This window comes from Octopus sinensis, linkage group LG5 (genome assembly GCF_006345805.1).
Source record: "Octopus sinensis linkage group LG5, ASM634580v1, whole genome shotgun sequence".
Classification (NCBI taxonomy): Eukaryota; Metazoa; Mollusca; class Cephalopoda; order Octopoda; family Octopodidae; genus Octopus; species Octopus sinensis.
Window position 1 is genome coordinate 62,567,298 of NC_043001.1, and position 72,089 is coordinate 62,639,386.

Consider the following 72,089-nt stretch of genomic DNA (forward strand, 5'->3'; position numbering starts at 1 on the left):
TTACCCATAGTTGAAATTTCATCAACATCAAAAATTTATGCATTATACCCTCTCTTATGCATTGAATCTAAGTTTCAAATATTAAAAGGATCCATTCAGTAATTTTGGTCCATGAAATTGTATGAAACACACAGCATTACCCTTCTCTGTAGGCTTGGATTTTGTGTTCCAAATTTCATTATGATAGGTGCAGCAGTTTTCAAATGTATAAGTAACACACAAACACATAAAGACATTGACTTTGATATAATAGATATAAATGTGCACATATACATACATGTATATATATGTGTGTGTGTGTGTGTGTGTGTGTGTATTATATATATATATATACACACACAAAGATAAATTGATAGATACAACTGAGTGGGCAAAGAAAAATATGAGACACAGCCTAGTGTTTTTTTTTACAACTACAGCCGGCTATTACCAGTAAAGGTTTTAGTTGCCAATTTTGTACAAGACATTGTTGATCTTTAGCTGAGCTAAAAAGTCACATTCGATCACAGCAGCAGTAACAGTTAAGCTTCGTGCAATGGCCATACTCTATTACGAGAGGGCAGCCATAATAATAATAATGTATGTATACACACACACACACACGCACACAAACAAATATAAATTGATAGATAGAACTCAGTGGGCAAACAAAAATATGAGACACTGCCTAGTGCTTTTTTTATTTTGATAAGCCTGGTACTTATTCTATCAGTTTCTTCTTGTGAAACCAGTAAGTTATAGGGCTGTATATAAATGAACAGCAGTTGTGAAGCAGTGATGAGGGAGAAACACAAATACACACACTTAGACTTACATATATACATCCATATGTATACAATTGATTTCTTTCAGTTTCTGTCTACAAAATCCACTGACAAGGCTTTGGTTGGTCTGGGGCTATAGCAGAAGACACATGCCAAGTCACCACACAGTGGGACTGAACCCAGGACCATGTGTTTTGGAATGAGGTTTGTTACCACACAACCACACCTGCACCTATGTATGTGTGTGTATGTGTGTATGGGTGTATATATGTATGCATGTATATATGTGTACATATTACATGTACATCTATATATATATATACATCTACACATATACATGTATACATATACATCTATATCTATAGAAATACATGTGTACAAATACATGTATACATATACAGCTATACATATACATGTATAGATATATATCTATATATATATATACATCTATATATATACATGTATATATATACATCCATATATATATATATATATATATACATGTATATATATATATACATCCATATATATAGATGTATATATATATACATCCATATATATACATGTATATTACACATCCATATATATATACATGTATATATACACATCCATATATATACATGTATCAATAATACAGTGATTGTTCTTGTCAGGAACAAAAAGATTAGTAGGACTGCTATAGAAGTGCTCTATTGAAAGAGACAAATATATCAAACTAAGGTTAAAGAACAAACAAACAACGACCTTGCATTTGTTTGTTCTTTAACCTTAGTTTGTATATATACATGTATATATATATATATATATATAATATATATATATATATATATATATATATGTGGTGTGTGTGTGTGTGTGGTGTGTGTGTGTGTGTGTATATATATATATATATATATATGTATGTATGTATGTATGCATGTGGAAGAGAGTGTAATTCAGCAGGAGGATTTAAACAACATGCAAAGGTACATGAAGCCCAGTTACAACTACAGCCGGCTATTACCAGTAAAGATTTTAGTTGCCAAGTTTGTACAAGACATTGTAGATCTTTAGCTGGGCTAAAAAGTCACATTCGATCACAGCAGCAGTAACAGTTAAGCTTCGTGCAATGGCCATACTCAATAACGAGGGGGCAGACATAATAATAATAATGTATGTATACACACACACACACAAACATATATAAATTGATAGATAGAACTCAGTGGGCAAACAAAAATATGAGACACTGCCTAGTGCTTTTTTTTTATTTTGATAAGCCTGGTACTTATTCTATCAGTTTCTTCTTGTGAAACCAGTAAGTTATAGGGCTGTATATAAATGAACAGCAGCTGTGAAGCAGTGATGAGGGAGAAACACAAATACACACACTTAGACTTACATATATATATCCATATGTATACAATTGATTTCTTTCAGTTTCTCTCTGCAAAATCCACTGACAAGGCTTTGGTTGGTCTGAGGCTATAGCAGAAGAGACATGCCAAGTCACCACACAGTGGGACTGAACCCAGGACCATGTGTTTTGGAATGAGGTTTGTTACCACACAATCACACCTGCACCTATGTATGTGTGTGTATGGGTGTATATATGTATGCATGTATATATATACATCCATATATATATACATGTATATATATATACATCCATATATATAGATATATATATATATATACATCCATATATATACATGTATATATACACATCCATATATATATACATGTATATATATATATTATATACATCCATATATATAGATGTATATATATACATCCATATATATACATGTATATATACACATCCATATATATACATGTATATATACACATCCATATATATATACATGTATATATATATATATATATATATATATATATATATATATATATATATATATATATATACATGTAAATATAAATTTAAAATAATAAGGGTGAAAAATTGAATATTAATTTGATTAATATCAATTTAAAACCAGTGGTGTATCACATTTAAAAGTCTGAAGTTTCAGAGAAAAAATTATATTATATACATATAAGAGGGATGACCTGTAAGTGGACATCCATTACGCTAGAAGAAGATCCACTATGGTCTTACCATTCCTTTGTTAGTGGTAAGACCATAGCGGATCTTCTTCTAGCAAAATGGATGTCCACTAACAGTTAATCCCTCATATATAATAGTTTCACTTTATTAGTTTCGGTATTAAAGTGAAAGTATTCAAGTGAAAGCATCTGACATTACAATAGAGAGATGTTTTTGTTTCACTTTTAACATGTAATGCTGAAATAGCGGAGAAGATATGATATTGCTGTGGGCTCACCCTAGGCAAGAAGTTAAAAAATTTTTTTGCCCATGACACTACATGGACCCTAAGTAAGGCATGTGTAAAATTTGAATGAAATTGGTTGTGTAGTTCTCAAGTTTTAGGGATTCACACAGACAGAAAGACACACATTCTCAGTTTTATATATATAGATATATAGATGCTCAATTTTAGTACATTCTTCAACTCCTCTTTTAGTTTCTCAACATTCTTTAATGTTTCCATTATCACAAGTTTATCATCTACACATCTGGTGTATATTAAATATTTGAGATTTTGTATTATTCTGTTCTCTACTATGGATAAACAGAATGCTACATATGTAAGTCCTAAGGGAGAAGCTATGGATACTGCATCTGTTATATAAATTACCTTGTGGGCAGTGAAAAGATACTTTAACTGTACATATCATGAGTAGTCTTTTGAATAAGTTTGCAGGTACTGCTATATATTGTTTAAATAAATTTTCAGGTACAGCTATATTTTGGAGTGTTAATATGTTTTCTGTTATGATTTTTATTGTTTATGATGGGATGTTAGTGAACAAACTTACAACATCTAAGATGTAGATAGTACCTATTATATTGGTTTATTTTAAAATTTGTAAAAAATTTCAAATGACCTCGTAATGTATTTCACTGGTGTGATTTCATCATTATGCTATCCATTTGTTTGGTGACTGAATGTGAAGGCATGAAGTTTCAGCATTTGACAAAAGTATCAGCTGCATTAGTTGCTACAATTGAGAGGCTCACAAAGGCCTGGGCAATAATTCACAGCAGTGATTGGAATGATCATCTCTAATGTAAAGTTTCAATGAAAATATTCCAAGCAAATAGTCTTTCTCTAATTTTGTTATTTCAGTATTAAATTTTGATTTCTGTTGCAAAAATCCAATGGCTAGAGGCTAGGGTCTGCAACTACCTGAGATAACAATATAACCTATAATTTCTTTATGGATGAACGAAAATATCTGTTATGAATGTTTATAATGACAAAAAACAGCTGAAATTAATTACATTTTCAGCTGACATGGAAATGGAAATTGGCCAAAAGAAATGTTCATATTTGATTGCTGAACATGGAAAATGAGTCCTCCAAAGCCAAAACTGATACATAGAAGGTCTCTCTATCTCTTCTGTTCCACACAAAGAATGCTACTAATACCCAAGCATTGATGAAAACTTATCATATGACATTGTGAATAATGAATTGTCAACTGAGAATATGACACCAGACTTAGAAAATATGGTAGTCAGAACTCTCCTCTTACAAAACAATGTCCCACAATACATTTGCATAACCTGTGTTGATGCCAATACTTGGGATACTTGAATGGTCTATAGCAGAAATCCACTCCATAGACATTAAAATCTGCAAGAACCTGACATCAAATGGAGATTTCCACAGAAACAATGATAACAAGAAGAAATGAAGGTAGAGTTTTGAGATAAGAGCAGATAGCCTTCAAATGGTCATATAGTATCCCTTAGTATCAGCTAAACAACAACAACAATATATATATATATATATATATATATATAAATAAATGAAAGAATGGAGTCACCCGGAGTTTCTACCCTTGACAGGTCGCTTCAACCGTGTTTTCTGACGTTTTGGTTAAACAAATTTTCCATGCTGACGATAAACATAGGATAGTTCCTTCACCTACTTAAATATATATATATATATATATATATATATATATATTATATATATATATATATATATATATGGTTAGTGAGAGCTATGCGAGCCATGTACAGGGACACTGCTAGTAAGGTGAGGGTTGGCAATGAGTACAGTGAAGAATTCCGGGTAGAGGTAGGGGTCCACCAAGGTTCAGTCCTCAGCCCCCTCCTATTTATCATAGTCCTCCAGGCAATAACGGAGGAATTCAAGACAGGATGCCCCTGGGAGCTCCTCTATGCTGATGACCTTGCTCTAATTGCTGAGTCACTATCAGAACTGGAGGAGAAATTTCAGGTGTGGAAGCAAGGATTAGAATCGAAGGGTCTTAGAGTCAACCTAGCTAAACCCAAAGTCCTAATAAGTAGGAAGGTAGACAAATCACAAACGCCTTCAGGTAGATGGCCCTGCTCGATCTGTAGAAAAGGCGTAGGTAGAAACTCTATAAGATGCACCAAGTGTAAGCTATGGACACATAAGAGGTGCAGCAAAGTCAAAGGAAGGCTAACTAGGAAAATAGTTTTTGTATGTGGCAGATGCTCAGGAGCAATAAACTCTGAAAATGTGCAGAGACCAACTTCCACCACATTCCAGGGAGAAAAACTAGAAATAGTTGATAGCTTCCATTACCTAGGTGACCAAGTCAGTAGCGGGGGTGGGTGTGCTGAAAGTGTAACTGCTAGAGTAAGAATAGCCTGGGCAAAGTTCAGAGAGCTCTTACCCTTGCTGGTGACAAAAGGCCTCTCGCTCAGAGTAAAAGGCAGACTGTATGATGTATGTGTACGAACAGCCATGCTACATGGTAGTGAATCATGGGCCGTGACTGCTGAGGATATGCGTAAACTTGCAAGAAATGAAGCTATATGCTCCAATGGATGTGTAATGCCAGTGTTCGTACTCGACAGAGTGTAAGTACCTTGAGAGAAAAGTTGGACCTAAGAAGCATCAGTTGTGGCGTGCAAGAGAGACGTTTGCGCTGGTATGGTCATGTGACAAGAATGGATGAAGATAGTTGTGTGAAAAAGTGCCACACCCTAGCAGTTGAGGGAACCTGTGGAAGAGGTAGACCCAGGAAAACCTGGGACGAGGTGGTGAAGCACAACCTTCGAACTTTAGGTCTCACCAAGGAAATGACTAGAGACCAAGGCCTATGGAAGTATGCTGTGAGACCTTAACCCATGGCCTCTACCTGGGATGTAGCCTGTCCACTTATGCATCCCTTTCCTTCTTGGGACACAAAACTCTACTTGAGAAGACCTGTTGAGGCAAGTGCGAATCAGAATCAAATTCAAAATTGATCAACATCAATGGAAATTGTAGCTGTGATACCAGTGCTAGTAGCACGTAAGCAAACCATCCGAACGTGGCCGTTGCCAGCGCCGCCCCGACGGGCCTCTGTGCCGGTGACACGCAAAAAGCACCATCTGATCGTGGCCGTTGCCAGACTTGCCTGGCCCTTGTGCCGGTGGCACGTAAAGAGCACCATCCGACCGTGGCCGTTTGCCAGCCCCGTCTGGCACCTGTGCCGGTGGCATGTAAAAAGCACCCACTACACTCACGGAGTGGTTGGCGTTAGGAAGGGCATCCAGCCGTAGAAACATTGCCAGATCAGACTGGGCCTGGTGCAGCCTTCTGGCCTCCCAGACCCCAGTTGAACCGTCCAACTCATGCTAGCATGGAAAGCAGACACTAAATGATGATGATGATACATATATCATCATCATCATTTAGTGTCAACAACATTCCTATGTATCTATGTATCAACAGTGAACTCCTCAGGAAGTATACTCTTTCTGACAACTTCCAAGAGTGCCAAAACAGCCAGACTAAAATACTTCAAAGAAGAGCTGGATGTGAAATGCTCAGCATACCAAAAGAGAATACATGGGTATGTTTCCAAAGACTTTAAAATGACATTAATATTGATATGAAGTGCAGCCTTTCTTGAAGTCATGACCATTATGTCACATCACACTTCAAAGACGACATGTTTGCAATTCAAAACCAAGAGATTGCTACCAAATACCTAATAAAAAGAAAAGAAGCCCTTAGTGCCCCAAGATGGAACCAAAAATATTGATGATACCACATTTCTGTAAATGACATCATGCATGATAGCTGCCCCAAAATGCCATCAAGGTACTACTTCCCAATGTGACATCATGTTGTCACTGAAACAATATACAATATCCCCTGACAAAAGCTCCTGAAATAAATATAGAGAATCCCATTGTTATTGGATACATTCATAAACATCAACAAAGAGAATATGGCTAAACATTCTCTATCAAAACTTCTACTAAATGCAAACATAACAGACCAGATGTTGTTTTGAACAGACAAGGAGAAGTATGAACCATAACAGAGGTCAGCTGCTCTGCTAATGGGAATATCTCTTTGAAAATCCAAGAGAAAGAGGATAACTATGGACAACTGCTTTGAAACGTCTAACTTCGATACTCAGATTATAAATTCATGAGTAAATGCCTAGGTGATAATGTAGATAAGTTAGAGTTTTCAGAAAAAGAAATCAGTCAATTAACTCACACATTTGAAATACTATTTGTAAGTAGAACAGTAAAAATATACAAGACTTTTTGCAAGTTCAAAATGTAAATTTATTTTTGTTACCTACATTCCAACTATGGAACTTTGTACCATTGTTAGAAACAGTTCTTTCCCTTACAGGAAGGCTTCAAATAATTAAAAATAGAACAGAAAGAGAAAACAAATGAAACAGATAGGTGGGTAGGAAAGCAGGCATTGATGGATGCAGGCATGCATGCATGCATATGAACATACATACAAAGCAACAAGTTGCATATTTGGTGTGGGAGACGATTCATCAAAAAGAACTTTGAATATTGTGTCCAATTTTGAATCCACAACTATCAACCCTGTTAAATAACTGCTGAATCTTCAAATGAATTGACTGAAGGTGCTGTTATTTCAAGTTGAATTTTTGTCTCAAACTTAAAATGGCTGAACGTGCTGCATCAACAACAACAGTTACAAAACAGAAATTAACATTGTAAAAAGTAAACAGATTTTCTTTTAGTTGTAGCAATAGATTGTAGCAATAGAAGAAACTGTAAATATAAAATGCATTTTCTTCAAAATTATGAGCTCAATAATGATTTATATAACTGCTAATCATTATAAAAGAGCATAGCATACTAGGACAATCTGCTTCCAATGGTAAAAGATTTTATGGCAAAAATATAATGCCAACAACAAACATTTCTTGAATATGGGAAGAATGTTAATGAATGTAACTTAATCCAAAGAAGAGATGAAATTGTATGCCAAACAGTATAAACAAAAGTGTGAACAATGTTAGAATACCATGAAGACTTCAGTCAAAGACATTCCTACAGACATTATATTGCCTGTTAGCTGGACTACATTACAAGCTAAGGCAACTATTACCACTGTAATAAACACCAGGTACAACCTTAATGATCATTGCAGCAATTATTAGGGATAAATACAGGTGAAAAATGTCCTCAATTATATATTTCATGAAAAAATAACTTAAGCTTTATGTACTAAGTAATAGCTGATAAATAAAACTGTAATGTCAGATGTGTGGCAGCATAGGAGGAACCTGACTTCAATGTAGTTGGACTATAAGAAAGCTTTTGACTATGTTTCCCATTCAAGGATGCTAGGAGTCCTTTGACTCACTAAAGTTCCAGAGAACATAGTCAAAGCCATAACTGACCTCGTTTCATCTAAAGTTAAATACAATGAGAGATAAAATATAGTATCACAAAAGTCTATTCCAAAGAGACAGTCTCCTGCAATGATGTCCATATTTTCAATAAACCACTTGTCATTCATGTTGAGGAAGTTTGAAGGGTATCTTACTGGTTCATAGAGAAAAAAAATACAAAGATTACACACTGCTTCTTTGAAGATAACTTGAAGCTATACGCCACAGAAATGATTGATAAGAAAAAGAGCCTTGACTTCATTACAACATTCTCAAAGGATATAGGGTTAGAACTTGGTCAGGATAGATATTCCTATATGGTTGTGAAACAAGGGAAAACTGTGAACCAAACTACCAGCATCTCCATCAATGAATTGAATGTTTCTCCTGTATCTGATGAGGAATGTTACAGGTACCTAGGGATAGATAAAAACATATCTTACGATGGTACCTGTAACAAGGAATGCATCACGAAGGAATACAACAACTGGATAAGAAAAATATGGACCTTAGAACTCTCAGCATACAATAAAATGTGTTTGTAATACCAGTATTTATACCAACATTTGGGCTACTTGATAAGCTCCAAACCACTGATGTGAAAACCTAAAAGATACAAACCAGCACAAATAATTTTCACGTCAATAGTGACATAGACCGCCTATACCTAAAACAAGAACGAAGAAGCAGAGGTTAAACATCGATTCAGACAGCTTCTGAATGCCACATCATATCCCTTTGCCAATAGCTTTTACCACCAAGTGACAAAGTACATCTATTGATAAAGTTGCCATACATGAGGTAGATAACTTCATGAGATTTGGAAAGCAGCTCCTCAAGAAATATTCCCAGTCTGTTAATCTCAAATACATGCCCAAAAAAGTTGCATGACTCAAACAGCAACAAATCATTAGATGAAAGGATGAGTACAAATCAGCAGATCATGCACAGAATTGTTAGCAGAAAGCTCCAGGATGACAGCAATATGGACCAACAATCATGGACCAACAACCAGATCCCTAACTCTCACTTTGAAGGGCATACATTTGCAATCCAGGAATAAAAAATACCTACCAAATTCTTCATGCACAAAAGGGAAGCTCAGGTGAATAGGGAATTGAATGCATTTCATCTGGTAAACACAGTCCAACGGAATCAATGGCATGCAGGAAACAAAAACAACATTCCCTGCTCCTTGACCCGTGATAACTTTTGCCTTGAGAATGTCATCCATGATGTATTTACATGTACAAATGCACGTTCCCACGGCTTTATCGATTGCATTCTTACCTGGAATCAATTTTTGTAATTTTTTCAAAACTTACACACGCCCTGATACCGTCGGTATCTACATATCAAATTTGAGCACAATCAGATGGGGGATGCCTGAGATCCTAGAAGACACACACACAGACAGACAGAACGCATTTTATATAATAGATATGAAAGAGTAATAGCAGAATACCCTTGTGAAAACCTCAATAAAATGCAAACATAATAAATTAGACATAATGATTTGAAAAGGGAGGAAAATCTATGTACAGTACTGGAAATCAGTTGCCCAGTGAATGTCAACATAAAACAGAAAATACCTCCATTGAACTACTGAGAAACTTACAGTTAGTCTACTTGGATTACAAGTTCAGATTTATATTCGTAATTATTGGGACACTAGGATATGTAACCAACTACCAGAGAGATTAGGGTCCTCAAAACTAGAAAGGAGAAAACTAATTAGAAGACTACAAATACAAGCCATTAATTGAAACTGTCAAAAAAACATTAAAACTTTCCAAGAGTTAAGCATAGAAGTACATATGCACATGTCTAGACATGCAATTGTGTGTATGGTATACACACACATATATATATAATAAAATGACCTATACAACATGCCACTGGATACCTACAAGCAATTGATACTTAAACATCTGCACAAGAGCTACCAAATTGTACCAACCTGAACCTGAGAGATATCTACCTCAAAACTCAAGGTCTTGTCTTTAAACTCAGCTTTCAAACCTTTCAAACCTTGACCACTCCATATAAACTTAAAAGACAATATGGGAAATTTTGCTGCAAACCCTTCCGTTTGCCTCATTTGCTCCTCAAGCTCTGATGTAAGTAGGATTAGTAATGTTAGATTAGAATTCTACCCCACCTTCAATCTAAGATTACACTAAACCTCTGGACTAACATCACTGAAACCATCCAATGGTTTAAATTCTAAGTCCCAAAAGTAAACACGAATTCATTCAAGTAAGTATACACCAATACTATTCCAGTGTATCTCCTATCCTACTTAACAAAGCCCTCATATTTGCACTAAAATAATCTGACCTGACTAGAGGTGATATCAGTATTATCCTGGCAATCCATTTAACTACTATAAAATGCAATGGAAAATTTTGGACCCGCAAGGATACCCCTAACTACTACAACACCCCAATGGAGGAAAGTGACTCAGCTTAAGTTACCCACTTAGTGAGTTGTTACCTGCTCCATTGCCTCCAGGACCAATTCCCTAATATTTTCAGTGGTCTATATAAGGACGACACTCTGTTTGCAATCCCAGACTCTAGTAGCTGTGAGGTAGAACAATTTAGGAACAGAATCAGATTCTTTAAAAACATGAACCTTAGTGTCTCTTTCACTTCTAATATTAAAACTGCTAATTTCCTAAATGTCACTCTAGATTTACAAAACAACACCTATCCATACTATAAACCCCAGGAGAACTTTAATTATGTTAACTTTTCCTCAAATCAACCCGCTCGTCCTAAAATCCATTGGTGACAGTGTGTCTTGTAGGATCTCATCCCTATCCACTATTAAAGAGATATTCAAGCATTATGCTGAATATTACAACAAAATCTGATTAGATCCCTTCTTATATGGAGTGATCCTTCTTCCACTGAACCTGGGACTGCAGATACATCTGCCCCTTTAGATAGAACCTGTACTATCCCCTGTATTCCTCCCTTCCCATATCTGTCCAAATTTTACTGTAATTGCAAACCCAATAGGCACTCCTCTCACCCTGGGATTCTGGATCCCAAATCTGCCACTGCCCATTGAAATCCACACCTCCCTACCCCAAGCCATACTCAGGTAACCCCCTAGAACAGAATAAGTGGACTAGGACATGCAATGTTATCTGGTTTCACCCCCACTTTGCCCTTAATGTTCAGACCAGAGTACCTAAGCTTTCCTTTGTTCGACTTGAAAAATATTTCTCTAGGTCCAGTAATCTGAAGAAAATCTTCAACCCCCAATCTATTAAATTCTCTTACTCTACCACAACCAACACTGCCAGTATAATCCCTCTCTACCCCATAAAAATATCAATCCTAAAACCACTGCAGATACTGCAAATAACACCAGGTTAACCCCAGGTAATCATAACTCCGCAAACTCCACTTTAACACCTTCTAGAATCCTATGCAGCTATAGATGCCCCACCACCTGTCCCTTGGAAAATAGATGCCTCACAAAACATATCGTATATAAATATATGGTATCCACAGGAGATTTCAAATATGTATATATTGGCTTGTGCAGCACAACCTTCTAAGTCAGAGTTGGTAACCACTATATTAGCTTTAAATATCAAGTGAAAACTAACAGCACTTCTTTATCTAGGCTCATTCATAACCTAAAACAAAACTCAGTTTTATACAATTTAAAATGGTCCATCATTACCAATACCAAACCATATAACAGTTATAACAACTAATGCAATCTCTACATCATTGATGTCTTATCTGCTATGCAATGCAATAATGAACGAAGCAACCTAATTCTTAATTGCAAACACAAGTTATGTAATACATTCTTAAGATACAAATAATAGTGCCCTCCCCAATTATTCCATAACTAATCCTCCTGCATTCCCACCCTCCACTTGAAGCTCTTCTTTGTATTTATAACATGAAATTTTGTTATTAGCTACCTTTATATTTTCTTAACTCTGTAATCTTTCTCTCTGCGTGAAGATATGCAGTCATGTACATGCACAAGCACACCTATGGGGATATTATAGGTGCACAGTAAATGAATGCATATGTGCATGGGTATGCAAATGTGTAGTTTTACTGCTAAGTAGCAAGCCACCAATTTAACTCGAACTGTTATGTTCCTCTAATAACAGGGGAATACAACCTTAATCTCCCATCTCACTCTCTTCTCCCTCCTTTCCTTTCTCCTAGCAAATCCACCTTATTCTCACTCCTAAATATTCTTTTCTTTTCTTTTTTTCTGTCTAAATGGATGCAACAATATATTTATTTACCATTAACATAATAGAGTGAACCCAGCTTAATATTCACAATGACCTTCCGCTAAAGTCAGCATCAATCTAACCTAAATTTCCCCTTCTCCCCAATCTCCTTTTCTTTATTCTTAAGAATTTTAGACAATTGCTCATTCCCAAATTCTTTGCCTCTTCCTTCTTTTCTCTTACTGACCATTTTATTTCTTAACACATTTTTCTATTTTGTTATTTTAGTTCTTTCTTCTGGCTTCACCACTCATTTCAAATTATATCTCTGGTGAGTTAACTTGGGATTCTTTAACAACAATGTAACTTTCATATAACTAAACTATCTTTGGCCTGATGAGTAGCCAGTGGAGTTCGCTTCGTTGATCAATTATTATTTCTGCTAGCTAGAAAACATATGTAGCCTGGATTTTACCACCTCCACTCCTATTTGGATATATAACAAAACATATAGTTCTTCATGGATCTAGTTGGATAAAGTTTATTGAAAATTTTAAAATTTGGCACAATAATATACTTTTCCAAGCTGAATCGCTGGAGTTAGTTCACTTTTTCCAGATAAATGCTTTTAAAAAGTTATAAAAGTTTAAAGTTTGATCATTTTCACCTAGTTAGGAAACAGGATTTGGAAGCTGTCATTTTGTGCCTGACTGCACATTTTGTCATCAACATCCTGAAAATAGCATATGTTGTCAATATTTGTAAACAACATGTGTTTTGCAGTTTGAAGCATTCAATATGAATTTAATGTAACAGCATGAACTTAAAAGATTTATCTAAAAACAAAATAGTACTTTACAAGTCAAATATTTTTAAAAAAACAAACATTTTGTTGACCAGTTCATTGAAAGCAAAAGTTAAAAATGCATTCAATCAATTTCTCACACAAATCACAATTTTCATATCTCCTGCGCCACCTAAATTCATATGCTCAATTGTCATCAGATAGGTAAAACAAGTGATTTCAATGTATTTGTCAATACATGCTTTCTCGCAGACAAAAGAGTTCTCATGTTCTACTTGTTTCTATGGAAACAGGCATGAATGTGTCTGTGGCTTACAATTGGCTAAAATTACCAAAACTTTCAAACTTTAATTGTTAATAACTTTTTATTTATTGATCTATAGCGAAATTGATTTTCATATCATTCATCGGCCAATAAAAGTGTACCATTACACTGAATATGAATCAATTTGAACAGAAGTGATGCTGGCAGCCAAACCAACTAGATCCTTCTACACATGCATTGACTCCAAATACTTAAACATTATACACAAAACTACTCTGTCGATGTTGTTAAAATTCCAATAAAAGAGGCTTCAATCTAGATTAGAAACCGGTTCTGCCTGTATTGGCAAGAAACTAGAAATAAACTAATTAATAAAAAGAACATACATACAAACTGGATAGTAGTAGCAGTGGTCAACCAGCTTCTCCCACACTGAGACATTTAAAGAATATACAACAATACCATCACTATCAACAACAAAAAGCAATCACAGTGAAATACTCAGCCTGCTAGAAAACAAAAGCAGCCAAATGATAGCTTCTTCAAACAAAACAGGAGAATATTGAAATATTATAAATTTTGTAAAACTGGTGTGGGAAGATATGATGTTAAGTAGGTTGAAAACATTAACTTTAAAAACAAGCCATTTAAAACAAACACAAAAAAAAGCCTTTTAAATTGGAACTGGAAGTAATTAATACAATAACAGAAAACTAATTTAATGTGTATTGAATTAAAACTCACATACAAAGCTATAAATCTTTTGCTATATGAGTCAGCAATAACATTGTTAGCCTACCATAAGTAACTGAAGTTGTTCAATAAAGACAGGGGTTAAACATTCAGAGCTGAGCTCACAGCTTGAAAAATAAAATTCTGATTCTTTGAAAAACTATCTCACAGATCATCTTAGTTATGAAGTGTTCCACTCTCAATAAATTTACAAAACATCAGAAACAGTTAAAAGATAAACTAGGAAAGCAGTTTGGGGACTCAAAAACCTAAACCTAAAATTCCAAACTTCGTCAGCAGAAACAAGAACAGCAACAGCTGAGAAATTGAAATACAAATCTGCAGAATATAAATGGAAAACACTGAATATATTATTTCAGAGTGTTCCCAAATCAGTCTATTATAACTTCAACCAAAATAACACAAAATCAGTAAAAAACAACCCCTTGACTGAACAAGTGGAAAGTTACTGCAAATCAATTTGGAAAAGGAATGATGGATTCAATAAAAAGGTTGAATGGATGAGGAATTCAAACAGGAATACTGAAAGCATGTGAAACAAAACTTTTATGAAATCAATAGTGCAGTACCAGAAACACACCTGAAAAAGTACCAAACGTTGAATCTCTTGACCCAGATCTTATTACAGGATATTGGTTAAAAAGAATCTCAACCTTTATCAAGAAATTTAACAACACAGTTTGGAAAGAGTATCAAGGGCACACTAAATATATCTATATGTCTGTCAACCATCCGTCAACTTTCTCATCCCCAAAATAGCCAAACCACTGAAACTAAAAGTAGCTAGTCAAAAATTCATGTATAAGATGTACACAGGTTGCCTCAACTTGTTTTCACAGCATCACTGTAACACAAGCAATATTGTAACCACAGAACAAGCTGGAGGGAAGAAGGAAGTGTGGGGATGTATTGAGCACATACTGATTGACAAAATGACACATGAAAGAACAATAAAGATTTGAAGAAACTTACCTACAGTGTGGTTGGACAACCAAAAGCCTTTGATAGTATACCACATGGGTGGATAATCAAGGCACTTGCAATTAACCAAAGTACTATCCACTACCTAACCAAAAAATGGTACATCTTACTTCTTTGAAGTGATAATGAAAACATCAAATCTGACACTATACTTCTAAAAAGGCATCCTTTGGGGCAATAATCTGTCAGTACAACTCTTTGTACACTCACTGAACCCCATGCCTTACCTAATCACAAAACACAGCAACTATAGGAATAGATCCAACAACAGTTTTAACTTTCCTTTGTTGATGACTTGAAGCTGTATGAGCCAAATAATAACCACTTCAAAAACTGGATCTCATAACACAAAGACATTGGAATAAAATTTGATTAGTCTAAATGTGCATTATTGGTGGTAAAATGCAGCAAACTTGTGCTTTCATCTAAGACATGAAACATAAATAACCTAGAAATACAGCGTCTACTCTCTGAAAAAAGCTACAGATACTTGGACAGGATGAGAATCTCAGCTATGATGAACCTATCAATAAGGAGAGAATAAGGAATGAGTACCTCAAGAGGATAAAAAAATACAGTCATCTGAATTCTCTGCTTACAATAAGCATATTGCTCACAACACATTTGCAGAGCCTGTTCGCATGCCTACATTTGACTTTCTGAATTGGTCACTACAATAACTTGATAAGATAAGTGTACAAACTTACAAGCTCTCAGTATAACTGGAAATTTCAACATCAGTGAAGATGTAAACAGGCTATACTTCCCACAAAAGGATGGTGGCCATAGTCTTAAATCTGTTTTGATGTCATATAAAGCACATATTGTGGCACTAAAACAATATCCACGGTAGGGGAAAGAGGCCAGTAACTATCTTGTCCAAGTTTGAGGCTATGAAATCAACAACATAATTAGGATGGCTTGAGGTGAAGTAAGAACTGATACACATCTCTCTCCAAGGGGCATTGATCGATTCTATTCATCAGAAGAACAAAGTTTAAAAATGAACCAGTTCACTGAAAAGGTAGTACAAGGGTGTTTGGCACAACATAAAAAGCAGAAAAGATTGACAGACAACAAACGTACGCTGTGTAAAACCAAGACTGAATTCATCAACCACATTATTGCCAACTGCAAGAGAACGTCTTCCAAATACCTTCCCATGAGGAATGATATAGTGGCAGAACAGTCTAGAACAGGTTAGGAAAAGACAATGCCAGCAGACAAAGTTGACTATATTAAGACACATGGGTCAAAAGAATATTGGCAGAGCTTAAAAATTACAATAGTCACCAAGTTAAAAATGCAACCAGTCAGATATTGTTGGATTGGAAACCAAAACAAAAATATGCTCTGTGGAAATCAGCAGCTTCCTAAATGCCAATTTGGTAAGAAAAATACAGGAGTGGACCATTGATAAGGCGTACTCAAGATACACTTTCAGCTTTATATCTCTTGTTATTAGGGCAGCAGGATAACAAAAGACAAGGAGGTACTCATTATGGGAGGGGACTTCAATGGACATGTTGGAAGACACCCCAATGAATTTCAGAGTGTTGGCTCCAAAAATGAGAAGGGGACAAGGCTGCTGGGGTCTTGTGATGCTCATGACATATTAGTCTGCAACACCTACTTCAGGAAACCTGCCAACCATCTGATCACTTACCAATCTGGTGGGCACACCAGCTAAATCAACTACATTCCCAAGAGACACAGGAACAAGTGTATGCTAGTAAATGCAAAATCTTTCCTGGAGGAAGAATGTACAGTGCAGCATAGGGTAGTGATTAGTGACTTCAGACTTAGAGCCAGAAGGATGCAGTGACACAAACCAATATAGAAAAGGAGGTTGTGGAAGCTCAAGGATCCTCCAAATGGGCAGAGATTTAGAGATGTTCTTAATGAAGCTTTTGATGAGAAGGAGGAAGAGATAGAGATATAAGATGTAGAAGACAACTGGAAGTTCCTATGAGACAATCGACTGAGGGTGACAGACCAAATCTGTGGTGGGAGCAAAGCTTCTTCCAGACCAGGGTGACATGGTAGTAGAACAGTGATGTTGATAGGGCCACAAAAGAGAAGAGATGGGTCTGGAAAGAATGGAAAAGAGTGGGTAGCAGAAATCATTTCAAGAAGCTAAAAGGGAAGTGAGACGTCAGCTTACCTAGTTAACATAAAAGCGGAAAGGAAGAGGTTTGCCAATGCCCTACAACTTGAAGATCAGAGACATGGGGTGTTCCAGATTGTGAGTCAGTGTGTCAGAGATAATCAGGATATTGTGGGAGAGAAGTGTATATGCATGAATAATGGTATGTTTGCACTTAGAATTCAGACAAGAAAAAAGTGTGGAAGAGTTACTATGCAAGGCTATTGAATGTTGAGAATGAATGGGATAAAAGGAGTCTCCCTCATGTGAACTAAACTGAGGGACCAGCTATCTTAGTGGACAGCAGTATGGTAGGTAAGGCAATTAAAGATATAATAACAAAGAAGAACCCTGGTCCATCTGGAGTCACTGCTGAGATACTCCAAATATCTGGTAAGGTAGGATACGGAATAGTTACCTGCATATTGTTAGCTGCTACAAGGGTAAGGAAAATGCCTTAGCTAGAAGCATTTATAGAGGTATCAAACTTCTGGACCAGGTAATGAAAATTACAAAGAGAGTTACAGCACAATTAATTAGAAACAGAGTTAAGCTAAATGAAATGCAGTTTGGTTTTGCCCTGGGGAAAAGCACTACTGATGCTATTTTCATTGCCAAGCAATTGCAAGAGAAATACTTAGCCAAGAATAAACCATTACACTTGGCATTTGTTGATCTAGAGAAAGTCTTTGACAGAGTTCCCCACTGTGTGATATGGTGGGCTCTGAGGAGGCCAGGAATGGATGAGTAGCTTGTGAAAGCTGTACAGCCTATTTTTAGGGGCACTGTCAGTAAGGTGAGAATTAACCACAAGTAATGTGAAGAATTTGATGTACAGGTAGGGATTCATCAAGGCTCAGTCCTCAGTCCCCTATTTTTCATCATTGTCCTCTAGGTCATAACAAAGGAATTCAAGATTGATGGCTCCTGGTCACAACTATATGCTGACAGTCTTGCCCTCCTAGCAGATTCTGTATCATTGCTAGAAAAGAAATTCCACATGTGGAAGCAAAACCTGGAATCTAAAGGACTTAAGATTAACTTAGCAAAGACTAAGGTCTTATTAAAGATGAAAACTAACAGGATCCTACCCACTTCAGATAAAGTGGCCCAGCTTGATTAGTAGGAAAGGTGTAGGTAGGAATTTCATATGGTCTACCCAGTGTAAGCTATGGACACACAACAGGTGCAGTGGAATAATAGGAAGGCTATCAGCAAAAGTAGTGTTCCTATGTGGAAGATTCACAAGAGACAAAAAAATTTTTGCTACCTAGGGGACGACATTAGTAGTCAGGGTGGCTATACAAAGTGTGTAATAGTTAGAATAAGAATAGGGTGGAGAAAATTCAGAGAGCTTTTACTTCTGTTGGCAACCAAAAGTTTCTCTCTCTGAATGAATGGAAAATTGTATGATACATACATATGAATAGAAATTCTATATGGTAGTAAGACATGGGCCCTGAATGCAAAGGTCATGTGAAGGCTAGAGAGAAATGAGGCTAGTGTGCTCTGCAGGATGTGTAATGCAAGTGTACACATGTGACAGAGTGTTAGTGTATTGAGAGAGAAGTTAGGAATAAGAGGAATTAGATGCAGTGGGCAAGAGAGAAGACAGTGTTAGTTTGGTCATATGATGTGAATGGATGCTGATGGCTCCAAAAAGAAGTGCCAATCTCTGAAAGTGGATAGAATTTGTGGAAGAGGGAGACCCAGGAAGACATGGGACAAAATACTGAAGGATTGACTTCAGAACGCTGAACCTTTTGGATGAGCAGACAAAGAACCAAAACACTTGGTGTTTTGTTGTACTCAAGAAGATCTGTCTTCCATAGAAGAAGTGTTAAGGCTACATCTCCTGGTGAAAAGTTTTGTGTCAGAGTCACATATAAAGCACGCTGGTGGCACATTTAAAGCACCCAGCACACACTATGAAATGGTTGGTGTTAGGAAGGGCATCCAACCATAGAAACCAAGCCAAATCAGACTGGAACCTGGTACAGCTTCTTAGCTCCAGTCAAATCGTCCAGCTCATGCCAGCATGGATGGAAAAACAGACATTAAAGGATGATGATGATGACATATATAACATAGATATTATATATATATATACTATGTTGTAGTGTATATTTTTTTATTTCGATTTCAACTTTTAATGCTGCTATTATTGTGTCCTCTAATGGTTCATTGTATTTAGGTATCAATCCGCATGTCACAGTTTTTACGATGGTAGAAATTCCATCTTAAAGTCATAATTTAGCAGGATTGTACCCCAGCGCAGCAATTGGTTGGCTGTATATGTGGGGATACTCTTTCACGATCCATAAATTGACAACAATGGGCAGTGATCTGTTTGCAGACTAAATTTCCTTCCATGTATAAATTTGTGAAATTTTTTCACTGCAAAAATAATGGCTAATGCCTTCTTAATTTGGCTGTAGTTTTTCAGCTGCCATCAATGAACATGAAGCATGAGCGATGGGTTTTACACTACTTTCATACTTGTGTAAAATTATCGCTTCTTTTCCACTTTCTCTGGCATCTGATGCTACTACTATTGTTAAATTTGGATCAAAGTGCGTTAATGACATTTCCGATGTTAACACATTTTTGTTTCTTCAAGCGCTTTTTGGCACCTGTCCAACCAATACCATTTAACGTCTTTTTTCAATAGGTTATTTAGGGGTGCTCTTAGCTCATGCATTTTCAGTATATATGTTTGGTAATAGTTTGCAAGCCCCAATAATGCTTGTAATGTAATATTTTTCAGGGTAGGCATATTTTTTATTGCAGTTGATCTTGAAGGATCTGGCCTGTGACCATTTTTATCGATAACTTACACTAGATACTTTATTTCTGGCATGAAAAATTTGCATTTTCCCTCGCTAACTTTAAATCCATACTCCTTTATTCTTTCAAAGACATTTTTAACATGTTCCTCATGCTGGCCTCGAAACTCACTTTTTATGGGTATGTCATCCAAGTAAGCTATAGCGAAATCCGTATCTACAAGCATAGTGTCCAGCACGTGTTGGAAAATACTAGGTGCAACCTTTATCCCAAAAAGAAGTTGATTGAATTTATATAAACCTTTATGGGTGTTTATTGTTAAGAATTTTGAACATTCCTCCTCGACTTGTAAATGTAAATATGCCTCCAACAAGTCCAACTTTGAAAAAAAATTTTCCTCCACTGAGTTTTGCAAAAATTTCCTCTGGACCTGGTAATGGGTAATTGTATGTCAACTCAACAAACATTCGTTCAAGCCTGTTGAAAAGTCAGTACATACTCGTATTTTCTTTTCTTTGCATCAACAGTTGGTGATGCGCATTCTAAATAATCAAATTTTTCTATAACTCCAAGCTTTTCAAGTCTATCCAATTCCTCGTTGACTTGATTCAGTGCCATGAAAGGTACAGCTTGCTTTGGCTTAAATACCGGCACAGTGTTTTCTTTCATTTGAAATTTTATTTTTGTCTTGGTGCACCTACCTAATTATTCAGAAAAAACATCAGGAAAAATCTTTTCCAATTTCTTTTTTAAATCCTCCAATGCCTTATTTGAACTAGCATTAAGAACCGTTTACATTATAGCAAAAAATATTTATGGGGAGGTCCCCTAAATTAAATAGTTCCATCTAGTCTGTGCCAAATAGGTTTGTCATATTTTTTAATACAAAAACTTTGGCTTTCAAAGTTTTTCCATAATATGTCACCTCACTTATCATTTCGTCCAAAAATTGCAATTGTTTCCCTGAAATACCACACGTGATTTAAAAAAATTTTTTCAATGTAGGCTTTCCAATTTTTCTCCATGTATCATCATTAATTATCATGATATCACTACCTGTGTCCAACTGTAGTCTCATATTCACATTATTTATTTTTATGGAGATGAATATTCTTTTTTTTTCTGCCTCATTTTGCATTTGTGTTGACAATACTTTTTCCGTCAAATTTTTTCGTTCGACCTTTTTTATTTCACCCAATAATGTGAATTCTTATGTCTGATTTTTCCACATCCAAAACATTTAAAATTTTTAAAAGGACAGTTTCTTTTAAAATGTATTTCTCCACACCCAAAGCATGGTTTGGGTTTTGACTATTGTTTTTTTCTTTTTTCTTATCTGTTACAGGTTGACACATATATATATTTGAATAATCTTTTCCAATTTTTTCTGCATCCTGTTATAAATTTATAATGCTTTGGCATTCTTCAGCTACTGTAGAGTTAGTTTCAAATTTTGTTCAAGTTTTGTCAAAAAGGTACAGAAGATCTGTGGCCATTTTTATATGCAAAATGACATGGGAAATCCATTTCTGGCCTTCTTTTTGTTGAATTAGGCATGATTTCTACAGAATTGTCACTGTATACTCTTTTTGTCATTATTATTAAATAAAATTCTCTACTGCATTGTATAATGGGTTTCAACCCAGGGCTAGAGACCAATCTTAGTAACACCTACAATGTGATTCAAAGCTTGTGTTTAATGTTATTTTTTATCTTTCAGATTTTATTTGTTTTCAAGAATGAGGGCAAGACAGTTCAAAAATGATCCAAACAGATTCTGTTATATCTGTGAGGAATTGACTTATGCTAAAGAAAAGCGCAGTATTACAGGCCATATCAAGAAAATATACAAGGCGTACTTCGATTGTTATTTAGGAGACCAGGATAAGTCATGGGCTCCTCATGTGTGTTGCCTTACATGTGTGAAGACATTGAGTGCCTGGTAAGCAGGAAAAAATGTTCACATGAAGTTTGGTGTGCCAATGATTTGGTGTGAGCAGAAAGATCACTCTAATGATTGGTATTTCTGTCACCATGGCTTTACAGGCTGTACTACAGCAAAGAAAAAGAAACACATTGTTTACCCAAATTTGCAATCAGCAATGCGCCCTGTAGAGCACTCAGAAAATTTACCTGTGCCCAAACCTACAGGTCAAGAAATGTAGAGTTCCAGCAGTGCTGATGAACACTCCAGTGGTGAATGTATAGAGCCCAATGATCCAGAAAGTGAGAAACCAATACCATTTTCTCAAGAGGCTAAATGACTTCTGCAAGGATCTCTATTTAACCAGGGAAAAGTGAGTTTCTGGCATCAAGGCTTCAATAAAGTAATCTTCTTGAGAAAGGAGTGAAGATAACACTGTACAGAAAATGTACAGAAGATTTGCTTGCATTATTCACCATGAAGGATGACTTATGCTTTTGTAATGACATCACTGAACTTTTTGAGCAACTGGAAATACCATATGATAAAACCAACTGGCGACTTTTCATAGATGCATCCAAGGACAGCATCAAATCTGTTCTGCTACACAATGGTAACATTCTGCCTTCTGTTCCCATAGGTTATAGTGCAACCATGAAAGAATTATATGAAAATCTGAAAGCAATTCTAACAAGCATACAGTATGATGACCATACCTGGCATATTTGTGCAGATTTTAAGGTTGTGGCCAAGCTTACTGGCCTTTAGCTTGGCTATACTAAATTCTGCTTTTTCCTGTGCTCATGTAATTTCAGAGCAAGAGCTGAACATTATGTATGCAAGGATTGGGCGATCCAAGATGAAATTGAGTAAGGTAAACACAACATCATGCACAAACCACTTGTGAAAAGTGGTAGAATTTTTTTACCACTTTTGCATATCAAACTTGGTTTGTTTAAGCAATTTGTGAAAGCCTTGGACGAGGAATCCTCCGCATTTGAATATCTTGCAGAAAAGTTCCCTTCCCTAAGTCAAGCTAAAATTAAAGAAGGTTTCTTCGTAGGTCCCCAAATTCAAAAAATTATACTTGATGAAACCTTCATCACACATCTCAAGAGAAAAGAGAAACTTGCATTTGAGTCATTCAAGAAAGTTTGTGATAACTTCCTGGGCAACCATCGTTCAGAAGACTATGTGCAAACTGTGAATGATCTGCTGAGTCATTACCATGATATGGGATGTAACATGTCTCTAAAAGTTCATGTGCTTCACTCTCATTTGGATTTTTTGCGGAAAATCTTGGTGATGTGAGTGATGAACATGGCGAAAGGTTCTATCAGGATATTTCAGTGATGGAGTGACGATTCAAAAGAAAATGGGACCCTGGCATGTTGGCAGACTACTGCTGGGGTATAAAAAACAGAAAACCACACCCCGCACAAGAGGCTTAGAGGGACAAAAGTTGTTTAAACTGACAGGTGTGTTTTTAATTCATAACCAATATATGTTTTGTTATACCAACTAAATTTTTGTTTTGGTTTTGTAACTTTCAGTATTTGCAATAATGTGTTCAATACGCAATATTATACAGTATATTATAAAACATATGGTTCATGGTACAGGAAAACGGTACCTAATCTAGAGAAATAAAGGTCAGAATCAGAATCAGGAGAATTTTTTGACCCAGAAACAAGTCTTACTTAACTTGTACTTTTTTTGAACCTGAAATTTGTTGCACAGTGTAATCCTTGTACAAAGATTAGACATTTGAACATGTCCAGGATTAATCTGTTTAGTTAAAATTTTTCACATTCTCTGTTAACGATTCCGGCATATGTGACAAAATCTTCAGTTTATTATTTTTTTTTTTTAAATTCAAGCACTCCCAGCAAATATTAAATAGTGAACTTCTTTCACTGAATATCTTAGATAACAGGTTGTTTCCTTGAAACAAATTTCGGATGGTTTTCTCGGCAGGATGTAATTACAGTACTTTTCCTGTTCTGCAGGTGACAATTTCCTTAAAAGAAGTCATACCTTCTTTTCGTCTGCTAGTTTCTACATTCTTCTTTGAAGATTCCTTCATACCTTCTGAAGTATGCTGAAAACATAATCCCTTCTGGATTATAAGTAAATTCTTCAGTTGAATTAGCAACCCCATCTGCCGAAAACAAACCTGAAGTGTTTTGGACTGCAACAATAATTCCAACAACTGTTGATTTTGCCGTTGCTGTTCCTGTTGCACCAGTTGTTGCTGTCTGTTGTTCTTGTTGTTGTAGTTTCCGTTACTGCTGTTGCTATTGTTGTTGTTGTTGTAGTTGCTGTTGCAATTGTACCACGGAAGCTAATAGTTCATCCATGCTAAGAACATTCACAGTGAGCTTCGAATTTCTCGTCGCGACTCTTATATCTTTGCGGCGTTTGGATATAACACTACAAAATCTAAATCAGTAACAAACATATCTTTTCTCAATGATTTCTATGACTGTCTTCACAAATGCAATTGCAAATACCACACTGTATGTCACACTGTCAGTATGCATACGCCTTTATAAAGTTTAGGACAGTTCACTTGTACAGACACTGGAGTGTCAGGATTTCACCACAACAGTGACATTGGATCGCGTCAAGCTCTGCTGTTAGTTTGACACTATGTGGCAACTAGAGCTGAAAGCAGTAGTCCAGGCAGCTGATAACAAAGGTCATCCACAGGGTCAATATAGCTTCTTGGTCTCTTGTCTTGAAGGACCTTAGTATCTATCCTGCCTGTTGAAAGTACTCTGCTACTATCTTGGTAAGGTGCATATGAAATGATGCATCATTGCACATACTGATCCCCAAGTCTCTCACTGCCTGTGACTCTGAGATTGCAGTGTCTTTGGGTCCTGTATATGCAGGCTGCAGTGCATTTGTGAGCTGACAGCACATTGCTTGAAATTATCCAACATTAAGTTGCATGTTGTTTACTTCAGCCCACTTTTATATTTCATTCACATCCTGCTGTAAGCTTTCGATGTCATCTGGATTTTTTATTGCCTGTGTTAATTTACTAGTTATGCCAATGATACAAAAGCAGTACAGAAAGACCGAGATGCCATATATAAATGGCTGAAGAAAACATCATGCAATTTAATGCAGGTCAATTCCAAGCCATCAACTACCAGCTAACTGGTACTCACAAGCTGCAATGATACTTTAGACCAAAATGAGCAGCAATCCTAGAGTACATACAGTGTGTGACCTGGGGATTGATATGAGCAAAGATGCCTTATTTCACAAATCACGAAGACAGTAGAAATGTGCAGGTCAATGGCCAGATGGATTCTGAGAACCTTCAAAATAAGGGACCAAGAAACTATGCTGGTTGTATGGAGGACATTTGTCCTCAGCTGTCTGGTGTACTGCTCTCAACTGTAGTCACCCTACAGTGTCAGATTAATAGCAGAATTTGAAGCAGTTCAGCAGTGCTACACCAGGAAGATTGCATCAATGGAACAGCTGAGCTACTGGGAGAGACTGAAAGAGCTACAACTCTACTCTTTGGAATGAAGATGAGAGAGGTATGCAGTGATATGTGTATGGAAGATCCTGGAGGGACTGACACCAAACATTGGTATCAAGAGCTATACCAACCCCCAAACTGGACATCACTGCACAGTTCCGAAAGTCTCAGCTATCCCATGTAGAGTGAAGACCATATACTACAACAGCTTGAAGACCATATACAACAGCTTGGGCCCACGGCTATTTAATGCCTTGCCTAAACATCTGAGTGATCTTCATGGAGTAGGGATAAATGCTTTCAAGAAACAACTTGACCGCCTGCTATCCAAGGTCCAAGATGAACCAAGGCAGGAAACTCAAAAGAGGGCAACAGTGTTCAACTCCTTCCTTCACCAAAAGCCAATCACATAACATTGGCCACTGAAAAGGTGATTACACTGCTGATGCACCAGCATGGCCACAGCCTTAGAGCTGAAAAGAATAAAAGAACATATACATACATAGAATATATGTATATATATATATATATAATATATATATATATATATTTATATATATATATATACACACACACACGCGCACAGTGGCCTACGATAAGTTTTTAACCACCTTAATTTTTTGAGAGGTCATGATTTGTAACAGGTTTCTTAGATTTTATATTGTATTTTCTCTCATCTTTTGCAGAGTAATAGATTTTTCAAATGATATTTCACAATGAGAGTGAAAGGAAGCGCACAAATTAGCAAGTCCAAATGAGGGCAAATCATAGGATGGCATCAGTGCAGAAAGTCAAACAGAGAAATAAAGTTTTTTAAGGTAAATTATCAGACTGAATAATATTGTCAAAAGGTTTCAAGAAGGACAATGTCATATGAAACCTCATTCTGGAAGGCTGACTATTGTTTCAGATAGAGAAAAGAGGGCACTGAAGAGGGAAACCGCCAGAAACTGCCATCTTAGCATTAGAGAGGTCACAACCAACATGGAAATGTTGTCTACTCTGTAAGAAAAGTCCTAAAAGAACTAGCATATGAAAGAAGAATTGCAAGAAAGAAACCATTGATTTCAGATACCAACAAGGGGAAAAGGTGTGACTGGGCTTGGGAGCATGAGGACAAGGAAGCTGAATTTTGAAAGTCTGTGGTGTGGCCAGATGAAAGTAAGTTTTGCCAATATTCGAATTCAAGGCAAGTCTATGTATGGAGAGACAAAACTGAAGCTTGGAAGGCTGAATGTTTGTAACATACCATGAAATATGGCAGGATTGGAGTCATGGTTTGTGGGGCTGTCTGGGCAGAAAGGAAATCTGATTAATTTCCATGGAAAACCTGTTGGATGGACCAAAATACTATATTAGGAAAGGGACTACTTCCAATTTACAACACTGGTAAAATGGATAAGAACACCTCTTTTTCAAGAAGATGGAGCACCATATCATACAAGCAAAGTTTCAAATGCCTGGAGAGAAATGCATGGCATCAAGTCCCTCAGTGGATACCTCAAAGCCCCAACTTGAACCCAATTGAGCATGTCTGGGAGTACCTTGACAGAGAAATTCGAGCTAATTCTGTCAAAGTTACGTCTGTGGCAGCCCTTAAAAGCACTCTCTTGGAAACAGGGAATAACATGGATCAAACTATTGTCACTAACTTAGTCAAAATGATAAAAGACCCTGTAAAAGCTGTGAAACTTGTGAAAGGAGGTTCTACCAAATAATAGTGCAAATTTTCAGACAATTCTGTAGGGTGTTTCTGGAGTTATTAAACTTTGAATATGATTACTGTTTTACTCCTTCAGTTAAAAATTAATTATAGGCCAGTGTATATACAAGCATGGTTATGTGGTAAGAAGCTTGCTTCTCAATCACATGGTTCCGGATTCAGTCCTACTGCATGGTACCTTCAGGCAAGTGTCTTCTACAATAGCCTCAAGCCAACTGCCTTGTGAGTGGATTTGGTAGATGGAAATTGACAGAAGCCTATCATACACACACATATATATACAGTCAATTTGAGGATGTCAGGTCCTCATTAGGGATTAAATAATTCAAAAATGGCATCTACCATTTCTTTTAGAGCTTTATAATTTATTTGTTTTGTTTCTATAAAAAAATCTTTCAACCTTACTATATCATATAAATATATTATTTATACATTCATAATTCTCCATTTTCTTTCTTTCATTATATACCCCACCATCCCTATACATCCCATCCCTTAGGCCTCAACCCTTGTTTCCCCTACATCCCAACACCACCACACCATATCACACCACCCCGCACACACTAGCACTGACCACTTCCCAACACCCACACCAGCGCACACATTAGCACTGACCACTTCCCAGCACCTACACCATCACCCACACACTCTCACATACATGCACGTGCACCTTCATTTTGGGATCACCACTACTTTATTATATCCCCTTCTTCCTAACTCTCCTGTGTAACCCTTCTGTCCAGCATTTGCCATGATAGATCGCTAGCCACTAAGCCTTTTTCTATTTTCTCTTCCTGTTTATTTCTGTGTTCCTGTCTGTCGAAGAGCGTAAGCTCGAAACATAAAAGACTTTCTCACTTCCTGAGCGTTAAACTAACACATCTGTTTGTTGTTTACACACCCGTTTTCCTCTTTTGTTTTTTTGTAAATTCTCACTATATATATATATATATATATATATATATATATATATATATATATATGTATGTATGTATGTATGTATCTATATGTGCATGTCTTTGTGTCTGTGTTTGTTCTCCATCAGTGCTTGATAACTGATGTTGGTGTGTTTACTACATTCCCATTACTTAGTGGTTCAGCAAAAGAGACTGATAAAATATGTACTAGGCTTAAAAAAACGATAAGTCCTAGGTTGATTTGTTTAACTAAAACAATTCAAGGTAATGCTCCAGCATGGCCACAGTCAAATGACGAGTGAAACAAGTAAAAAAGGATAAAAGGATGCATGTATACATCTATGTACCCACAGTTTCATCTTCCATGCTGTACGTTAGAGAAAACTTAAGATCCCTATGTTCAATCCAATTCTTCCTAATTCTATCTTCTCCCACTCTTTCACGCTCATTTATTATTGTTATTCATTCATCTAATTTTGTCAAAGTTTGTCTGACCGAATACTGTTGGTTATAGCTCTATTTAAGAATGCAAATGTCCAATTCTATCTCGTTATTGTTATTCCTCCATACCAGCAGCCAGAGTGTTTGCTGTTTTGTGGTGTTATTCACCTAGTGGTTTGTATGATGGCAAATTAAATCTAATCGTTCAGTTACGTTACTCTAAATCCCCAAAATTTCATCTCGTGTTTTGTCTTCAGCCAGCCAAATCTGGTCTCTCTCTCTCTCTCTCACACTCAGTTCCGTTAGCTCTATTCAGATTCCCCTACCTTATAATCTAATATCTTGCCACACAAAGTAGAAGTCAAAGAAGATGTTCAGATAAGCGACTTTTGTTTCCAACCAAGCACACATCTAAGAACCTCTTTTAAAGCACAAATTATAATTACTTTATTATTTCATTATCTATCTATATCCCCACAATTTCGTCTTCCATGCCATATGTTAGAGAAAACTTAAGATCCCTATTCTTCCTCTTTCTCCCTCTCTTTCACACTCATTTATTATTGTTATTCATTCATTTATCTAATTTTGTCACAGTTTGGTTGACCAAATACTGTTGGTTATAGCTCTAGTTAAGAATGCAAATGTCCAGTTCTATCTCATTATTGTTATTATTATTTCTTCACACCATCAGCCAGAGTGTTTGCTAGTTTGTGGTGAGCCTGCCCATCCCGCCCTCCCCCACCTATACTGGATGTCTTTATCCTCTGACCTCTATGGGATGTCTTTCCCCTGAACACCTCCAATGACTTAAATGCTACCCCATCTCTACTTAGTGTTTATCTCAAATGGAGTGTAGTGATTATGTAGCACATGAAATGATGGTGTAGTGCATGCAGGTTGAAGGCTATTCTATGTTTATGAGTTCTACCAAATCCGAGCTTTCATTTCAGATACATGCTGCTGCTGTCTCTCATCCCAGGATCTTGTAGGCCCATGCTTTCCACACCTTCAGAGTTGGCACATTGAAAGGTAGGTCTGGTGAGATTGTTGAGACACTTGAATGGAGATGTGTAGATTTGTGCTGCATCCAAGAAGTAAGGTAGAGAAGGCATTCTGCTAAGTTCCTCACAGGCAAAGAACATAGGTATAAGATTTTCTGGGTAGGGAACACTGATGGGGTGGGAGGCATGGGTATACTTCTTGTGAAGAAATGGATTGATACGGTAATCGAGGTAGTCAGAGTCTGTGATAGAATACTTAAGCTTAGATTAGTGATGCAACATGGATTAGCAACCATTATCTCAGCTTATGCCCCTCATCCAGGGCTATCTGATGAACAGAAAGACCGATTTTATGATACCCTCTTGCAGACTACCTCATCAATGAATGACAGGGACCTTCTCATTGTGGATGGCAACTTCAATGGGCATGTTGGACAATAAGCAGGGAGCTCCCACGGTGTACATGGTGGCTATATATTTGGTTCCCGCAATGCAGAGGGAACCAGGCTGCTGGAGTTCTGTGATGCAAATGATCTTATGGTCTGTAATACTAACTTCAGGAAACCTGCCAGTCACCTGTTCACCAACCAGGCTGGTGGACACATTAGTCAGATTCACTACATTCTCACCAGGAAACAGGAAAGATGGCTACTTATAAATGCCAAAACCTTCTCAGGTGAAGAATGCACCCCACAACATAGGTTAGTAGTCAGTGACTTGGGAATCAGGGCTAAATGGATGCCCAGAAGATGACCAGCATGGAAAAGAAGGGTCTGGGAGCTTAAGGATCCTCTCAATGGACAGACATTTAGAGACATTTTACTCAAAACTTTTCACAAAAAAGGAGGATATAGCATCATATAATGTGGAAGACAACTGGCGGTTCCTATGTGACAACCTGTTGAGGGCTAATGACCAGATCTGTGGATGGTGCAAAGTCCCCTCCCAACCTAAGGTAAATGTGGTGGTGGAACAATATAGTTGACAAGGCCATTAGGGAAAAGAAACAGGCATGGAAGGACTGGAAGAATGGTGATAGCAGGGAACTGTATCATATCATCAGAAGGGAAGCTAGGAGATATGTTTACATAGCTAGAGGAGAAGCAAATAAGAAAAAAATTGCCAATGTTCTGCATCATGAGGACCAAAGATTTAAAGTGTTTTGTGTTGCAAGACAGTGTGTCAGAGAGAATCATAATGTCATAGGAGAGAAATATGTAGACAAGACAAGTATAAGAATTGGATCAGAGTTAGAATTGGAGTTTGTGGTGGAAGTTGGTGTGCATCAGGGATCTGTGTTGTCACCATTGTTGTTTGCAACAGAGGTTGATGTGGTGATGGAGAGTGCAAGAAGGGATTGATAATGGAGATACTGTATGTGGATGACCTTGTTCTGATGAGTGAGATGATGGAGGGATTGAGGGAGAAGTTTTGGAAATGGAAGTAAGGGTTTGAAGGTAAACCTCAGGAAGACAAAGGTGATAGTGAGCGAATGGAAGAAGTGTTAGTGTGTAAGGTGGATCCATGTGGTGTATGTTGGAGGAGTGTAATGGCAAATATGGTGTTGCGTATGAGATGTGAGAAATGGATTCATGGTAGATGTGCGAAAATGAAGAAGGTGACCCCCAGACTGGTGAGAGAGTTTGTTTCTGGAAGATGTAAGAAAGGAGCTGGAGGGCTGGTGGAACCAATGGAAACACTATGTGATGAGGTGGAAATAGTGAGAGGGTTTTGTTATTTGGGAGATAGAGTGGATATAAGTGGTGGATGTGAAGCAGCTGTGACAGCAAGAGTGAGATGTGGCTGGGTGAAGTTCAGGAAGGGTCTATAAGAGTTGTGTGAGAGCTGTTGCAATGTTGTATGGGAATGAGACATGGTATCTGAAGGAGAGAGAGATGGTAATTTTGAGGACTAAGAGAGCAATGGTGAGAGAAATGTGTGGGGTGAAGCTGTTTGATAAGAGGAGGACTGAGGATTTGATGGAAATGCTAGGGTTGAAGGAATCAGTAGAATGGTTGGCAAGGTCAAATGGAGAGAGGTGGTATGAGCATATGTTGAGGAGGGATGAAGAGCATGTTCTGAGGAGGGTGATTGTGTTTGAGGAAAATTGAGCACAAAAGCAAGGTAGACTGAGGAAAAGGTGGAGGAGGAGATTGGGAGGGTTGGTTTGAAAAAAGGAGGATGCCCAAAACCTGACGAGATGGTATGAGGGCGGTTGCTATGACATCAAGGTAGATCTGGTCACTCCCGTTAATGGGGACAAAACTTGGATTTAAAACACTGGATGATGAATATATTATACATTATTCACACATGGCAGTATGTGAATAATATTAAGATCAACTTTTAATCACTTGCAGCCAATTTGATGCTTTACCACTAATTCAATTTTAGCTCAATCTTAATTCGGTATTTTGCACTATGATGAACTAATGGTAAGCTATATTTTGACATAAAATAATTGAAATTTGGTTCAGCAGAAAAAAAGTTATGATAAAATATGTAGGGCTCAAAATGGGAGAGTAATGCCCGATAGTTACTTTGACTCATAATTTCTCAGTTATTTAAAAGAAAACTATACCCTAATTATAACCTTATAAAAGAACTCAATAAGTAGAATCTTTTGGTGAAGACCTCACTAAAAGACATGAGATGGAAAAAAAGTTATGCAGTTCTAAGTAGCCAAAAATTGGTAAGTAACGCCTAAAACTGATCTTGACTCAAAATATCTCAGGTATTTCAAAAGTAAACTATACTTTCATTATATTTTTTTAAAAGTACTTGATGAGTAGATTCTTCTGGTGAAAACCCTGTTAAAAGATATTAGATAGAAAAAAGTTATCCAGCTTTAAGTTATGAAAATAATGATAATTTGTTGTTTCCAACTTTTACTCACTCACAACCAATTTAACACTTTACCACTAATTCAGTTTTAGCTCAATCTTAATTTGGTGTTTTGCACTTTGTTGGGCCAAAGGTAAGCTACATTTTGACATAAAATAATCGAAATTTGGTTCAGTAGAAAAAATGTTATGATAAAAAATGTAGAGCCAAAAATGGGAGAGTAATGCCTAATATTTACTTTGACTTGTAATTTCTCAGTTATTTAGCAGGAAAACTATACTTTAATTATGACTATTTAAAAGAACTCAATAAGTAGAATATTTTTTGATGTAGGCCTTGTTAAAAGATATCAGCTAGAAAAAAAGTTATGCAGCTTTAACCCTTTCATTACCAAACCGCCCCAAAAAAATTTTGGTTAATGTGACCAAACCGACCAAAGCCGCCCGAATTTACCTATTCATATTTAAATGAGAATATCAAAGCAAATCTCTTTAGTACATTCGTGAAAATACGTATTATACTTTGTAAAGAGTTCAACTACAGTTTAGTACAAAAATCGAAGTGTAATTTTAATTCCGTGAATTTTGGGAGATTTTTTTCCGAAATTTGTTCCTATTGTGTTTTCAAAATTTGTAATTCTGACAAAAAATGGATACGAATTTCATTATATCAAGCAGCGAGTCAGAATTCGAAGGATTTTCTACTGAAGACCTTCATAAATCTAACTCTATGACTGAAAAAAAAAAGCATGTGGTATTTGATAATGAATCTGATGTTTCATTTTCCGAAAGTGAAAACAGTGAATCCGAGAGCTCCGACAGCGATAAAGAAAATGAATTGGCACCTGAATGGAGTGAAAATTTAAAAACTGTTTCTTTCGGTGATTTTTCTGAAGAAACTGGACCAAGCCACAGACTTTCCCAGAAGAGTAAAGCTTTAGACTATTTCCTTTTACTTTTTCGAATGAGCCTATTTGAAATCATTACGGCGGAAACGAACCGTTACGCTAAATGTAAACAAAACGAAAGAAAGGATAGTTTGTGGTTTCCCACAACCTTAAATGAAATTAAGACTATTTTGCCATAAATATTATTATGGGTATCAGAAAGTTACCCAGAATAACAAATTCTATCGTAAAATTTTGTTGTATACCCAATTGAATAACCCATTTTCTATAGCAATGTTTGAACAAAATTTTAATAATTTTATATTTTGTTGAATTTACCTGTATCTACCTGCAATTAGAGTCACTTTGTGACAAAAATTATAGTATAGAATTGGTTGAGAACATTTCATTAAATTATCTTCCAAAAATCAGATTAATATATTGATAAATAAAAAAGTTATAGCTGTTTAATGAAACCAGACTAAATTTATGATTACGTTAGAAATTAATTGAAACACATAAGGGGTGTATTTTGGTCAGAAATATAGTAACGAAAGGGTTAAGTAGCCAAAAAATTGGCAACACCTAAACTTGATTTTTACTCAAAATATCTCAGGTATTTCAAATTCAAACTATACTTCAATTATACCCACTTTTAGAGAGAAGATATATTACTACGTATGAGTGAAGTGAACAAAGTCCAATTTCAGACTTGCAGAAGTGCTATAGGAGGGAGAATCACTACAACAGCTTACCCAGGGACTTTCAGCTCTTCTTCTGAAAGAACAGTTGGGCAGTGCAGAGCTCAAAGTTCAAGTGAAGCACGGCTAGAGCTCTGGAACTTGAGTCATATGTAAAGTCTCACACAGGAAGATTCTAGGTGGACTACAGTTCCAGATTCAAAGCAAGGAAGGGGCAAGTACGTGAAGCAGGAAGATTTAATGAAAGTTGCTGGTACTGCAAGAAGGTCAGACATAAAAGAGAAAGCTATTTGAAGAAAAAAGAACAAAAGATGGTTGAAATAAATTGTTGGCACTGTGAGAAGCCAGGACACAAGATACAAGATTGTTACAGCTTGAAGAAAGAGCAAAAGCAGGACAGTAGTAAAAAGTTCACACTTAGAAGAGAGTGCTGGATATGTGGTGAAAAGGGACATCTCAGTTTTTACTGCCCCACATGAAAGAAGGATAGTAAGAAGATAATGAAAGACAAAGGAGAGTCAGAAAACTAGAAGAGGCTGGTGTTAAGGGGCAACTGCCAGCCAAATATTCCAAAGAAGCCCCAACCCTGAGATGTAAAAGGACTGTAATTAACAACATAGAATTGATGGCCAGAAGTGCTGCCTTGTGATTGGTTCAGCCTTGGAGTAGACTTTTGTGAGACTTGAGATGTTACAGCATCGAGACCTACCAGAGTCATCACAGCAATTGTGTGGTGTTACCAGGCACTGTACTGAACTGCGAGGACCAGTTGATGTACTGACTGAAGTTGCAGGACAAAAGGTCATGCTTCCAGTCTATGTGATGGAGATGGAGTATCCTTGTCTCTTAGATCTGGACTACTTGCCGACTATGGTGTGTCACTTGGACTTCTGCTCCATGAAGCTTTGGGTGAAACGAAGATTAGTCCCTGTCAAGATGGTAAAGCAGACTATTGCTGGTGGTGAATTGAAAGCGTTATGGACGACAGTGATCCCAATAAAATCAGAACTACTGCTCCAGTGTAGTGTGAAGCACCATATTGACACAGCGTAAAGAAATAGAACATTGTAAAAAAGCAGTCAATGCGAGATAAAAGAAATGTTGAGTGAGAATTGCACAATATTCATCAAAACTTTGTAGAGGAGACCTAATCTTTCCACAAAGTCAAAGAATAGCATACATAGCAGTTGATAAGAAAAAACTTGAAACAGAAAATAGATCTTTTAATGAAATAAAACTGAAAGAACAAGTCTTCTCACTGAACAGTGACAACAGTTGACTGTCAGAAAGTAAATTTTAACTTATCTGGGAAATTAATGAACTAAAAGTGAATATGTTACAAAAACAAAATAAAAAGAGACCCAAGAAATTAATGAACTAAAGACAAATATCTTACAAAAAAAAAAACAGGATGCATTAAAGGACTGCTGTATAAAAGATGTAAATTTGAATTCTGCTCTCTGGTTTTGCAAGCGAAGATGGAAAAGATAATTAATTGTGATCAAATGACTGTTCAAAATGTAGGTGGTATGATTTACTGTGTGGCTGATCTATAAGTACTATTGAACATGTGGCAAGTTTAGTTATGCAGCTTTAAGTGGTCAAAAAATAGGTAAATAAACCCCAAGATTGACTTTAACTCAAAATATCACAGCTGTTTGAAAAGCAAACTATACTTTATTTGCATTCAAATGAAAGATTTCCACCACTTGTATCTTTTCTTACTAACCCCATAAAAATATATTAAAGAGAAAAAAAGTTATGCAGCTTTCAATAATTACCATGTCTTGCAATTACAAAGATACTTAAATGACAACTTGGCAATACAAAGCAAATCCAGTCTATAATTGTTTTGTTTTTTAGTCAATCTACTCTCCTAATTCATTTGATTTCTCATTGCTCATAGATATTGCTTTATATTTTTTTTATTATTGCTCTCTTTTTAAAAAAATTTATTCTAAATAGGCAGATATCAATACTCAATGTAAAGAAAGCGCTATTCAATTTAGTATTTCTAACAAAAAAGAATAGGCATCAATTATTGATCAATAGGAAATTAAATAATATGAAAAAGTAAGCTAAATTTATTATTAGAATAAACATTATTAATTTTTCTGCATTGTCTGTAAAGAAAGTGAACTAGAATGAAAAATGCGAGCAAGAGATAACAATATTCTTAAGTATTTAACAAACCCGGAAAATACAAGACAAGAAGTAAGCCTGAAATAAAAGAAAAGTGCTTAAAATATTGCAGCTAAAATAAAATTTGAATGGGTTGCCAATTAAATAAAATATTCAAATAAGCCAAGCCATTCAATACTGATCAACCATTTTTCACCCAAATTATTTCACTATTGCTGAGCTTGACTATAAATAAATTTTAAATTTCAATATATGAAAATAAAGTGATAACTGCCATAATATTTTGTAACATTAATAGTTAAAATTACTTTATTTACTGAAAATTTTGACAAAATTGTGCTCCAGTATGGCAACAGTCAAATGGCTGAAACAAATAAAAGAATAAAGTAGGTAAATAAATTAAATGTTTGGCTATAGTACAATTTAAGCCTATTTAAGTAATCAGATGTTTTCATTACTTTATTTTTGGCAAAAACTATTTTACTTTTAAAATTTTAATTTTTAGTTAGTTAACTGTTTGTCAGTTTATTTTACTGCTAGGTAATCCGTTTCCCTCAAATAAATGCAGATGTCAATCATAATGAAAGAAAATAAAGATTATCTTTATAACATTGTATTAATAATAAATAAACAAAAATGAATCTCCATTTCAAAAATCTTAAAACAATTTTTATTTGATACATGGGAATTTATGATAAAGCATTAGATTATTTTTTATCAAATTTTATATTTAGCTGCAATATTTTAAGCTTTCTTTTATTTTAGGTTTACTTATTGTCTTGTATTTTTCCAGGTTTGAATATTGTTACCCTTTGCTCACATTTTTTATTCTAGTATATTATGTATAATATATATATTATGTTTAATATAAATAATATATTATATATAGAGATATATCTCTTATTATAGAAGGCAGATTTTATCTGCCTCCCTTTGGGAGTTATAGAAATCTACGATATAGGATTTCTTCAATTACAATTTACCTAGCATTTTTAAGAGTACAATGCATCGCGTCATGCCAGGTCCAGTTTTTAAAATTTAAACTCCAATTAAGCAAAATTTACAGAAAACTCACATTCTGGTGTGTGTGTCAAATGCTTTTCTTAGTCTGGTTTACACCACACGCAAACGCACACACACAGTGGGCAACGAATAAAATGAAAGTAAATAGCGACAGAGTGATTTGAGGAAGACTAAACTGAAAGTATTCTGTCTATGACGCTGATAGATACATGAGTAAAATGTATGGGAAGCTAAGAACTAAGAGTGAGTGAAAATGTTCTTGGAAGAGAATAAATAGCGAGAGAGAGAGAGTGATTTGAGGAAGACTTTCATTAAATAACCGTAGTGGCTTGTGTTAGTAATAAAGTAAACATACACTCATACATACATACATACATACATGCATACATACACACACACACACATACACACACACATACATACACACACACATACATACATACACACATACATACATATACATACATACATACATATACATACATACATACACACACACACATACACACACACATACATACACACACACATACATACATACACACATACATACATATACATACATACATACATATACATACATACATACACACACACACATACACACACACACAGTATTGAAGCTTGAGAACAATCAGATACATTTGCAACACATCTGTTGAAAATATTATTGTTCACACACATACATATACATATATACATACAGACAGACAGACAGATAGACACATACACACACACACACATGATCCAGCATGGCCACAACCTCAAGGCTGAAACATATAAAAGAATAACAGAATATAAATGTGTGCAAAGTACAAGAAATATTAATGCAGTATATGGGGATTGGACAATAAGCGTAAGGCAGTGTCAATGGTGGTTCCAGAAATCCCGAGCCATAAACTACAGCCTAGAAGACGAGCCTCATCCTGAAAGATCTGTAGAACTCGACAAGGACATCCTGAAAACCCTGGTGGAACAAAATATCATCGTAACTGTTGAGGAACTAGCAGAGAAGCTTGGATTTGGTCATTCAACCATTCATTGAGACCTGTGTGCTATCGGAAAAGTCAGCAAATTGGGTCAATGGGTTCCTCACGAACTTTCCGAGTCTAATTGCATGCAGAGAGCGAATGTATGCTTTTCTTTGCTGTCACATCTCACCACTACTGCGCTATGTATATCTATATATATAAAACTGTAGTTGTGTGAGTGTCTGTCCCCTTCGATTTAGATTCCTAACTACTCCCACATTTTGCGGTGCAGTTTAACCAAATTCGGGTAGCTTATAGTCGTGATTCATATCGAGCCCGTCTGAATATTAGCGCACGTCTACGATGAGTCTACGATTTTAAAAATAATTTAACATCATTTTTTATTCCATTTTAATGCATAATTTTTCGTGTGTCGATGGCGGCGGAGTTGGCGTCCACGCTCACACCTGCACCTGTGGGGAAAGGAGTGTAAGGAAATCAACGTCGTAATGCGTTGTCAAGGAGACCAGTGTTCTTTTAGAACAACGACTTCATGGCTTGAAGACACCAAAACAGAAATGGCTAAGAAAGCGTCTACATGAGTCTACGATTTTAAAAAAAATTTACCATCGTTTTTTTCCATTTTAATGCATTTTTTCGCTATTATATAAGGGAAGTAACTCTCTAAAAGTGTCTACGATGAGTCAACGATTTTTAAAAAAAATTTACCATCATATTTTTTCCATTTTTAATGCATTTTTTGCTATTTTTTTGCTATAACTCTCTAAAAATGCTTATATAGTTATTTCCCTTACAAACCCGAGCAACGCCGGGCGATACTGCTAGTATCATATATAATAGAAATAATATATTATAAACATACATACATATATACATTACAGGGTGCAGACAGTATTCATTCACATGACTCTCTCAGGGAAAGATGTACAGTGTTGTTTTTTGAGATATATTCATCAATTTTAGGTCAGTTTAGTTTTATGATATTCTGTTGATTTCATTTGATCAACCCAGCTTTGGCATCGAGGACACTCTCCAGGTGACAGCGGAACCAGCCATAGGCCTTTATCAATTTTTCACATTTTAAATCCCTGAAGGCCTTGGTTATCCTAGCCCTTAGCTCATCCTTAGTGTTGCAAATAGATATGTTGGTCTCTCATTCCATCGCACCCCACACAAAGGAGTCAAGGAGATTGCAGTCAGGCGAGTTGGGATACCAAGTGTCAGGTGCTGTGTGATTGAAGAAATTCTCTGACAGCCAGGCCTGGGTCTTCCAGATGATGTGGAAAGGCACTGAGTCTTCCTGTCACATGTATAGCTACCCAGCAGCTATATGGTTGATCCAGAGCTTCACCACCTCACTCAGAATATGGATGCAGCCATTGGTGTTCAGCCTGAGGCTCTTGGGGAAGAAGTAGGATAAGTGGTGACAATACTGAAGACCTTGATTATCACTGGAAATTTCATCTGCATGACTCTGGGCACATCTCTGAGTGAGACAGCAAATCACCCATTGTTCTGGGAGTTTTCTTGTCTTGCCAGAAATTCTTCTTGTCAGAGAAGAACCACAGCATGTCTGGTTCCAGTAAATATTTTGACTTGATCAGTTTCTTGGTGTGCTTAAGCCGCTTTTCCTGCATCACCATGAACAGAAATTGTCCCTTCCTCATCTTGTATGAAAAGTAGGAAGTGTCCACATGCACTACTAGCCTGATGAACTTTTCATCCACACCTTTCTCCTGTATGTATGTATGTATGATGATGAACATTTGTGTGCATGCATACAAACACACGCATGGAGGCAAGACAAAAATTATATGCACTTTTGCATGACTTAAGCTTAATAAAACAAAAGCAGAGGTTGAACAATTACATCATTTTTCGAGAGTTTCCTTAGTTTTTGATGCACTTCTTCCAGTGGTCCTCAAGCCTACTTATTCCATCAGAAAAGGTTCTCAACTGGCTGAGAAGCCATCTATACACCACTTCATATGTTTCCACATTTGTAGCAAATCATCAACCTCAGAAAGGATGTCTGAGCAGTCCAAAGGTGATAGTTAGAAAGAACATCCCTATCCAATATGAACTACTATGTTCCCCTACTGACCAAAAACATCTTCCACCTCCTTTGCCTTCTCTCCCCTCTTCTCCTAACAAATTCTGACTACAACCTTCTCTTTCTCTCCTCCAACTGACATTCTTCCCCTTCATTTTTCTTTGACTCTGTTTAAATGTATTTACAGGGTGCCACAATATATTTATTTATTTATCTATTCTACAGTAGACATAGTAAATGACCCCAGCCTAAATTTACACAAACATTCCCTTAGCCAGACTCAATAATACCAAAGTTTTCCGCTACTCTCCCCTTCTTTTCTTTATTCATATTCTTATTCTTTTTCTTACCAAATTTAGACATTTACCCACTCCCATACATCATTTCTTCACACATACTTTCCCTTTTGCTTTCTCCTTCTATGCGCCCCATGCATTTTCAATCAAATCTTCTGCGAGTTAATATGGAACCCCTTGACCACAATGTAATTTTCGTTTGACTAAGGTATCTTTGGCTTGATGAGTAGCTAATGGAGTATCCCTCGTTTGGGTAATTACTACTTCTGAGGTTCTGCTAGGAAACATATGTAGCCTGGATTTTATCTACTCCATTCCCTAAATTTAGATTTTTATTCATATACACAGCAACCCCAATTGCTAACTGGGAATTATAAAATAACTTTTTTCAGTTTATCAAACTTCGATACGGGAAAAATTTACAACCTTCTATGTCAATAAACTATTATTGTTCCTGAAAGTTGTTTTTTATACCTTCTACAGACTGCTTGAAGCTTACTAACTCCCTACACCTTGATCCATGGATTTTACCTTTACATATGTACATATATATATGTAATTTAATTGTCACTAATAGTGACTGAGGGTGCAGGGTAGCACCTACAATGCTAGAAACAAGAGTCAAAGACCATTATAGCCACAAAAAGTGCAAGTCTATAACTGACAGGGGAGATAACCACTCCACAGCAAGCAAGGGTACTATATAGGCAAGCCAATTTCCCCATATGAATCAATAGCCGATTCAGAGGTACTACTGATGAGCTTTAATTTCAAGTGAAACTGGCTTGCCAATATAGTATCCTCACTTGCTGTACAGCAGTTATCCCCCCTGCCAGTACATAGACTTGTGCTTTTTGTGGCTATAAGGGTCTTTGACTCTTGTTTCTAGCACCCTCAGTCACTATTAGTGACAACTGAATTTTTCCTTTTTAGTTTCATATATCATCTAGCCACCTTCATCATTTTATAATTTTCAGATTACTATTTTACTGAATCAGCTATTGATTCCTATGGTAAATACTATCTACTGACAGGTAGGATGTAGCATAACAATTAGCAATGGAATAGTACTACTAATGAGCTTTAATTCCAAGCAAAACTAGTTTGCCATCCCTCACTCACTGTGGGATGATTATCTCCCCTGTCAGTACATAGACTTATGCTTTTTGTGGCTATAAGGGTACTGAGAGAAAGAATAGAGATACATTCTGATGAGAGAAAAAATAGATAAGTAAGAATTTTGTATTAGATATATATTGTTCAGTATATTGAGAACATTCCAGAAAGAGAATGAATACTAGCAGTTCCGAAGTTGTGTGAATACTGAGAGGAGGAATAAATAATACATTCTGGTGAAAGAAAAGATAGATAGGTAAGAGCATTGTATTAGATATATATACTATTCAGTATATCTATAAGATGCACCAAGTGTAAGCTATGGACACGTAAGAGGTGCAGCAATGTCAAAGGAAGGCTAACTAGGAAAATAGTCTTTGTTTGTGGCAGATGCTCTGGAGCAATAAACACTGAAAATGTGCAGAGACCAAGTTCTACCACATTCCAGGGAGAAAAACTAGAAGTAGTTGATAGCTTCCGTTACCTAGGTGACCAAGTGGGTGTGCTGAAAGTGTAACTGCTAGAGTAAGAATAGCTTGGGCAAAGTTCAGAGAGCTCTTACCCCTGCTGGTGACAAAAGGCCTCTCGCTCAGAGTAAAAGGCAGACTGTATGATGCATGTGTATGAACAGCCATGCTACATGGTGGTGAAACATGGGCCGTGACTGCTGAGGATATGCGTAAGCTCGCAAGAAATGAAGCCAGTATGCTCCGATGGATGTGTAATGTCAGTGTTCATACTCGACAGAGTGTAAGTACCTTGAGAGAAAAGTTGGACCTAAGAAGCATCAGTTGTGGTGTGCAAGAGAGACGTTTGCGCTGGTATGGTCATGTGACGAGAATGGATGAAGATACTTGTGTGAAAAAGTGCCACACCCTAGCGGTTGAGGGAACCTGTGGAAGAGGTAGACCCAGGAAAACCTGGGACGAGGTGGTGAAGCACAACCTTTGAACTTTAGGTCTCACCAAGGAAATGACTAGAGACCGGGACCTATGGAAGTATGCTGTGCGTGAGAAGACCCAGCAGGACAAGTGAGACTATAACCCATGGCCTCTACCTGGGATGTAGCCAGTCGACTTATGCATACCTTTCCTTCTTGGGACACAAAACTCCACTTGTGAAGACCTGTTGAGGCAAATGGAAATCAGAACCAAAATCGAAGTCGATCAACATCAATGGAAATTGCAGCTGTGATACCAGTGCCGGTGGCACGTAAGCGAACCATCCGATCGTGGCCGTTGCCAGCCTCGCCTGGCCCCCGTGCCCGTGGCACGTAAAAAGCACTATCCGACCGTGGCCGTTTGCCAGCCCCGTCTGGCACGTAAAAAGCACCCACTACACTCATGGAGTGGTTGGCGTTAGGAAGGGCATCCAGCTGTAGAAACATTGCCAGACCAGACTGGGCCTGGTGCAGCCTTCTGGCTTCCCAGACCCCAGTTGAACCGTCCAACCCATGCTAGCATGGAAAGCGGACGCTAAATGATGATGATGATATCCTAGAGTATTCATTCCTGAGAGAAGTGGAAAGAATAAATTCTGGTATGAGAAAGATAGATAGATAAATAGATCAGGGCATTGTAGTGGATATATACTAAGCAGTATAATGGGAGGTATTTTTATCTTGGGAAATTAGAGGGAGTGCAAAGGGCTAGTAAACTGGTATTCCCAGCAAAATAAGTTGGGGATGGAGTGGCGGAGGCAAATGTAAAGACCACAGATAAGGGAGAAAATAAACAAGGCAGATGCCAGACCCACAGGGCTGGGCATCAATGAGAGGTGAGTGGGTTTGTAGGTAATAAAGTGAACATAAGGAAGATAAAGAAAAGACAAGTGTATAGTGTGTAGTCAAATCTTACTAGGGTGGAGATGTAGCGTTGTCTACCCACTAAGAAAAGCTAAATGTCAACTAGTAAAGAAAAGATTTAAGATTTGTGGTATAAAACAGTTAAGATATGTTATAAAACTAAAATAAAGACAGATAACTAAAGAAAATAAATAAAGATAATTAAAAAATAAATTAAAGTTAAAATAAAGTTAACACTTAAAATCAACTTTAGGTTAAAATCATAAAATTAAAAATTAACACTAATGAAGATACATTATTAATGAGGCCTGCACTAATGAAGATATATTATTAATGAGGCCTGCACTAATGAAGATACATTATTAATGGAACTAAGGAGTTTATGTATATGTGGAGAGAATGTTTAGTGCTGCTCATTTAATAATGGTAAAAACAGTCATGTATGTGGAAGTATTGAATAGGTAAAATGTCTAAGTTAGATGTTAGTGATAATCAGAAGTGTTAGTTTTTCTTAATTTAGATCTATGGAAAAATTTGAAGGACTTAAAAAATCTGTGTGTACAGGTGGAGAATGCTTCATGCTGCTTATTAAGTAACAGTGTAGGGTTATGTAACAGTAAGTGTAAGGATTCTTTTAAAAATGGCCAACAAGTAGTACACTGGCCCTGGCATAGGAGACCAGAATCACTTATAGATCAGAATATACCGTAAGGAATTTTCTTTTTCTTAAAGTAATACATGTGGTCAGCTAGAGAGGTAGACTTGCTATGCTCTTCATACTTAAATGAATTTAAATGGGTCAAATATCGATGCTTGAAAGTGTGGATCCTATATAGCACCTAGTAGAGCTGTTAAATGTGTTATGAACTATGCATTTGTAGACAAGGTTAAACCTTCTGCAATTTCCTAGATTTGCAGTTGCAACTAGACCTATCTAGTACAAAGGAGCCTCCCATATATGGAACGGATGCTGTACTATTAGATGGCACACTAGGGTTGAGGGTAGTGTCCTCCAGTCAACTCCCAGTGTTTTCACTATTATGGATATCATTTATACCTATAATATACTGATTAATAAATGAGATCATAGATATACTAGATTTCTGGAAAATATTAAGAGCAGTAGTATCCTGTTGGTTTGCCTTATCAGGTCTATTGTTAGGCTGTCTTGTATGGTAATCTACAGTTACTCTGATACTTTGGTGGATGGAGTTAGCTTTGTGTTGGATGCTCTCCATTGTGCTCCTTTTGGTTTCTTTGGTAGTCATATAGATGATATTGATATCATCTATATACAGTAAAGTAACACACACACATTTCCTCATCACCTTTTAATGTCCATCGCCCATGCTGGTTTAAGCTGGATGGAGTGACAGATTTGGATGTGTTGGAAGAATGCATCATGCTCCAATGTATTCGTTTGTATGGTTTCTACAGCCTTTCTGAATTACAACTAGTGAGTATCAATTCCTCTTGCAAGGTGCTAGCTAATCCAAGGTAATTCTAGAGACACTTGCCCAAGTTGCTGTGCAGAACTGAGTTTAAGGTTAAAGACTACATGGTTTCAAATCAAACTTCTTAAGCATACAGCCATGCCTGATTATATATATCTATTACTGTGCAGTATCAGTAGAAAACAAGAACATAATTTTAATGGCATCTAGTCATGTCTCTTTACATTCTGATCTTAATTTTTTTTATATTTTAACTTTTTTTAAGCAATAAACTAACAACCAGTGAAACACTGTACCTGATTTAATCATCTGTGCCCTACAAAAATGCAAGAAATTATACACATAACACTATTATGTAAAACACAAAATAAATGTTACAATTTCATATATGAGATACAGTCAACCAGATTATTAAAGGCTCATCAAAGAAACCAATAAAATCCAGAAATAATGAACAAAGGGGGATTATTTTTCATTTCTTTTAACATCTGTAAGCTCACCCACATTCAAGTGGGATAATAAGTAAACAGAACACAACTTTTTTATATCTTTTAGTCAGGAGGGAAGACAGTGTCCACAAGGCTTCCAAGACTGATGGAAGAAAGAGAGGAAAGCATCTTCAAACTGGAAGCCCGCCCAAATGCTTATAACAGAGTGGACTCTGCTAAGGGCTCCCGTGGTACCAGGTGGTGCTTTTAAACTGGGCAATGGTTAAGTCTACCACCCAAGTAAGTCATAGTGGGATTTGAACTAAGAATGTAAAGAGCTGGAATAAATACAACAAGGCATCCGATTCGTTGGTTTTACAGTTCCACAAATCCATCACCTTGGAATAGTACTTTATTTTTATCAACCCTGAAAGCATGAAAGGCAAAGTTGACCTCAACGGGATTTAAACTCAGAGCACAGAATCAGAACAAATACTGCAAAGCATTCTGTCCAATGTGCTAACAAGTCTACCAAAGTACTGCTGAAGCATACTGTTGGGGGGGGGGGGGGCAATTTAACTATGAGCTGGAAATTTTTTTTCATATCTCCAAAATTCTCCATTCACAATTCAAATCTGAGTTGTGTAGTCATAATTTAATACTAATCCTTTAAGAAGTCAGACTGTTGAGTTGATATTGTTTTTGTTAGCAGTGGTTGGTGGTGGTTGATTTCCAATCTACTAACTTTTCGTAAGGCGTAGTTTGCTAGTTAAGACCGTGAAAAAAATATCAGATTTTAAATACACTGAACAATAGCACCCAAACCTTTTAGTTCTTCTGTAGAGATGTAATTAGAGGTTTAAAGATAGATATACAATTGTGTCATTAGTGTATAATACGAGGAAATAGGTTGCCAACAATGATAACAAAAAGGGCTTGTATGATTTTAATTTGATTGCTGGATAGGGCAAATAATGTTCGAAACATTAGATTTTCACTCTCACGGCGACAAAAGTTTCTCACACCAAGAAACACTTTTCAAAAAGTTTTATTAGAATATTGGGAATAACAACAATATTGATTTAATAAAATACCATAACAACATAGTTTATATGCAATTTAGCAGAGATGTTTAATGTGTAGAGTGAAGTCGACGCTCATTGAAACATAGATCAAGGCAACGCCGTCACAGTAAGCAGAAATCTAAATTTTGACAGAATAAAGTCTGTTTACTGTGTTTATCACTTTTGTGTATTGAATTTATATTAAATGTTCATGATATTTTGTTAGACATATTGCGACAGATATATCATCAAGGTGAATGAGTATAGTAAATGATGTACTAATTAATGACCTTGTTGCATTACACAATAAAAATCTTATTAAGGTAACATTTGTCTTGAGATCGAAATGCCTTATCCTATAGATAATAATATAATAATAATATGAAACAAAATATAACATAAAAAAGTTACAATGACCATATAAACGATCACATATGACGAGATAGTTGCTTGTAAATAAACGTGAAACAAAAAGGATAAATGTGACATGTTAACATAGCTGGAATAAAATAACACTTTGTTTAAAGACAGATAAAACAATATTTTTAATATTTTACCCACCATCGCAGTCGAAAAGAAATGTATCAACATGTGCAAGGAGATAATTCATGTGGTTGCCATCCAAATATAATGACTTTGATGTAGACATCTTCAGAGCGGTTGTTAGACCAATCTTAGAGTTACGTCCCTTTAATTTACTCCCATTGAAAGACAATTCAGTTTGTGGATGTACAATTCAGTTTGCGGCTTCGAACATTATTCATAAATGAATGAAATTACTTAGAAATTAGAAAATATAGAGAGATAAAAAAACAACCAGCCCCCATACCTACACACCTTTTTTCCATACATGTACTCCTCAATCTAAGCACTAATGTTTATGCTAGCACATATCCTCGTTTTGAACCAGGGAGAAAACTGACAGTGACGAATAGATAGATACTCAAGCTCTAAGCTCATAATGCTTCCATTGCAGCAAGCATTTTATGTATCCGAAAATAGCATAGTTAAAGAGTCCTTAGGCTTGTTGTCTTAAATCTAGCTGGATAATATCAGTGCCGGCATATTCAACATCCATTAAAAATACTTGGGACGCATCCTTCCATCTCTAGTGTACCGGGGTCAAGTATACAGAGAACGACATTGAATTAAATGATTATGCTTTTTATTGTGATGAGTGTAATGAATAAATTTTGGATCTTTTCGGTTTGAACGGCAGTTTTTAACATAACTTCTAGGTAACTAAAACATTAATAACTTCGTATACTGGTAGAATGTGTTTATGAAACATCATTTTCTCTTGGCTTTCTTGAGAAAATTCTGTAGTTTGTAACATATTTCGTCTTTAATTTCTTGCATTTCGGCAATTTTAACCTATTGCATTTCAATCTATTTTAGATTTAGGGTTAGGGGTGGGGGAAGGGTATCTTTTTTTCTTCACAAATGTAAATAAACCCAATCTGTTTCTTAAACAAGGGACATATTCATATGGCACAGAATGCTTTCACCTCAATAGACGGTCATTGATTGGTTAAAATTGCCGAAATGCAAGAAATTAAAGACGAAATATGTTACAAACTACAGAATTTTCTCAAGAAAGCCAAGAGAAAATGATGTTTCATAATAAACACATTCTACCAGTATACGAAGTTTAAAATTTGTTAGTTACCTAGAAATTATGTTAAAAACTGCTGTTCAAACCGAAAAGAACCTAAATTTTCTTTCTCAAACATATAATGTTTCTCTTTTCACCCATGTACCATGTCCAAGATTATATTTCGCTGCATTTTGTTCTTAACCCATAAAGCGCTTATATTTGCACTTACATAGCATAGACAGGTGAGCACATTTTATGAAAATGAGACTACCATGCACACATAAAAACAAAAAATAGTTAAAATATCTTCTTTGTATATAATGGTGACAAGTTTTAAATCATCTGAAAAGTCCTCAGTTGAACTATTAGTCCTCTTGCAGTCTGGAGGGGGGGGAGTATCAGAGCGTTTGAGTGACATTAGACCTCAACAAACGCCCGCATCTATCTGGGCCACGATTGTGGCCTGTCGACCTGTGCCTGACGGCCATGATCGCTTTATGTGTTAATGTATATATATATATATATATATATATATGCAGTCACCCCCACCAAGTATACAGGGCAACTTCAGACAATTTTTCTATAGAGTGGGGATTGTGATTGCTCCGTAGCTATTTACAATGAATGGTCATGCGGCTAAGAAAAAAGTCTTTGAGAAAAAATTTGATCGAAACTGCAAAGTGTTCGAAACCACCTCATTAGACGGTATCTTTTATGGCGGAGGTAAAGAATACGTACACCACCCGTTTTTGGCGTAACAAAAACCCTAACCCTAAACACAGGGTGTATGTATTCTTCACTTTCGTTTCTTTTATCAGTTAACTTTCTGCAGCTATGCTGTAGCACAGCGTTGAACAATTTTAGTCAAACAAATCAATCTAGTCCTTTTTTTTAAAACCTGGTACTTATTGTATCAGGTTCTTTTACTGAACCGCAAAGTCATGGATGTATAAACACACCAACATTGGTTGTCAGGCGGTGGTGAGGACAAACACTTACACATTCAATAAATTAAAAGCAGCACTAGTATTGTAAACATTACTAACTGCACATACTCAATGTATGTCTTGTTCGTTCACTGGTTCACTGCATATAGTGTTTGGCGGGGTGACTCCCTCATAACACTGGGTGTTAAGCACCTGAAAGTTATAGATATGTGAGACAATTTGCCTCCAATTGAAGTCAAGAGTGATGGATACCAATATTTTGCCATTTTTGTGGCTTATCACACAATAACAGTAGACAAAAAAATCTTTCTTATGGTACAAAGTGTAAAAACATCATATCTTCCGTCTGTTGCCCTCTTTCGGATTCCCAGAAGCAGCGTTCCTAGCACTTCAGCCGTTATCAATGGGAAATACCAAAGAGAGGTGACTCAGAGTAGATTTAAAGTCCTAGCATTAACTAAAACATAGTCAACAACATTGACCAAGATGCACTATTGGACTGGCAGGTCAGGAGAAATTCATTAGTATCAGTGCCAAACAGTGTTTAGGCTTCAATGAACTTTAAGTTAGTTGAAATATGTTTGTGACATATTTCAACTAGTATTTTTTTTTTTTTTTTAATGTACACGTATGTGTTTAAGTGTATGTGTAGGAGAAAGTGTGTGTGTTTGTTGGTCACTCAAGTGGATTTTTCCAGTTATTTTAGTAACAGTATAATTTTTTTATTAAGTAACAAATTTTTGATAAAATGTAATTCCATTGCCTTCAGGATATACATCTTATCAAAAAATTCTTACCTAAACTACACATAAAAAAAAGAAAATGGAAAAATATATTTATAAACACATGAAAAATCCTCTTTTCTCATTACTGTTCCAAAAATAACTGAAAAATTTCACTTATGTAACCAACACACAAACGCTCTCACACACATATGGTTAAACACATATACACACACTTAAAAAACTCTTTAAAAACAGTTTGATACAGTGAATTTCCTACAGCTGGACAACAAGACAGGAAGCAAGAAATATAATGACTAAAAGAAAATTGACCTATTGAACTGTCATTAATTTCAAGCATCTCAGAAAAAGACCCTTTTCAGCAACTGGGTAACATGAGAACTGACCAAAGAGTACAATGCACTTTCAACCATCTCAGAAAAGATACCCCCCTCTCTCTCTCTCTCTCTCTCTCTCTCTCTCTCTCTCTCTCTCTCTCTCTCTCTCTCTCTCTCTCTCTCTCTCTCTCTCTCTCTCTCTCTCTCTCTCTCTCTCTCTCTTATTTTCCTGTCTGTCTTTCCTTTTACCTTTTTTCCTCTCTAACCAAGCCTCAAAAACTTCACCACACACGTGCGCGCACACACACAAACACACACAGATTCAAAATAACAAAGAAAATCTCTTCCTAATTCAGCTTCAGATTTTTTCAACTCACATATATATATAAAAAGCATAAATTTTCTGTAAATAAATCATTCATGATGATTCTCTCAAAAAGAGATGAAAATGCTAAATAGATAACATTCCAAAATTCTGACTACCTCATATTTCTTCATATATAAAATCTGTACACCACTTCAAACAACTCACACAAGTGTCACGAATAGCTAGTAGCCTTATTAAACAATAATTAGTGGTGATAGAAGCAGTATTAATGCCAAAAGGAAATAATTATCCCAATTTAAAAGTGGATGTTGAGTTAGAACACAAAGAACAGTGATAGTTATCATGAAAGTGCCTCACTTGTGGTCTTTTGGTACATATAAGCACTCTTGTTGATATCGCTAGCAATTCAATGTATACTGCTATACATTGAAGAGATACTGGTGCTATTTCCATCAGTCAAGTGTCTGCCATTGACAATGTCAACGAAGGCTGAAATCACATGGTACAGTAGTCTCTGCAGTGGCAATCACAAAGATTTATCTCTCATTAGCAATGTAAACAATAGTGCTTATATGTACCAAAACATAATATGAGAAGTTCTCACATGGTAACTATTCCAGTTTTAGTGGAGATAAATATTTCCTTTCATTATTAATACTGCTTCTGTCACTACCGCTCAGAGTGAAAGGTAGAATGTACAATGCATATGCCTGAACTGCCATGCTTCATGGCAGTGAAACATGGGCTGTGACCGTGGAGGACATGCGCAGGCTTGAAAGAAATGAAGATAGCATGATCTGCTGGATGCGTAATGTCAGTGTGCACACATGACAGAGTGTAAGCGCCCTGAGAGAAATGTTGGACATAAGAAACATCAGATGTTGCATGCATGAGAGACATTTGCACTGGTATGGTCATTTACTACAGATAGATGAGGAGAGATATGTAAAGAAGTGCCACTCCCAAACAGTTGAAGGAATCCGGGTAGAGGTAGACCCAGGAAGACATGGTATGAGGTGGTCAAGCATGACCTTCGAATGTTGGGCCTCACAGAGGCAATGTCAAAAGACTGAGATCTCTGGAGATATGCTGTGACTGTGAAGACCCGGTAAATAAAGTGAGTTCATGGCTGTATCCTACACCAGTTTCACATAACCAGCCCTAGCCCACTCAAAAGTACCTTGGATCGTAGGGCAAACTGCTGTGCTTACCTTGGATCATAGGGTGACCTGCTGTGCTTGAGGAGACCTATTGAGGCAAGTACATCAAAACTAAAATCAAATGGAAATTGTAGCTGTGATCCCCATGCTAGTGGCATGTAAAAAGAACCATCCGAATGTGGCTGATGCCAGCACTGCCTTGACTCTTTTACATGCTGGTGGCACGTAAAAAGAAGTAACTGATTGTGGTCGTTTCCAGCCTCCTCTGGCCCTTTTGCAGGTGGCATGTAAAAAGTAGCCACTACACTCTCAGAGTGGTTGGCGTTAGGAAGGGCATCCTGCTGTAGAAACACTGCCAGATAAGACTGGAGCCTGGTGCAGCTTCCTGGCTTCCCAGATCCCAGTCAAACCGTCCAACCCATGTCAGCATGGAAAACGGACGTTAAACAATGATGATGATAGCGATATATCATCATCATCATCATCATCATTTAGCATCTGCTTTCCATGCTAGCATGGGTTGGACGGTTCAACTGGGGACTGGGAAGCCAGAAGGCTGCATCAGGCCCAGTCTGATCTGGCAATGTTTCTACGGCTGGATACCCTTCCTAATGCTAACCACTCCGTGAGTGTAGTGGATGCTTTTTACGTGCCACCGGCACAGGTGCCAGACGAGTCTGGCAAACGGCCACAATCGGATGATGCTTTTTATGTGCCACCGGCATGGGGGCCAGTCGGGGCGGCGCTGGCAACGGCCACGTTCGGATGGTTCTCTTATGTGCCACCGGCACTGGTATCTTAGCTGCAATTTCCATTGATGTTGATCGATTTCGATTCTCATTTGCCTCAACAGGTCTTCACAAGTAGAGTTTTGTGTCCCAAGAAGGAAAGGTATGCATAAGTGGACTGGCTACATCCCGTGTAGAGGCCATGGGTTATGGTCTCACTTGTCCTGTCGGGTCTTCTCACGCACAGCATACTTCCATAGGTCTCGGTCTCTAGTCATTTCCTCAGTGAGACCTAAAGTTCGTGCTTCACCACCTCGTCCCAGGTTTTCCTGGGTCTACTTCTTCCACAGGTTCCCTCAACCGCTAGGGTGTGGCACTTTTTCACACAACTATCTTCATCCATTCTCACCACATGACCATACCAACGCAAACGTCTCTCTTGCACACCACATCTGATGCTTCTTAGGTCCAGCTTTTCTCTCAAGGTACTTACACTCTGTCGAGTATGAACACTGACGTTACACATCCATCGGAGCATACTGGCTTCATTTCTTGCAAGCTTACACATATCCTCTGCAGTCACGGCCCATGTTTCACCACCATGTAGCATGGCTGTTCGTACACACGCATCATACAGTCTGCCTTTTATTCTGAGCGAGAGGCCTTTTGTCACCAGCAGAGGGAAGAGCTCTCTGAACTTTGCCCAAGCTATTCTTACTCTAGCAGTTACACTTTCAGCACACCCGCCCCATATATATATATATATGTTATCAAACTCTACATAGAATATTTTCTACATGATATTCATGCAGTGTATGCAGATGGCACAATCCAACTTAGTGAATAAATCCACTCTTCTTTGTTCAGACATGTACTTTATATAAAGATACTTTCCAAATACTTCTGGAGGGCAGATTCCAGGGTAGGTGAGCAAAATATAAATGAGTAACAAAGATGTATAAGTTTCAATTTATTACAGCTGTTTCTAATGATTTCTTTAATTGATCAATTGAAGCATTACGTCATTACAAAGAAAACTGTTCTCATCAGATGACTGCATAGACTTCAAGCATAAACAACAAGTTGGATATTTAAACATATTCATGTCATCAATAGAACGATACAATGTATATATTTATGTATGTATATATATATATATGTGTGTGTGTGTGTATATATATATATATATAAAGGTGAGAATGTGTGTCTGTCTGTGTGAATCTCTAAAACTTAACAACTATACAACCAATTTCATTCAAATTTTACACATTGTCATAGGCCAAAAACATTTTTAACTTCTTGTCTAGGGTGAGCCCACAGCAATATCATATCTTCTCCACTATTTCAGTATTACATGTCAAAAATGAAACAATGACATCTCTCTATTGTAATGTCAGACGCTTTCACTTTAATACTGAAACTATGAGACGGATGACTTCTAAGTGGACATTCATTATACTAGAAGATCTGCTATGGTCATACCACTAACAAAGGAATGGTAAGACCATAGCAGATCTTCTGCTAGCATAATGGATGACCACTTATATGTATGTAATATAATTTTTACTGAAACATCAAGTTTTTCAATAAGCAACACCACTGGTTTTAAATTGATATTAATCAAATTATTATTCAATTTTTCACCCTTATTATTTTATATTTAAATTTACATGCATATATATATATAGATGTATATATACCCGCTGGATTTTTCTCAGAAAAATATACCTATCCCTGCATGGAAACAATATCTCAAAGGTCTTATAGAGAAAACAGAAGAGTTTATTCGAAGATTGAGATGGAAAGCCTTCTTCTTTGATAATAAACAGAAAATAGAAGGAAACAAATATGGATTTAAATCTCCCAGAAACCCGCCACCTATTCCGGAATTAGAAGCCTTCGAGAAAGACCTTTTCGAGCTTATTAGGAAAATTAAATTCCGCAAATATACCAACGAATTGCAGAAAAATATGAGAGAGAAAATTAAGGAGATTAACGACTCGAATAAGATCTTCGTTAATTCTGACAAGACAAGGAACTTATATGCACTTGATAAGGACGTTTATAAGCGCCTGATTTCGAATAGTGTCACAGACACATACAAAAAAGACAACATGAATATATACAAAGAGGTGAACTTAGAAGCAAGAGGAATAGCTAACGATCTTAAGATTAGCGATAGGATTGAATATCTTTCACCACGACCAGCTTTTATTACTCTGAAAGACCATAAAGCCAATTTTAGTAGAAACCCCAAATGTAGATTGATAAATCCGGCTAAAACTGAGATAGGAATTATTAGCAAAAATATTTTGGACCGTATTTTAGTTAAGTTAGATAGCGAAGTAGACTTGAGAATTTGGAAGAATAGTAAGTCAGTCATAGAGTGGTTTAAAGGTATTAGCTATAAGAATAATTGTAGTTTCACACAATTCGACATTATTGACTTTTACCCGTCAATATCTAGGACGTTGCTCCTAAGGGCATTGGACTTCGCCAAGCAATATGTCAACATCGATAGCTCGGAAATTGATATTATTATACATGCGAGGAAATCGCTTCTTTTTTCGAGGATTCCACCTGGATTAAGAAGACCGAGGATTCTCTTTTCGATGTACCGATGGGGGCATACGACGGGGCTGAGTTATGTATGCTCATAGGAGCCTTTATTCTCCGTAATCTAAAAATAGAATTCCCTTTTATAGATGCAGGTTTATATAGGGATGACGGCCTTATAGCCACGCATAATCTAAACGGCCATGAATCAGATAGACTTAGGAAGGACCTTATAGCTTTCTTTCAAAGGATGGGCTTACGGGTTACGATAGATGCTAACCTGAATAGTGTAGATTTTTTAGATGTAAATTTTAATGTAAGATCGGATAGATTTAAACCTTTCCGTAAGCCCAATGAAAAGATTCGAACCATCCACCAGTTATCCTTAGGAACTTAGTCAGCAATGTAGGTAGAAGAATATCTTCAATTTCTTCGGACGAGGCAGCATTCCATAATGCTGCACCTTATTACGATAGCGCATTAAAGAATAGTGGATTGTCTGAGAAGATCCAGTTCAACCAGCTTAATGCTGATAATAATGCTGCACGAAGAACTAGGACCAGGAAAGTTTTGTGGTTCAACCCGGCTTTCAATTTGGCCGTAAAGACTAATATAGGTAAGGAATTTTTGAGATTAGTCTCTAAGCATTTTAAGCAGGGTCATAAATTCTATAGGATTTTTGATAGAAGAACCCTAAAGGTTAGCTATTCTTGTTGCAGAAATTTCGCCTCTTACATTAGCCAACATAATAGGAAGCTAATTGAGATTAGACATGGTGCCGAGCCCATTAAGAAATGCAATTTCAAAAACGAAAGCTCCTGTCCGTTAGAAGGGAAATGTCTAGTGAAAGGAGTAGTTTATAGAGCCAAGGTGCAAGTGGAAGGCTCATCAGAATACAAGACATACACAGGGGCTTCAGAAAATTCATTTAAAACAAGATTTTATTCTCATAAAAATTCATTTAAATACCCAGAGAATAGGAAGAGGACCAGCCTAGCAAAATATGTCTGGGAACTAAAAGAAAAGGAAGCCCCACCTTTCAACGTGACATGGAGCATTCTGGACAGGGCGGCACCATACAGGCATGGAGCTTACAAAAATAATTTCAAGTGCAAACTTTGTCTATTAGAAAAAATGTACATCTTATTCAAAGACAATAATTCTTTGAATCAATGAAGTGAGATAATGAACTTATGTAGGCACGCGGCTAAATTTAAAATGTCGAATATAAATATACCATATGGATAGAGTATATATTTTGTATTTTTGATTTTTGAAATTTTGATTTTGACTCTTGAACGATGAGCGCTACAATGGATTTTGTTTTCCAAGCTATGCGGATCTTAATCCGTATAGCAAAGTCTTATGTTTCTACATATACATCAGGAAAAACCTTCGACCCTGTTTTCAGGTTACTGTATTGTATAGGATTACCTTGATTATTTATATTACCTTGATTATTTATAAATGATCCAAAATAGGGTGTTATATTTTATTTTATATGTCTTTCGTATATATTTTTATTAATGCACCCATTCTTTTAAAAAAAAGCAATGTTTTTTTCAAAAAAAGCAATGTTGTCAAAATTAAAATGTTGATGTAAGTATGTGTATAGCCGAGGATATGTATTTGTAAGCATGCGTATCTGTGTATGTGTAAGTGAGAGTATGTTTGTGCTTAAGCACACATATACACGACTGTATGTATGTATCCATACGAACTTGTTTGTATACTTGTCTCCATATATGCCAATAACGCCGTTACACAGATTGTATACATAATTTTTTCTTATTTCGTTTTTTTCCCCACCCCTCTTTCGTTCCTTTTTCTCTCTCTTCCTTTCTTTCGTCCACCCCCCTTACTCAGTATATGAGAATCGCTACATACATGATTTTTAACTTGCGTGCGAGATGGTTTTGTGTGAATATATGTACACATGCATTTATGTGTATATTTAGATTTATATTCATACGTCTGTATATGTATGGCGTTGGTGCGCATCCTTTTTGTGTATGTTGATATATATATGCACATTTTAATAAAAATATGTATTGCAGTGTAATATTTATAACAGGTTTAATTCCTATGAATTAATTTATACTTTCTTCATTAATGTCAATATGTATTTTATTCAATGTAAGGTTTTTTCCTCGGATTTTATAATTTTTTATAAGCTTTTTTATATATATATACATATATTTTTGACCTTTTTGTTTATCGCTCGAAGATTGACCGTTTTTTTCTAAAGGGCCAATCAAACAAGTCCATTTCTTTTTAAAGGTGTAGCGTTTGTAAGAGTCTAGATTGAATTGATATATCAGTTCCATTCTAGCAAAAACTGTCTGATGAACGGCAACGAGAAACTCAGAGTAACAGATTTTGTTGAATTTTCTGCTGCTTAAAATAAAGTATATATATATATATATATATATATATATATACATGTATACATACATGTGTGTATATATTATATATATATATATATATATATATAACTGGAAGGTTTACGAAAATAATCAAAAGACGAAGGCAGGTGGAGTACAAACGAACAAATGTATTAGTATGGCGCTCAGGAATAGAAATAGAACAAGTCTTTTACGTTTCGAGCCTACGCTCTTCAACAGAAACAAGGAGAGAAAGAAAATGCGTGTAGGAGCTAACGTGGAGAGAGGAGAGGAGGAGGAGGGGAGGGGAAAGGAAGGGAGTGGTAGGGAGAAGAGGAGGAGGGGAGGGGGAGAGAAGGGGAGTGAGGGAGCAGAGAGAAAGAGAGAAGGGGAAGAAGAAAGAAGAAAGAAGAAGAGGGAAGAAGGGAAAGAGAGTAGGGGTGAAAAGATGAAGGACTGAAGAGAAGTAGGAGTCGGGGGGGGAGGTTAGATGAAAAGGGGGGAGAGTTGAGCCCAAATGGCGTAAAAGAGCGAAGAGAGAAGATTAATCCCTGTTCACGGCGCAAGCGGGAATCCGGATGGCCTCTGTGCAAGGACAATCTGAACACAGACAGGTGTTGGATGTATATATATATATATATACCTGTGTATATATATATATATATATATATATATATATATAGATGTATATGTATACATGTATATGTATACATGTATATATGTACATGTATATATCCATATATATATACATGTATACACACACACAAAGATAAATTGAAAGATACAACTGAGTGGGCAAAGAAAAATATGAGACACTGCCTAGTGCATTTTTTAATTTTGATAAGCCTGGTACTTATTCTATCAGTTTCTTCTTGTGAAACCAGTAAGTTATGGGGATGTATATATATATATATACTAGCATTAAAGACCCATCGTTGCCGGGTCATAGAGCTAGTGCATGTTTATATGTGTATATATATGTGTACATATTACATGTACATCTATATATATACATCTACACATAAAATGCAAAATACAAAGTTATATCTTGATATCACTAGTGATAACAATACTCAAAATATATAACAGACTGGAGCTCTTCTTTTTTCTCTACATTGTATACTTTATAGACAATAGTCTTTTCTTTAATTTAATTTTTTTTATCCATCTGGACTATTCCATTTCTGCACGCTAATTTTACTTTCAATTTATTCCCATTCTTGTGAAACCACTTATTCAAGTTCAAATCATTGATGCAATTTTATACCAATTGCTATTTTTACTTTTGTTATGTTACGATTATATTATACTTTAGTTTGATTTTAATTATTACTTACTACATATAATTCAATTGTTATTATTATTTTTATTGTTAAAGTGAGAGCATCTGACATAAAATAGAGAAATATTTTTGTTTCACTTTTAACACGTAATACTGAAATAGTGGAGAAGATATGATATTGCTAATGGGCTCGCTCTAGGCAAGAAGTTAAACATTTTTTTTGCCCATGACACTACATGGATCTAAGTAAGGCATGTGTAAAATTTGAATGAAATTGGTTGTGTAGTTCTCAAGTTTTAGGGAATCATAGTGGAGAAGATATGATATTGCTGTGAGCTCGCCCTAGGCAAAAAGTTAAACTTTTTTTGCCGATGACACTCCCCAGACCCTAAGTAAGTCATGTGTAAAATTTGAATGAAATTGGATGTGTAGTTCTCAAGTTTTAGATAAACACATAGACAGACAGACAGACAGATACACATTCTCAGTTTTATATATATAAAGATATATATATAGATCTACATGTAATATGTACACTTGAGAACTACACAACCAATTTCATTCAAATTTTACACATTCATTACTTAGGGTCCATGTAGTGTCATAGGGGTCATAGCTGTAGTGTCACCTGAGCATAAAAGATGAGCATTATATGTAATTCAATGGTACAACAGTGTAAGAGTTTACTTTGACATCTATTTAGTTTCTGATTTCTGCACATATATACATGCATACGTAGATACTCCCATACACACATACACACACACATAGGTGCAGGTGTGGCTATGTGGTAACAAACTTGGATCCAAAACACATGATCCTGGGTTCAGTCCCACTGTGTGGTGACTTGGCATGTGTCTTCTGCAATATCCTTAGATCAACCAAAGCTTCGTCAGTGGATTTTGTAGACAGAAACTGAAAGAAATCAATCGTATATATATTATATATATATATATATATAATATATATATATATATATATATATATATATATATACACACTGAAAGGCAGATCTGGCGAGATAGTGAATTGCTTGAACGGAGGTGGGTTGATATATGCTGCATTCAAGAAGTGAGGTGGAGAGGAGGTTCTGCTAGGTTCCTCACAGGCAAAGGACAGAGGTACAAGATTTTCTGGGCTGGGAATACTGACGGAGTCGGGGGTGTGGGCATGCTTATCGCCGAAAAATGGGTAGATAAGGTAATCGAGGTAGTCAGAGTAAGTGACAGAATAATTAAGATTAGATTAGTGCTCCACCATAGTTTAGCAACTATTATATCGGCCTATGCCCCTCAGCCAGGGCTACCTGATGGACAGAAAGACTGTTTCTATGACACCCTACTGCAGACCACATCATTGACGAACGACAGGGACCTTCTCTTTGTGGCTGGTGACTTCAATGGGCATGTTGGACGACGTGCTGGGGGCTTCCATGGCGTGCATGGAGGCTACGGTTATGGTTCCCGCAACGAGGAGGGAACCAGGCTGCTGGAGTTCTGCGATGCGAATAGTCTTATGATTTGCAACACTAACTTCAGGAAACCGACAAGCCACCTGGTCACCTACCGATCGGGCCGGCATACTAGCCAAATCGACTACATCCTTGCCAGAAAAAGGGAAAGATGGCTGCTTATAAATGCCAAAACCTTCCCAGGTGAAGAATGCACCCCACAACATAGACTGGTAGTTAGTGACTTTAGGATCAGGACAAAGAGGGCGACTAGAAGACGACCAACATGGAGAAGAAGGGTCTGGAAGCTTAAAGACCCTGCGAATGGACAGAGATTTAGAGATATGTTATTTGAAGCCTTAGACGAAATGGAAGGGAGTATAGCTACGCATGGGGTAGAAGACAACTGGACGCTTCTGAGGGACAACCTGCTGAAAGCCGCTGACCAGATCTGTGGCTGGTGCAAAGTCCCCTTAAGACCCAAAATAACGTGGTGGTGGAACAATATTGTTGACAGGGCTATTAGACAAAAGAAACAGGCTTGGAAGGCCTGGAAGAACGGTGGTAGCAGGGAAGTGTATCAGTCTGCCAGAAGGGAAGCCAGGAGACAGGTCTATCTAGCCAGAGGGGAGGCAGATAAGGAAAAAATTTGCCAATGTCCTGCGTCGTGAGGATGAAAGACTTGAGGTATTTCGTGTTGCAAGACAGTGTGTGAGAGAGAATCGTGACGTGGTAGGAGAGAAATGTGTTCGCATGGAGGATGGTTCACTTGCGTTAAATGAGGATGCAAAGAGAGAAGCTTGGAGACGCCACTATGAAAGGTTGCTGAATGAGGAAAATGAATGGGATAAAGAGAGTCTGCCGAATGTCGACCCAACAGAGGGACCAGCAATCCGAGTTAACAGTTCCTTAGTAGATAAGGCAATTAGAAGCATGAAAACAGGGAAAGCCCCAGGCCCATCAGGAATTACTGCAGAGATGCTCAAAATATCTGGTGGTGTCGGCTATAGCTTAGTCACCCGTATAGTTAACCAGGTGATACACGAGGGGGTCATACCCAATGACTGGTGTAGCAGCATAATAGTCAACTGCTACAAAGGTAAAGGCGACGCCCTAGAGACAAATAACTACAGGGGCATCAAGCTGCTGGATCAGGTAATGAAGGTTACGGAGAGGGTTGTAGCCCAACTAATTAGAGAGAGAGTTACCTTAGATGATATGCAGTTTGGGTTCGTGCCAGGGAAAAGTACTACTGATGCTATATTCCTGGTAAGACAGCTGCAGGAGAAATACCTAGCCAAAGATAAGCCCTTGTACCTGGCTTTTGTTGACTTGGAGAAAGCCTTTGACAGGGTCCCCCGGTCCCTTATCTGGTGGTCAATGAGGAAACTAGGGATAGAAGAATGGTTGGTGAGAGCTGTGCAAGCCATGTACAGAGACGCTGCTAGTAAGGTGAGGGTTGGCAACGAGTACAGTGAAGAATTCCGGGTAGAGGTTGGGGTCCACCAAGGTTCAGTCCTCAGTCCCCTCCTATTTATCATAGTCCTCCAGGCAATAACGGAGGAATTCAAGACAGGTTGCCCCTGGGAGCTCCTCTATGCTGATGACCTTGCTCTAATTGCTGAGTCACTATCAGAACTGGAGGAGAAGTTTCAGGTGTGGAAACAAGGATTAGAATCGAAGGGCCTTAGAATCAACCTAGCCAAAACCAAAGTTCTAATAAGTAGGAAGGTAGATCAATCACAAACGCCTTCAGGTAGATGGCCCTGCTCGATCTGTAAAAAAGGTGTAGGTAGAAACTCTATAAGATGCACCAAGTGTAAGCTATGGACACATAAGAGGTGCAGCAATGTCAAAGGAAGGCTAACTAGGAAAATAGTTTTTGTCTGTGGCAAATGCTCAGGAGCAATAAACACTGGAAATATGCAGAGACCAACTTCTGCCACGTTCCAGGGAGACAAACTAGAAGTAGTTGATAGCTTCCGCTACCTAGGAGACCAAGTCAGTAGCGGAGGTGGGTGTGCTGAAAGTGTAACTGCTAGAGTAAGAATAGCCTGGGCAAAGTTTAGAGAGCTCTTACCCCTGCTGGTGACAAAAGGCCTCTCGCTCAGAGTAAAAGGCAGACTGTATGATGCATGTGTACGTACAGCCATGCTACATGGTAGTGAAACATGGGCCGTGACTGCTGAGGATATGCGTAAGCTCGCAAGAAATGAAGCCAGTATGCTCCGATGGATGTGTAATGTCAGTGTTCATAATCGTCAGAGTGTAAGTTCCTTGAGAGAAAAGTTGAACCTAAGAAGCGTCAGTTGTGGCGTGCAAGAGAGACGGCTGCGCTGGTATGGTCATGTGACAAGAAAGGCTGAAGATAGTTGTGTGCAAAAGTGCTACACCCTAGCAGTGGAGGGAACCTGTGGAAGAGGTAGACCCAGGAAAACCTGGGACGAGGTGGTGAAGCACGACCTTCGAACTTTAGGTCTCACTAAGGAAATGTCTAGAGACCGAGACCTATGGAAGTATGCTGTGCATGAGAAGACCCGGCAAGACTAGTCAGGCCATAACCCGTGGCCCCGACCGGGGACGTAGTCAGTCCTGTGCATACCTTCCTTCTTGTGACACTTATGAAGACCTGTTGAGGCAAGTGAAAATCAAATCAAATCAAAACAAATCAAAATAGATGAACATCAGTGGAATTGTATTCTTTGTGGTACCAGTGCCGGTGGCACACAAGAAAACCACCCAAACGTGGCCGTAACCAGTACCGCATCGACTGGCCTCCGTGCTGTGGGCACAACACACACCATCCGATCGTGGCCGTTCGCCAGCCTCATCTGGCACCTGTGCCGGTGGCACATAAAGACACCATCCGAAGACCCGGCGACGTAGTCAGTCCACCTGTGCATACCTTCCCTCTTATGACACTTGTGAAGACCTGTTGAGGCAAGTGTGTGACACTTGTGAAGACCTGTTGAGGCAGAGGCAAGTGTGTGACACTTGTGGAGACCTGTTGAGGCAAGTGTGTGACCCTTGTGAAGACCTGTTGAGGCAAGTGAAAATCAAACCAAATCAAAATAGATGAATATCAATGGAATTTGTATCTTTGTGGTTCCAGTACGGTGGCACACAAGAAAACCATCCGAACGTGGCCGTCGACTGGCCTCCATGCTGTGGGCACAACAAACACCATCTGATCGTGGCCGTTCGCCAGCCTCACCTGGCACCTGTGTCGGTGGCACATAAAAACACCATCCAAAGACCCGGCGACGTAGTCAGTCCACCTGTGCATACCTTCCCTCTTATGACACTTGTGAAGACCTGTTGAGGCAGAGGCAAGTGTATGACACTTGTGAAGACCTGTTGAGGCAGAGGCAAGTGTGTGACACTTGTGGAGACCTGTTGAGGCAAGTGTGTGACACGCGTGACACTTGTGAAGACCTGTTGAGGCAAGTGAAATCAAACCAAATCAAAATAGATGAACATCAATGGAATTTGTATCTTTGTGGTTCCAGTACCGGTGGCACACAAGAAAACCATCCGATCGTGGCCGTTCGCCAGCCACATCTGGCACCTGTGTCGGTGGCACATAAAGACACCATCCGAAGACCCGGCGACGTAGACAGTCCACCTATGCATACCTTCCTTCTTGTGACACTTGTGAAGACCTGTTGAGGCAAGTGAAAATCAAATCAAATCAAATCAAATCAAAACAAATCAAAATAGATGAACATAAATGGAATTTGTATCTTTGTGGTACCAGTGCCGGTGGCACACAAGAAAATCATCCGAACGTGGCCGTAGCCAGTACCGCATAGACTGGCCTCCGTGCTTTGGGGACGTAACAAACACCATCCGATCGTGGCCGTCCGCCAGCCTCATCTGGCACCTGTGTCGGTGGCACATAAAAACACCATCCGAGCGTGGCCGTCTGCCAGCCTCGTCTGGCACCTGTGTCGGTGGCACATAAAAACACCATCCGAGCGTGGCCGTTCGCCAGCCTCGTCTGGCACCTGTGTCGGTGGCACATAAAATCACCCACTACACTCTCGGAGTGGTTGGCGTTAGGAAGGGCATCCAGCTGTAGAAACACTGCCAGATCTGACTGGCCTGGTGCAGCCTTCGGGCTCCCCAGACCCCAGTTGAACCGTCCAACCCATGCTAGCATGGAAAACGGACGCTAAATGATGATGATGATATATATATTATATATATATATATATATATAGAATAAATACCAGGCTTATCAACATAAAAAAAGCACTACACTGTGTCTCATATTTTTCTTTGCCCACTCATTTGTATCTATCAATTTATCTTTGTGTGTGTGGGTGGGTGGGTGTATACACACATATATATATATATATATGGTGGCGAGCTGGCAGAATCGTTTGTACGCCGGGCGAAATGCGTAGAGTATTTCGTCTGCCGTTACGTTCTGAGTTCAAATTCCGCTGAGGTCGACTTTGCCTTTCATTCTTTCGGGGTCGATAAATTAAGTACCAGTTACGCACTGGGGTCGTTTTAATCGTCTTAATCCGTTTGTCTGTCCTTGTTTGTCCCATCTGTGTTTAGCCCCTTGTGGGTAGTAAAGAAATACATATATATATATATATGGATTTCGTAGACAGAAACTGAAAGAAATCAATCGTATATATATATGTATGTAGAAATCTAAGGGTATGTGTGTGTCTTTGTCTCTGTATTTCACCCTCATCACTGCTTCACAACTGCTGTTCATTTATTTACATCCCCATAACTTACTGGTTTCACAAAAAGAAACTAATAGAATAAGTATCAGGCTTATCAACATAAAAAAAACACTAGGCTGTGTCTCATATTTTTGTTTGCCCACTCAGTTGTATCTATCAATTTATCTTTGTGTGTGTGTATATATATATATATATATATATGTAGAAAAATTATATATAAATATTACAAAAGGGGACAAGAAGGCAAACCACACAAAGAGACGACACAAAAAAACAGACGGGTCATTCGAAGCCTCTAATCTTCAGTCGGGAACCGGATCATCTTAACAATTTCGGCTGATTAATCCTGATATCGCTCCGATCCAGCCAGCCCCAAGGAAAAACTAGGCTACGAGCATTAGATTTCTTGGAAAAAAATCAAATGTATACGAAACAAGGACAGAAAACCGGACGATGCACACGAATATAAATTCAGTGCAGCAGTTTTCGAATGTATAAGTAACACACAAACACATAAAGACATTGACTTTGATATAATAGATATGAATATGCACATATACATACATGTATATATATATATATATATGTGAGTGTGCGTGTGTCTCATATATACATATATATATATGTGTGTGTGTGAGTGTGCGTGTGTGTCTTATATATATATATAAGACACACACGCACACTCACACATATATATATATACATGTATGTATATGTGCATATTCATATCTATTATATCAAAGTCAATGTCTTTATGTGTTTGTGTGTTACTTATACATTCGAAAACTGCTGCACCGATCATAATGAAATTTGGAACACAAAATCCAAGCCTACGGAGAAGGGTAATGCTGTGTGTTTCATACAATTTCATGGACAAAAATTACTGAATGGGTCCTTTTAATATTTGAAACTTAGATTCAATGCATAAGAGAGGGTATAATGCAATATGTGGATAGAACCCTCATGAAAATTCATAAATTTTCAATGCTGATGAAGTTTCAACCATGGGTAATTGACACACATCAAGAAGTATTCTCAAAGTTTCCACTTCACATGAGGATTCTAAGACACCCTAATGGGGGCCTTAACTCCCAAATTTTAGTCATTTCTTTTATGATCCAAAACTAGGTCAAAAGTACTGAATGGATCTTTAGGAAATTTGGGAATTATATTCTATGCATAAGGGCCATTTCATATATTTTAGCTGTTGAATGAAATTTTAACCATAGATATTAGACACAAATGAAGTAATATTTATAAAATTTCATCTTCTTACAAGTCAGAAAGACCCCTCCATGGGGACTTAACACCCACAATTTAGTCATTTTATCTAAGAAAAGACAAATACAGTTGTACTCTTGGAAGCTGTAGGGTCATCCGAGCATAAAAGATGAGCATTATTTGTAATTCAATGGTACAACAGTGTAAGAGTTTGCTTTGACATCTACTTAGATTGTGATTTCTGCAATGTGGTGCATAAATTGTCAAGTAAATGAGAGGTATCTTTGCCTCCACTGATTCAGTTGCAAAGTTTTAAGTAAAGTTATTTGGTTGCAGACATCCTTTCAGTCTTTTTATTATCACTGGGTCGCACATAGTCCCCAGATGGTAACATTGATTTCATGGCCTTCCCAGATGAGTGACTGGTTATTCAAAGATATTTATAGATTGTAAATTTATTCTGTCCATTTACGTATCAGTATAGTGGTCATTTGCAAACTCCAGAGGTGACACTTTCATTTCTCCTTAGCCCTCATGTCACACAGTTGTTCATGTTTATTTCAGTTGGGTCATGCCCTTCAAATTGTTATAGATGCGTACTGCATCTTATGGCTGCGCCTGTCACCTGGATGGTGAGGAATCCTACATTGGGAGTGGTAACGACTAGGGTACTGTAGCTGACTGCTTATTGTGATCATTCGTCTTTTGGTTTCGTGTAGCTATTCTCTCAACAGAAAAGTCTAATTCTTCAATTGCATGTAACACGGGCAACATCGGGTATCTCTGCTAGTATATATATATATATATATATATATATATATATACATTATATACACACACACACACACACACATACACATATATATATATATATGTATATATATATATATAATATATATATATATGTGTGTGTGTGTGGTGTGTGTATATAATGTATATATACATATATGTATATATATATATTTATATATATACATATATATATAATATATACATATATATATATAATATATACATATAAGTATATATACATATATATATATATATATATATATATATATATAATATATATATATATATATATATTGTTACGGAATCACCCGTCGTCGCCCGTCCCGAACGGCTCACACAAGTTCCGCCACGGAACCCAAAGAGGCGGAGAGAGGAGATACAGATAGATACTGCCACAACCTCAACAGCACAGAGATACAGAGGCACAACCCGAGATACAACCCAAAGAGGCAAGGCAACAACTGGCAACACTGGCTTATATTCAAACAACAGTTTATACGACAATCAATTGCTACACATCAAATACATTTAAGGCAAACAACAAATCAATACATCATACGGTATACCACAGATCAAAGCATTTAACAACATGCATGTAACAATATAACAGTGTTCAGTAATGACACAACAAGTCCAGATCAAATAATGTTCACGATACGTCACAGTCCAATCAGAACACTTCGATACATTATACAATGTTCGTATCACAACAATTCACGTTACAATTCAACAAGTCCTTTACTCAATTCACAATGTTCTTTATCGACTACATCGACAGAGTCCTTCTTTTTCTCTCTTCTTTCTCTTCTTTTCTTTTACATCGTGACACGTATCAATACACAATCACATACCTTAATTCCTAACTGAATCGCCAGTGTCCCATTCTGCACTCATCTCTTAATACTGCTAAATCCCCTGAATACTCTGCTAATTCCCCTCTGTGCATATTCCAATCGCTTGCTCCTAGGTCTCCTCGCATCCCAGCTCGCTCCCAGGAATTCCAACGCTTGCTCCTTAAATCCAAGGTTCCATCCACTCGCTCTGACCTCCAGAGTCCGTCTGTCTTCTTCGAGGACCGGCCAGCGACTGCAAGATCCGTCTGTGTTCTTCGACGACCGCTCAACGACTGCCAAGACCTCACTTCGTCTCTGTCCTTCTTCCACTCCCCTCATCTCCCTCTGTCTATATCGCTCTTACCCTTTCTAACTGCTCTCTGATTCCTTATACCCTATCTATATCGCCTGCTGTCTCTTAGCCTTTCTATCTGTCCCTTACTGCTTATCCTTTCTATTTGCCCTCTGCTCTTACTCTATCGCTATCGCCTGCCAGACTCTTAGCCTCTCCATCCGTCCCTTACTCTTATACTCCATCTCTCTCATGACAGCTCTACCATAATCTCTGCCTGTCCTTCTCTCTTACTGTCAATACCCTCTCCATCTGCTCTTAGATTCCCTTAATCTGTCTTCCTCTTCTTTCACTTCTCACTGACCCTCTTATCAACCACACAAGGTCACAGGTCATTCCAAAACCCATTAGTCCTCCATTAGACAAAAGACTGTCACATTTCGCCCAGACATGCCGGAACCATAATTCCAATGTGGGTCACCAAGACTGCACTAGCTAAACTCATAACAATATATATATATATATATATATATATATATATATATAATGTATATATACTTATATGTATATATTTATATATATATATATGTATATATATAAATATACATATATACATATATGTATATATATATGTATAAATATACATATATCATCATCATCATCATCCTCGTTTAACATCCGTTTTCAGTGCTAGCACGGGTTGGACGGTTTGACCGGGCTCTGGAAAGCCAGGAGGCTGCACCAGGCTCCAGTGTGATCTGGCAGTGTTTCTACAGCTGGATGCCCTTCCTAACGCCAACCACTCCGTGAGCATAGTGGGTGCTTTTTACATGCCACCGGCACAGGTGCCAGACGAGGCTGGCAGCACCCATAATCGGCTGCTGCTTATTACGTGCCACTGGCACAGAAGCCAGTCAAAGCGGCACTGGCATCAGCCACGTTCGGATGATGCTTTTTATGTGCCATATACAAATAATTGAGATTCAGTTGAATTAGTTACTTAAGTTGAAGCACCAAGTCAGTTCAGTGTTATTCTCACAGCTCGAAGTAAGGTGAATAAAATGAAAATAAGCAACAGGATGTCAAGTAGTGACACCGTATGACCATTTCAAGCAGCTCCATGTAATTGAACAATGCAATCATTATATCAATTTAAATGCATTGCCATCATCAACTGCACAGATAAATAAATAGAATTTTAAACAACTGGACACATTAAAATAATTTTTCTCAAATACTTTAACAGAACAAGATGGAAGAAGTTCATGTTGTCACTACTGTAGCTAAGAATAGACTACACTTCCAAGAATGGCATGAAGCCCACTGGGGTCATAGCTTGTAAAGGATTGTGGTTCATTTCTAATTCATTTGTCTCTATATCTAAGACTTGAGAACTGTGTCTGTTTAGAATGAAGGGCAAGATTGAGTTGACTGCTTATGGCTCAGTGTGGTCATAAATATTACCATATGTATCCCTTTTCCTCAGGGAGGAAAGAAGACATTAGGATATATAGTGACTTGGATATAGAGCTACTGTCTATAAAAGGAGGCTGGGTAGGGGAAGACTCTAAATCCTGATGTTAATTACCAGTTAAAGGGGCAAGATGCTAATAAAACTTAGGATGTTAATACAGACGAAATTTTACCTTGGGGTACTAGGGGTGATTGTTTATAAACAATATTGTTATGTTGTATTAAAATAAAATTTAAGATTTTCAAAAATGATATCATAACCAAAATAGGTAAAATGTGTGCATACATTAAAAAGGAAAGATTACATAGAACAATTTTAATGTTGTACTTAACTAATTACTTATTAGGTAGTTTCTATAAAGACTGCTCAGGACATTTACCTATGGAATACTTGAAAGATAAATATATTATCTATATATTAATTATAAGCCAAGAATGAGAAAAAAATAAAGATGTGTACAGATACACAAACATATTAACATATGTGTACACATGCACACATACACAAATATTTATACGTTTCTATGGATATAGTAAAACCATCTTGCATAGACTTAAGTAACTGAAAAGTATCTATTTATGAACAAGAAAAATAATTTATAAGGGGTAAGAGGTTAATAGGTTATGCACATGCATGCATACATACACATACACAAATATTTATATGTTTATATGGATATAGTATAACCATCTCACATAGACTTAAGTAGCTGAAAAATATCTAAGAACAGTAACAACTTACAAGGGATAAGAGGTTAATAGGTAAGGATATCAAAATAAGAAAACAAAATAATAAGAATTTATAGAAAATAATAAGGAACACATATAACCTACATTGAAAGAGACAGGGTATTAAAATTTGAGGTAGGGAAGAGATAAAGGTAACCCGAAAAGAGGAGGCAGTAGGTATGGACATAGTGAGGGCAGTTAGCGGTATTCAGACCGAAGAGATTTTATAAGTAGTAATGTTACAGGTGCTATTATATATATGATTTTATAGTTTCTAGAGGGTATATAATTAGTCAGATGGCTTACATGAAGTCATTACAAATACACATAATATGATCAGTAGAGTAGAACATCATAGAAAGGGGGAAAAGAAAACAAAAGGTATTCACCAAAAATATGATGAAGTCAGACTAACTTGGGTAGAGCTATCAGGGAATAGTAATTTCATATAGCACACCACATATCATAACATATAGCTTATAACATGCAATGCAATTTAATTCAACATATAACACAATATCCCATGATTTTATATGTAATACTAGTGGGTAAGTTTACAACGGACATGACACCAAAATTAACTTCCACCATCAAAGTTCAAGCAGCTTGAAATGGTTGTACTGCATCACTACTTCATATCCTCTTGCTTAGTTTGATATTATCATCATCATCATCATCATCATCGTTTAACGTCCGCTTTTCATGCTAGCATGGATTGGACGGTTCAATTGGAGTCTGGGGAGCCCGAAGGCTGCACCAGGCCAGTCAGATCTGGCAGTGTTTCTACAGCTGGATGCCCTTCCTAACACCAACCACTCCGAGAGTGTAGTGGGTGATTTTATGTGCCCCCGACACAGGTGCCAGACGAGGCTGGCGAACGGCTACGCTCGGATGGTGTTTTTTATGTGCCACCGACACAGGTGCCAGACAAGGCTGGCGGACGGACACGCTCGGATGGTGTTTTTTATGTGCCACCGACACAGGTGCCAGACAAGGCTGGCGAACGGCCACGATCGGATGGTGTTTGTTACGTGCCCACAGCACGGAGGCCAGTCAATGCGGTACTCGCTACGGCCACGTTCGGATGGTTTTCTTATGTGCCACCGGCACTGGCACCACAAAGATACAAATTCCATTGATGTTCATCTATTTTGATTTGGTTTGATTTTCACTTGCCTCAACAGGTCTTCACAAGTGTCCCAAGAAGGAAGGTATGCACAGGTGGACTGACTACGTCCCAGGTAGGGGCCACGGGTTATGGCCTCACTAGTCTTGCCGGGTCTTCTCACGCACAGCATACTTCCATAGGTCTCGGTCTCTAGTCATTTCCTTGGTGAGACCTATATATATATACATACATATATATATATGTATTGAGAGTTACGCAAATGCCAGAACTGGGCACCACTGCGTGGTGCCTAGGACTCCAAGTTTGTCATCAAGATGTAGGACAAGATTCTGTGATAGCCTGGGCTTCTGTGGCCCACAGCTCTTCAATATCCTCCCGAAGAACCTGAGAGACCTGCATGGGGTGGATGCGGATGTCTTTAAAATGAAACTGGATCTCTTCCTGTCAGGTGTCCCAGATGAACCAACTTCACGGCAGGAGGTGCAGATGAGGGCAGCTGCATCGAACTCTCTCATGCACCAAATGGCATTTGCTAAAAAGCTTTCGTGAAGTAAAACCAAGTAGCAACACCAAATGGCGGTGCCCCAGCATGGCCACAGCTCATAAGCTGAAACTAGAATCAATCAATCAATCAATCATATATCTGTGGATATATTT

General features: G+C 37.3%; 2 long non-coding RNA genes across 2 annotated transcripts; both read right to left on the reverse strand.

Moving 5' to 3' along the window:
* Positions 1 to 7,374: 7,374 nt before the first annotated feature.
* LOC118763321 lies at positions 7,375 to 47,925 on the reverse strand. The gene is made up of 2 exons (XR_004999064.1): positions 47,327 to 47,925; positions 7,375 to 8,911 (listed from the first exon to the last, which is right to left on the reverse strand). It is a non-coding gene; the product is annotated as an uncharacterized LOC118763321 (long non-coding RNA).
* LOC118763322 lies at positions 17,121 to 39,603 on the reverse strand. The gene is made up of 3 exons (XR_004999065.1): positions 39,592 to 39,603; positions 26,758 to 26,763; positions 17,121 to 17,935 (listed from the first exon to the last, which is right to left on the reverse strand). It is a non-coding gene; the product is annotated as an uncharacterized LOC118763322 (long non-coding RNA).
* Positions 47,926 to 72,089: the final 24,164 nt, after the last annotated feature.